The following is a 57,549-nucleotide window of genomic DNA, read 5'->3' as shown; positions in this document are numbered from 1 at the left end:
AATGTATAGATTATATTATTAGTCTATTACTATTAATTTATGTAAAATCAAACATGTCGTCATGTGGATGGTATAAAAATATCAAAATAAACTATATTATTTATGCTTCATAAATAATATTTACGATAGTATAATTTGTTATGACTTTTATTATTTATTTTATGAATATATTATTGGCTTTTATTTAAGATATTATGTGAGTAAACAAAAAATCTAACATTTATTTAATTTTTATAAAATTCAAAAATATTTTTTTACAAAATTTTGGTTAAAAAGTTCATATTTTCTTTAAACATGAATATTTATTTTTTTTCAAGTTAGGCAATTTATTAGGTACTATAGTTATGCTTTCAGTTTCCATCCTTTTATTTCGTTTTAAAAAATTAAAAGGGAATAAAATTTTTAATCAGTAAAACATCTATAAAAGCTAATTTTTCCTTTTAAGTTCTATTTTTATTTTTCAAACTAATATCTATATCAAAAACATTTTTCTACTTTCTGCGCTTGGCGAGTAGCACTCGCTCAAAAGTACAGTGTCTGTGTATTAAAAAAAAAAAAAAACGTATAGTGTCTGAGGTGACTTGGGTTCGGACTTGGGAATACTTCAACGCTCGTAACTCGCTAATTGTTCGTAGAATGGAAGAGCGTGTCGTGGTCTCTAGCTCTCGATCGTTTATTAACTCCCGAGGATATCGAAGGATTGGTCCAATCAGCCCCCGCTTACTATGAGCAACTTGTTCTTCGGCTCGCAACTATCCTGACCAGTAAATTCGGACCACGTGTGATTTCGATCGCCGTCACGTTTGTTATATTCCATACTTCCGATCCCAGAGCCCTATATGCGAAGGCATACTGGCTGTCCAAATACAAATAGTGAATGCCAGAGCTGTCCAAACCCAAAACCCAAGCAAGATTTTTCGCATTCTTGGAGGCCTTACAAATGATGACGACCCCCGACCGGAACAAATAGTTGAAGCACTAGTAGTAATAGAAGCACAGAGCTATTTTGCCGACTGCTAAAGCTTTGAAGGCTTGCCGATACAACAATGGAACGGTATGATATAATCAAAGATATTGGGTCAGGGAACTTTGGCGTGGCAAAGCTGGTGAGAGAGAAACGTAGTGGTGACTTATATGCTATCAAGTTTATTGAGCGAGGCACAAAGGTCCTACTTTCAAACTCCATGGTTTTCTTCCTATATGTGATCTGTCCTCCTCATTCTTGCCAAATAGTTGCCATGTTCTATGCATTCTGGACTGCTTTTACAGTCCTTTGGGAACATTACTTGGTTTCTTCTGATCTTCGCAGATTGATGAGCATGTGCAAAGGGAGATCATAAACCATAGGTCCTTGAAGCATCCCAATATCATTAGATTCAAAGAGGTAAGACTCATCTACGGCCTCATTGGGTAACCTTGGAAGCAAACGAGAGTGACCTTACTTATGCCTGTTGTCTCAGCAGAGCTAACAGGTTTTCTGAACTGGTGTTCCTTTTTCTAAAATCCAAACCAATATAGGAACTCATTTTTCCTTTCCTTCCCGAGCTCTTGCTGCTTTCGAACTTTCTGAAAATAGAATATTTTCATTCCTAAACTTTCCATGCAATACTGCACCAAATCCATATATACGTCTAAGTCTCCATTCTCTAGTACTCTAGTGTCATTCATTAATCGTGCGTAGGGCGACGTTGTTTACTGTTCGGTGTTTCAGTCCTTAACCCAAAATACAATGAGTATTCATGAAAAGAAAATAATGGAACCATGATCTGTTATTCGCGGACGATGCCCCTAGCCCTGGTTCTCTATCTCTGTGCTAGGAAGCAATGATCAGAATCGTCGAAAACGAACCGAAGATGGTTTCTTAAATCCTCTGCCTCTGCTAACGAAAATGATCATTTGGTGTTTTTATTTTTTATTTTTTATTTTGCGGGCAACAAAACAATTATTTAGCACCTCTTGCCTTGGAAGCTTACAAGTAAAATTTAAGGTGATTAAATTGAAACAGCCATTCATCCCAGGTGTTGCTCACTCCGACCCATCTTGCCATAGTGATGGAATATGCCGCTGGAGGAGAACTCTTTGAAAGAATATGCAATGCGGGCAGATTCAGCGAAGATGAGGTATATCATTTGAAAGCTTAAATCACTTTATGATAGTGCTTTGTCGAAGAGGCCATTATGTTACTAAATTCCAAGATATAATTAAAGATTGTATCCACAGTATATCCTACAATAAAGAAAGTAGGACTGGGGGATGATTATCTCTGCTTCGACAAATAAACTATCTCCTTGTTGAAATTTTGAAGTGCAAGTTGTTGATATGTTGGTTTCCAACAGTGTCCAACAGAGACTAGGCCCCATCGTTGCACATATTTTACTCATAGGATTTTCATTTTTATTGCATTTAACAGTGCTGATATTTTGCCCCCATTATATACAGTATTGTAATAGTGAAAAAATCTATTATTAACAATCAGTGATTGAGCAGTGTATAATATTGTATTTCATATTCTAAATACCTGAAAAAAAAAATCATCTAAATGCTTCATTTGCTTGCATAGGCAAGGTATTTCTTTCAGCAGTTGATTTCTGGAGTCAGCTATTGTCATTCAATGGTAAAATTCTTGTCCAATCTGAATCAAAAACCAGTTTCTAATAAATGTATCAATTTGAGCCTTCCTACTTTAGCTGAGTTGGATATCCCTTTATCATGCAGGAAATTTGCCACAGAGATCTTAAGCTAGAAAACACACTCTTAGATGGAAGCGCTGCACCAAGGCTCAAAGTTTGCGACTTTGGCTACTCAAAGGCAAGAACTTTTCTCTTAAATTAATTGAACACGTTCAGAGTCAAATTAGACCTTGTTACCAAGTGTTCCGCCTCTTTTCTTCAGTCATCTGTTCTGCACTCTCAGCCCAAATCTACTGTAGGAACCCCTGCTTATATTGCGCCAGAGGTTTTGTCACGAAGAGAATATGATGGAAAGGTAATTTAATTCTTTTCGCAGTCCATCTTTTTTCTTAATTTCTAATCAAATATAATCAGCGCTGTTTCACCATAAATATACACCTATAATTAAATTAATACTGACTTATACTGAAACACTGTTTTTGAGAATAATTAGGTTGCAGATGTTTGGTCTTGTGGCGTGACCTTGTATGTCATGCTGGTTGGTGCTTATCCTTTTGAAGATCATGAAGATCCTAAGAACTTCAGAAAAACACTTCAGGTTAGTTGGAATCTGAATATTATGATTTCCCAGTTAAATTGCTTCCCTGCCTCGGGTAACAGAACTATTCACCAACTGTTTGGATATTCTGACAGAGAATTCTCAGCGTCCACTATTCTGTACCGGACTATGTTCGTATTTCAAAAGAGTGTAAACACCTTCTATCTAGAATATTTGTGGCCGACCCGGAGAAGGTATACTTTGTTTGTATATAATGATTGTATTTTTTTGAATACTTATTTCATCTGTTATCTTATTTGATGACGAGCTGTTAATTTGCAGAGAATTACGATCCCAGAAATTAAAATGCACCCGTGGTTCCTGAAGAACTTGCCGCTAGAATTCATGGACGAAGGAAGACAAAGTGGGGTGCGGGAAGATGAAGTGAACGATTCGTGCGAGTGGCAGAGCATCGAAGAAATATCGAGTATAATCCAAAACGCTCGAAAAGCAGGGGATCAAGGCCAAAAAGTTGGTGGGCAGTTTGTTGGGATTGGAAGCATGGATCTTGATGAGATGGATACTGATGCTGACATCGATGATTTCGAGACAAGCGGTGATTTTGTCTGTGCTTTGTGAGTACTGCTTCCTTCCTGCTTTGCACTCTCAAAAAGCATTACTCGTTCTTTTCATTCCCTCTATAGGATAAACAGTCCAAAGGGTTTCTTCAATGCCTTCTCAATTCTGGCTTCGTGTAATTGGAACTTCTCCTACAAAAAACGAGATGTATGGGTTTCATACTTCGTGCAATACGCAAAAATGTAATGGCGACACATAAAGTATTAAGATTAAATATGACATCTCTAGTATTATCTAATTTAATCCACTCTTCATTTTATTCAGTGACGCTCACAATGAATTTTAATATTGAGTCTTTCTCCATGTAAGGAAGAAGCTCAAATCCAATACTTTCTATATATAATGAGTTTTTATTAACTCAATCTTCCCCTTCTAAAAAAAAAGAATAAAATAAAGCATTTGAGATTCTTTATTGCTGGAACTCTCTTGGATATAGTTTTTGGGAAAAAATTCGCAGTTGAAATGTGACTACAAACAAGTGACCTATCACTGTCATTGTATGAGCAGCGCACCGAGCAACTGGGATTTTGACACGGACTATGGCATTGTGCTCCCCGAAAAAAGAGCGATGCACATGGCCTTTCTTATTCAAAGGTCAGCAACTTGGTTTTTTGGGGGGGGGGGGGGAGATATTGTTCTCCTGTAGTCTCCCATGCCATTAGTCGTAAATGAGCTTTTCCTTTTATATCTTTTCTACTTTATTTTGGTAATATTATACTCCTTCTCGTATTATTTATAAATCATTTTGAATATGTTTTATTAGAATTAAAAAATATATATTAAATTTTATTAATTTTATCTGAAAATTTAATAATTTTTAACATTATCCCTATTAAATATAGGGAGAATGATAAAAAGGTCCCAAAATGATCAATTAATTTAAGTTAGGTCGCAAGTATCAAATTTTAAAAATTTATAACTTAATCTCTCTCAATTTTGCAATTGAGTTGTAATGAATTTACAACTTATTTTTTAAATTTTAACATGGTTAGAGAATTTAAAAATTTATTTTTTTTGTTGAAATTTAAAATATAAGTTGCAAATTCATTACAACTGAGTTGCAAAATTAAAAAATTGAATTGTAAATTTTTAAAATTTAGCACGTGAGATCTAACTTGACTTAGTTGATCCTTTTGAAACTTTTTTGTCATTTTCCCTTAAATATATGCTCCATTCAATTCAAAATATAAGTATTTTGTCTCCGGTAATTCTAATCTAAAATATAAACAACTTAATATTTGTAAAAAACAATTTCGCATCTTACCTCTATATTTATTAACATAGATTCTCCTGTTTATAAATTCATAATATTGTTATCATTCATCATGAATTGAAACTAGGGATACAAAGGAAAAATAATGTATATTTTTATGAGAATAAAAATTCTTAATATGAGTATATTGTCAGGAGATATTTATATTTTTGATCGGAGATAATATATTTTAGAAATAAAATACTTGACATCTGATAATATGCATTTAATAGGGACAAGAGCGTAGAAATGTATACACAAATCATACAAACATCGTATAAATATAACTAAAATAAATATTTTTATCCTGTAAATAAGGCTAGGAAAATACTTTTTAAATATACCTTTAAAACAAATGGCAACTGTGTTTAGGATTTTTTTTTGAATAAAATGCCATGAAAAAACCATGCTAAGTGACAAGATGTTTTATGTTAGCTTACAAAAGATTTTTACAATTAAAAGATGGAGTATTAAAAATGTGAACATTTGAATTGTCGATAAAAGCCTAATGAGCTAACCAATTTGTGCATTTATTTGTTTTTCTATAAACGTTATTAAATATGACCGTCCAATCTCTCATGACAATATTTTTGTTTTTGTTGATTTGCAAAGAACTCATTGCATATTAACGTGAAAGTTTCTATAGAGTTAAAGTAAACATTAACCTTGTTAGATTTTTTATCCCAACAAATGCTAAGTCTTTTCAAGATATCTATAAGTCTTGTTGCTATACTTGGGAGATATCTAAAATATTTGAAAAAACTTTTAATTCAATTGTCTTTTTCAATGTTTAGGAATTTTAAAAGAAAAAAGATGATAGAAATTGACCTAGCTTTAGGTTTTTAGTATTTAAAGATTTATTTTTAAAAAAAATCTAACTTCATGTCAATTAAATACAAATGCAAGTTGGTTTCAAAATTCAAACTTTGATAGTTTCACCAATTATTGTACGGCATGGTTTTAGCTTTGGGTTAAGGTACAAACGATGTTTCCCCATAGGCGCACCCCATATCCTAAACTAATTTTTGGCACAATTACACCCTGATGTTTTTAATTTAGGTACAATCTCGCCCTTCCATTAGAATTTGATTGTGTTGGCCATTAACTCAAAAGATTTGACTATTATCTGCCATACAAGTTGTCCATATGGTACTTCTCTCCTTTAACCTTTGACTTCTCTCCTCTAAATAGACCCAACTCATCCCATTTGTGCAATAGCCATTTCTTTATCTTTAAAATTGCTGACTCTTTGCATATCCTTCTTCTTCGAGCACCTAGTAGCATAGTTAGTCACTAACTTGTTTCCTCACCCAATCACGTAAATGGTTTCCTCAAATGATACCCATGGCTAGAGGGAAACACAAGATCCAAATTAGCTGAGGGATTAAGAGATAGAAGGATTCAATGCTATTAGAAGAGGGCAGCATATATTTTGATTTGAAGTGATTCCAAATGCCTAAACACAATTGAGCATCGTAGGTGATAGATCGAGATTAAGGAAGGGATGGAGTGGTGCGATAGAGATAGATTAAGATAAAGGAAGGGACTGAGTAGTGTGATGCTGATGCCGAACTCTAATTATTTTGAAAATTTATGGGTTCCAAAATTTATAGATTCTATCTGTTTTGAAATCATTATATGATTGTTTTCATGCCTCATGTATAAATTTTACTTCAAATTATTTGGGTTTTAAAAGGCAAACTGTAGCTTAAAAAATTTACTTTCATTTGTTTATTTTCTTATAAAATGGGATAGAGATAAGGGGCGAAGATTGCTGAATATGGGTTTGTTTATTTTACTTTAATTTGTTTATTTTACTTCGATTGTTTCGGGTTTGATTGCTAGATTTAGAATTTTAATTTTATTGCTATGGCTTGGGTTGTGTTGATCTTGATTTATTGCCTTAGTCGCTAGCGTCCGGCAAGGTGCAGGGGAAATAAGGCATCATGGCTACAGTGATAGTGAGATGAAAGGATTATGAGAGCACGATGAGTTCATCATTTTTGTGATTGATTTTGAATGAAGAATGGAGAATGAGTATGCTACAAGTCTTGTTTTTCCTTTCAATTTTGTAGAGGAAAACTAAGTGGGGAAGACTTATTTGCATGAGGGGAGAAGATTGATGATTTGGCTAGGGGAGGATTGTTTATTTTTTATTTTAAAATTTTAAAATATGCCACATGGCTACCAACTCTACATATAATGGTCAATATTTGACTAACAGTCAACGTGCTCAAATCTTAACAACAGGACAAAATTGTACCAAAATAAAAAATGTTAGCGTGAAATTGCATTAAAAAAAAATTTAGGACATGAGGTATGTTTAGATGAAAACATTAAGAGCAGATTTGTACCTTAACCCTTTAACTTTTATATTTTACCCAACACCCATTATTTCAGTTAAATCCTCTCAAATTGAGGTACGTAAATTTCTATTACGTTCTTCTTTTTTAAATATTTTTTATCATTTTATTATTTTTTATAAAATATACAATATTTTTTAAAGCAAATTTCACAGTAATTTAGAGAGATGATTTAGAATTTTTATTAATTCCTTTCCCAACTTCATTGTTATCGTGATGATTTTTTGTTGTTGTAATTTTCAATAAAAAAAATTATGACAAGACCCTTAGTCGAATGAATTGGTTAGAACTATCCGCTTTAAATAAATGATTTATATGAAGATCTCACATATGCATAATGAGCCATCATATCAACTAGACAGTTTCTCGTGCAGTTCACGAATTGAAATTAAGAAATTTAAAACACATATCATTGATGCTATTGATATCGACACATCTAAAATGGATAATTTTTGTAGAGTTTCTCTATTGATTTATGAGCATGATTGTGCATAGCATGAGTGTGCATATGAATATGATCAGCATACTTGTGACATCACAACTTCTCTTCATAAGTGGAAGCTAGTTTTGAATTGAAATGCCTTCTCTTATAATGCCCAATTGCAAATGAATCTACCATTTTTTCCTACAGAGGACACCATAGTGACAGACCCAGTAAAAGGAAACTCGTGCTAAAGGCTATCATTCAAGCGCGGTGAAGTTGAGCTCTCGAATGCTTCAAGAAGTATGTGGATGAACCTGACATCCTTTCTCTGAAATTAACTAAAAAGAGGCGCAACACTCTTCTATCTCGACTACCTAGCTCTCCATCGTCGGCAACAAATCTACTCAATGGAATGGCTGATCAATCATCAATTAGGGCATATGATACTGAGAGATGCAAGATATATTTTTGTATTGAGGACAGAAACTCTCTAATGGGACTCGAGGATATGGAAAATAGCATAGTTAATGCCCCCATGATAGGTGACTTAGGAAAAATTTGAAATAAAATTTAATGCTCCCATCCCGTGAAAAGATAAAAATCAATTAAAATAAATTAAATTCTATCAATCAATAAAAAAAAATCAATCATATCAACTAATGAAATAGTAATATTGATATTAAATTAAAATTAAATTGACTATCCCGTGAAAAGATCAAAATTAATTAAAATAAATTAAAAAAATATTCGATCATATCAACTAACGAAAATAGTAATGGTAATATTAATATTATATTAAAATTAAATTGATTGTCCCGTAAAAAGATAAAAATTAATTAAAATAAATGGACAAATAAATTTAATTATGTTAACCAATCAGAAAAATGATTCAATTACATTAACAAATGAAATAGTAATATTAATATTAGACTAAAATTAAATTAGTTATACAAAAATTAATTGACAAATGGGAGAGGATAATTAATATTATATCAAAATATGTTAATCAGTGGGAGAGAAGAGATTTGTGACCAATCACCTTCATTTTATGAGATTTATAGATATATATTGATATTGCTATTGATGATTGATTAATGATTGATGATATTGATTTGGGGGTGTTCAGAAATTTAATTATATGAACTCCCTTCAATCATTTAACATTTTTACAAAGCACTTGCTACTTGGAGGAGACATATTTAATAGTTTTCTTAAAGCGTCATATAAGATATTGACTATATTTAGTTCATTTGTTTTAGATTTCACAGTTCAACATTTTAAATGATGGATCTAAAAAAGATAGACTTGAAAATTTAATTAATTTTTAAACAAAGTTAATAAATTTTAAATCTCTTATGTTGTGCTCACAGAGGAAAATAGAAATGAGAAAAAATGAAAAGGGAGAAAATGAAGAGAGAGAAAAATGGGAGAGATATAATTGTTTCTCATTGTACTTGACTGAGAGAGAGAAAAGTTGTTAATTTTATATGGACAATAATAATCTTGTTATTTATAAAAACATTTATATAATAAAATTTAACATTTTAACATATTGTATATATAATAATTTTTACCATATATTAACTGAACAAAAACATAATTAAAAATTATTTTATCCAATTTAAAATTTTATTTATTAAATTATTAATCATACAATTATAATCTTAAAAGTTGAAACTATAACCAAATATAGGCACTCAAATAAAAATTAAATATACTGCTTGTTTGACAACAATGTATGATCAAAATACAACTACACTACAAATATTATGATAAAAGTAAAGAGACGCAAGAAGTGGCAATGAAAAAATTGATAAGTAAATTTGAAAATAAAATTTTTTCTTTAAAATCTACCCATCTTTAAAGAGAAAAGTTAGAGGTAAAAATATGTGGGTCTCATATGTTAGTTTCCTCCCACTTTTTTCTCCCCTCCACTTTTCTCTCTGTAGCTAGCCTAGGGAAAATGATGTTTCCCCAATTCCCCTTCCTCCCCCCCCCAAAAAAAATTTTCCCCCCTTTCGCTTTTCCCTTTTGCCAAGTAAAGCATTATAGATTTAAAAGAAATGCTTAATGTACATTAAAAAATTTAAGATATTTTTAATATTTTAAAGTGTAATTAATATATTTTTAAAAAATATTTTTAATGAATAAATTACTTTATATTTATTTTTAAATGAAACATTCTATTAAATAAAAGTAAATATATAAATTAATTTAAAGAGAGTTAGTTAATTTATTGAAGAGTGAAATTTGATTATAAGTGCCTTAAATCTGTGAACCCAGTGCATATATATTGCCTGATAAAATGCCAATTCAAACTAAATTCTTAAAAAAATTGAAGAAGAGACTTCAACTTTGGTAAAGGTTTGGGACTTGGGAGTTAACCTCGCAACTACATTGAACAACTTTGAAGACAAACACGAGTAGGGCAGTTCGAAGCTGGTGGACAAGATTCGCATTCATAGCTAACAACAAAATCAACATGTCAGGTGGTTCTCCTCCACGACAGTTTCTTTATGCTTTAACAAGCAAGAAACGATCAGGGACCTATGTGAGAAACTAGACTCCTGCAATTCCCTAGCTACTCAGTAGCACTAACTTCAGGCAAAGCTAAAACTTTTGTTTGAGAAGTCAAAATAGCAAAGCATATGATAATTGAAGAAAAATTTTACACACACACACATATCATTAATATATCATGAATATTTCAATGTATATATTCACGTTTAATTTAAAAATAAATAACAAAAAATAAGCATATATTTTTATTTTTTAAGTTCTATTCATTAATTTTTCATGATATAAAAATAAGTAATTATCATATCTATGATGTAATTTTTAGCAATTTTTTTAATATAAACTATTATTAAATTGACAAAGATTTTATCCTTCTTATAAGCATTGAATAATTTAAATGTATTCTTATGCTTTAAAGTTTTGTTCAATTTAAAAAGCTTTATTATTTACTCACTAAATTTATTATTTAATTATTTTAATTGGTAATTGTAGTAAATAAATATTTGTGATAATGCTCAATTGTCACAAATTCTTTATATCAACGAGATCTAAGTATATCATAATAAAAATCATTCATATAATAGATTTCAATAGCTTGATTATTATAGAAAATATTTTTTTCTAAAAAATATATCACAAACATGACCCTTCAACTTTTGGATAAGTAATTTTGTGATAAATATCAAATACATAACATTCAATATATTTTAAAATTTTTGTTGTAGTGCTTAATAAAATTTATTAGTAATAATTTTTATAATTTCTTTCATCAAATATAAAATAAAACTAAAATAAAATAACATCAATATTTTAAGAGCAACTGTAACATTATTTTATTGAAAATAAGTAAATTCTGTAACAGCTATATCTTTATACTACTAAAATAGTTGGACTATACATGCATAAAAAATTTCATATAAAATTGAAATGAGAATTTTATCTAATATCTCAAAATTTTTATAATATGCCAATTCAGAAAGTTGAAAATATATAACCCCTGCATTTTATTGAGAAAAATTTAAAAGTTAAGAGAGCCATGGTCCAATTGAATTTTATTTAGTGTCTCAAGACTTTCATAATGGCCCTTACTGGTCTCCCTTATTTTCACCCTTGTCTCCATTCTAATTTATAAAATATTTTTAGATAAAATTATATATATCAATAAAAACTCATTTCATATAATTTATTACACCATTACTTTTCTTAAAATAAAAATATTCTTCATTTAATTTTAAAAAGAGAATACTTGAAAAGAGAATTGAAAAAGTATTATTACTAAATTTTTATTTTTATTAAAATATTTTATATTTTAAAATGTTGAAGCTTTCCAAAAATATTTTATAAATTGGGAGGAAGGAAGCATATTGTGGACAATGCCAATATACCAATATACACACATACCTTTCCTTGAAAAAAATGCAAGTCAAATCATCCAACTCTGATGCCTTGATAAACTAAGACCTCGTTTGGTATGATGGAAAATTTTTTAATGGAATTGGAATCAGAATTGAAATTAAAATCAAAATAAAATTGAGTTTTAAAAGTATATTTGATATGAAGATGAAATTATAATATAATATTAATTTGTACATGTACTTAAAATAAGAAAAGACCAAATCGTCCTTTTTTTCTCAAAATTAAAAGACTTACCTTGTTATAAATAGACAAAAAAGATGAAAATAGTGGGGTTCACAAATTAAATTCAAGGGAATTGAAGCAATTTCATGATCAATATGATGAAATTGAATTCTCTCATTTTTGGTGAAATTAAAATTTTTAAAAATTACAACTCTTGCATATCAATCAAGTTTAAATTAGTATTTCATTTCTGATTCTATTCTCACCTTATCAATTCAATGCTATTAAATATGGCCAAGAGTTTCGACTATTTGAAGGTTCCAACAATTGATCCAACTGTTCAAATCATTTTACCTAAGCTAAGCTGACCACACCAAGAGGCAGGAAAGGTTTCAGGTTCATCACGCCATATACAAGCAAAATATTTTTAAGCTGTTTGTTAAAAAGAACATCACATTTACTTTTGACCGTTATTGTCTTGAGATAGTGGTTGATGGGAATATTTCTTTTTATGTTCTTACATAATTATTGTACCTTTTTGCAGCTGAACACATTTTTTCACCAAAAAAAAAGACATTGCAAATCGAGTGAAACTTAAAAAATAGTTTTCATCCCTCATGATTACTTTTCTAGCCACTCCTTCTTGATCATTTTAATTTGTTTTTTAATACAAAGCTACAAAAAAATCATGTTGCAAGAGTGCATAAATCAGGTGATGTTAGATTTCATGAGGGATTTGCATCATAAAGGCGGTTGGTTAAAAATATCAAGATTTGAGTTTCCTTGAAAGGTTTAGTGAGCGAGTATGTTGACACATCTATTCGCTTTTCTAGACATGTGTTCGAAGTTAATAATCCACCTTTTATGACAATATCTCTAACTCTATTGATATTTTCTAAAAAAATATAATTATCAGAGAGGTTATGCTGAATAAGAGAAAAAGCTTTCATAAAATTAGAATGAACATTAATTTTAGTGAATCGCGCATTCCAACAAAGGTGAAGCCTTTCTAAAATGCTCAAAAGTTCTGTCGAGGTGCTAGTTTAATGGCAAAGGTATTTAGAAAATTTTGTAACCCAATTATCTTTGTTACCCTGAATGATGCCATCACAAGTTGCAGCTCTATTAGAATTAAGAGCTCCGTCAATGTCTAGATGGATCTAACTTGCTTCTCGGGGTTTTCATTATGTCTCTAATCTTTTACTATTATGGCTAGTCAACTAAAGATATTGACTCCTGATTGAAGCCTTATGTCATTGATAGATAAATCTTTTTACATCACACCTTTCAAATGTTCAACATACTTGACTGATGAGCTTTTGCCGTGGGGTTTTTCTTGTGATTTTTTTTAATTTGGTTTAAGTTTGTTTCGAAGACTAAACAAGCAAGCAATGGTGTCTCCCCGGTGGGCCCCCCGTGGGCTTTGGGGCCTTGGGATAGATAAAATCCCTCATCGTTGGGCTTGAAGGGGCCCAACTTGAAATGAGATTTACGAAACTCGGGCTAAGTCGGAGTCCGAGACCCACGTCACGAGTCCATGTCCGCCTTGTTAAAGAAGTGGCCATAGGCGAAATCTGCCTTCCATGGTTAACTGTCGCGTCAAGCAGTTCCAAAAGCAGAGCATGGGCGGGGGCGGGAGAGGAGGCAGGGCTCGCACTCAGAGAAAGCACTTCCAGCAGAGCAGAGAGAACGTCTGGAAACATCCTAAACCTACTCCTTCTTCCCAAAATGGACACGATAATCCTACTTGGACGCCCTTCGCTACTGAGAATTCTGCTTTTGATGAGTATTAGAAGGTGTGCTTCTCTTTCAGCCGGTTATTTTGCGTTTACTGTCCGTTTTAGTCATGTCTCTAGCTTCCTCTTGCCCTGGTATTTCCTGTTCCTGGTGGTGGATTTTTCATCACCTGAAGGAGACGGGAACCGGATGCTGCTCACATTTGAGCTTTCGGTTTGATCTGCAGGAGCAAAGGATAGTGGCCTCTGAAGAGTGGGACACATTCGTGGAATTTCTCAGAACTCCATTGCCTGCAACCTTCCGAATCAACCCCAGGTATTTGGTGATTTGCCAATTGTCTAACTCTGTCGAAGGGCTTTTGTCATTTACGGTCACGTTCTACTTTAAATTAATAGAATATAGGCTATCATTTTCTGTGAGTATATGATTATATATCGAATTTTCTAATTTCAAGCTTATTTGAATTGAGATTGAGATTGATTCTTCAAGTTTCTATTGATGCACAGTTTCGGTTTCATCTTTCCTTTTGTTTGGTCATTGCAGTAGCCAATTTTGTGCAGATATTCGATCACAACTGGAGAATGACTTCTCGCAATCTCTTCAGGCTGTGGTAAGGCAACTACGATACCTCTGTAATCATGTTTCCACTATCGTTCTCTATGCGTAAAATCTGTGTGTCTTGGCTGTTAATTGTCCCTATAGGTTGGCAAGGGCAATGAGACAGAGGCTATTAGACCATTGCTGTGGTACCCTGAAAATCTTGCGTGGCATACAAATTTTTCCCGGATGCAGCTGAGGAAGAACCAAACACTCGAGAGGTAAATAAATTCTGATTTGCATATGTTTCTCGGGTTACGGCATGAATTCATCCATGGCTACTGCTGGTGTATCTGTATCTCCAAGTTTCTAGTAGCCCATGTACTTTCACGGACGGGTAATGTCACGAAGCGTAACTGGATGTTACCATGCACATATCCAAATCCTAGTGCAAGTTGGTCTTATAACATTCTGACAGCATAAGAAGGAACTGATAATTATTTTTCTTTTCATTACATCCATCGTCTCCCAGTGCCACATCTTCTGTATTCAATTTTTTCTGCTTATAAAATCTATGCATATTCTTAAAAGATAGGCATTCAGATTAATTATGTTTTATTTGTATGATATGTGAATGGTTTCTTTTCATTGCAGAATGGTTTATTCATGCATGTGTGTGTCCAAAAATAGGTGGTAAGAATCCAACTTGCATCGCATGAAATAATATTAAAAAAGAGACGCGCTGGTATTAATGTATTGATGCATCAACTTGTATGATGATGCAAAGCCAGATCTTGCACAATGCTTGTTTATGTTTAACAAGTGTTTCTGCATGCATGCACGATGCTGTCAATTAGGTATTTTTAATCATTAACACGTCAATTCCTACTTCTGATTTCATTAGTCTCCCAGGTTCCATGAGTTCTTAAAGCTAGAAAATGAAATTGGAAATATCACACGACAGGAAGCTGTCAGCATGGTGGGCCTGTTTACATACTGTCAGTCACTCATCTAAATTATATAATTATGCTCTTATTTCTGGAAGCTGAATTGTTTGTTCCATGTAGTTTTCTTTTAAGCACTTTCCTTGCAACGGTTAATTCTATTTCACTTACATGGTTTGTTGCAATGCAGGTACCCCCCCTCATCTTGGATGTACATTCAAATCATTTTGTGCTTGATAGTAAGTCTATAGGAAAATAATTTTTTGTTATCTTGACTATGTCTGGTCCAATTTATTAAAATATAATAAATCCCACATCTAAAAGTAACAAAAAATATGAGAGGTATGTATTCTCGTAGTGAATCCTACTACCTAAGTAGCTTAAGCTACTTTGGTAAAATTGATGAGCCGCAAGTACAATTATATGCAAAAATCAATATGGTATTAGAGCCTGATGTCAAAGCTATGACAAAAGAATCCTGAGCCTAACAGCAACTAATTTGAGAACCCTATTGAAAAAAAATGAAAGAAAGAGAGAGAGAAAATGAAGAAGAGAAATAGAAAGAAAGAAAGAAAACAAATGAAGAAGAAGAAAGCAAGTAAGGGGAATATCAGAAATCCTGCATCTGAAAGTAATGAAAAAGATGACGGTGTTTGAGCTTGTGATGAATCCCAACCAAGTAGCTTAAGCTATTTTAGTATCATGGATGAGCCCTAAGTACAATCATATACAAAACGCTATTTGCTTTATTTATATTGCAAACTTAGTGCTTCTGAGTTTTGACAATTCTACTTTTCTTCTCTTCAGTGTGTGCTGCGCCAGGGTCAAAAACATTTCAACTGCTTGAGATTATACACCAATCATGTAAAGCAGGGTCACTGCCTGATGGAATGGTTTGTGTCCTTTCAACCACACAATGATGATTCTCTCTCTTTGTATCCTTTCCCCATTCAGTTTTTTTATTTTTTATTTTTTTACAATATATCAGTGAATGGAAATATCTTGATTTTCTGGACTTATTCAGTTGCTTTAATATAATATGTGCTTCCTCGAATTATACTGGATGTATCTGCAAAATTTTTATGCATATTTTTTCTTCATCAGGTAATGGCAAATGATCTTGATGTCCAAAGATGCAACCTTCTCATCCACCAAACAAAACGAATGTGCACAGCCAACTTAATTGTCACCAATCATGAAGCTCAGCACTTTCCAGGATGCCGTTTAAACAATGGTACCATGGATTCAGCTCAGCATATTAGCCAACTTTTATTTGATCGTGTTTTGTGTGATGTCCCATGTAGTGGAGATGGTACCCTTCGTAAGGCACCTGATCTTTGGAGGAAATGGTAGTGTACACTCTGGGAGAAAAAGAGGGGTTCTCTTCCCCTTTACTCCAACCTTCATATCCTTTTTTTACATTGCTTTTTATGTTGACAAGATCTGATTCGATTTCATGCAGGAACACAGGAATGGGCCATGGGCTTCATAGCCTACAAGTTCTAATTGCTATGCGAGGTACTCGTGAAAGTTTTTTTTTTTTTTTTGGTTATGGTCTAATGTTGTTAGGCTTGTCACGTTGTTTCTCTTTTATTGTGTGGCCACAATTCAAAAAGTGCTTTCGAGCTGAAGATTGATGAAAACTGATATGAAAACTCAATTTTTGTCTATAATTGATACTTTTGTTAATTAGTGGAAAGTTAAAATTTTGAACACTATTCATTCCTGACAACTTCTTTGGCATGGGTCAATTAGGTATAGTTTCAAAAAGAATATTGCTTGAGCTTCTTTAATCTTTTATTTTAAATTCACCATTATCACGGAACTAGACTTCTATGCTTCCAGAGTGGGTTTGCATAATAAACCGTTTTATCTTTTTGCATCTTTCTAGAAAACTGAGAACTTTGTAAGTCACGTCCTTTTTAACCTGAAGGACTAGACTAGTGATTCATTGATGTGCTCTTTCTGTTTCATATCTTCTGAAGATGAAATATTTATTCACTATTTCACACAAGTGTTTTTTTTTTTTTTTAGTTTAATGCTAAAATGACTGCCTCTTTTTTTGTTGGTTTAGATTATTAGTGATAGGTTAGTATAGTTAGGCTGCTATTATATTCTCCTATCATCAGAAAAGACTTGATTTTTGCCAAGTCTCAGATTCCATGACAATTTTGGTAAACTTATTAGCCATATTGAATATCCCAGGTGTATCTTTGCTTAAAATTGGTGGAAGAATGGTTTATTCAACCTGCTCAATGAACCCTATAGAGAATGAAGCTGTGGTTGCAGAGGTAATATGCTTTGAACCTACTTTGGTTTGGCAGATTTATGAGGTCTGTTATGGCTTGTGCACTTTCTGCTATAAATGCCTTGCATTTCCCAAGATCAATTAATGCATTTTTTTTTTTACATTAATATGATTTTGCCATTGATCCCCCTTTACATGTCAACTTTAGTAGTACTATGGACCAAGTGCTTTGTGCCTGGATCTATGGTATATTACATTTGCATTGGTATTTTTATGTGCTAATAAATATTTATATCTATTTCTGACATTGAAAAGCCATGATATATTATTTGTAGTATTGCTTTTGGCACTTTTATACACTTTGATCTTTTATAATGTTAATTGAATTTTCGTACTTCTCTAATATATTGCAGATTCTGCGGAGGTGTGGAGGGTCTGTTGAGCTTGTTGATGTGTCTCATGAGCTCCTACAGCTTGTTCGTCGGCCAGGTCTCAAGAGATGGAAGGCATGTGTTTTCAGTGGCCAATTCTTTCCTTGAGTTGCCAATGTTTAGCAGTAGCAATGCAGTAACAATAGCAGCAGTAGTAGTACAAGCAATATTTGGTAATGCATATGATTGCCAGTGCATGCAAAGATGATCATGCTTGTGGTGGAGTTATTTGCGATGAGATAGGAAATTGGATTATGGAATCCTCAAAATAACTTGGCTATCACCCTAGAATTGCGACTAAGTTATTAGGCATTTTAGAAGGTCTCATGCTTTGTTGGAATGTAGAACTCGCAAAAATTAATTTACACATTGATTCCATGGAAGTCCTTTCACTCATCCAACATAATTTCACAAAAATTAATTTACACATTGATTCCATGGAAGCCCTTTCATTCATCCAACATAACTTTGATCTTGTCTTTAGAGAAGTAAACAAATGTGCTGATATGCTCACACACTAAGTTTCTCATGACAATTCCGGTCTCATTATTTATAATGAATCGCCTCCAGGATGCAAAATCATCTTTTGGATTCTGATAATGACTTGGCTTTTGTAACCTCTACACGGTTTTTACTGTTGCCTTGTAAAAAAAAAAAAAGGATGATCATGCTTATCATCTTTCTGGACTTAAGGAGGAGAAATAGCCTGCTTGATATATTACCTATTCATCAAATTTGTTTTTTTTTCCCTTAACTGTGACAACCCTTAAGGCTCTTTCTTTTCCTCTTGGTTGTAAGTTCTTTTCAATCAATTTTGGACAGCTGTTCGTGGTTAGCTCATGGCAGGAGTTTGGACATTGTCTTGGTTTCTAATGTTAATCAAGTCACATCATTGTTGATGGGCGTGACAAAATAGTTTCAAACTGTCTGAACTCTGAACGTAATTTTTTTTTTTCCACTCAGCTTGAAATGTAGTTTCCGGCAGAAGCTTTTAGATTTTTTTGTGATTATGTTTGCTATGCTGTAGCATGCTTTTAAACACTTCTAAAGGTGTAAGAATATGGAGATGCAGGTACTTGACAGGCGCGTGTGGCTGGGGACTTACAAAGATGTTCCCAAGTCACGCAGAAGTGTAGTTCATCCCAGCATGTTTCCTTCTGGCAGAAGCTTTCAGAATCTTTTTGATAGTAATCATAATGTAGACATGCAAAATGATATTAACAATGGTCATAATGGAGATTCTGAAGATGGTGTTCAGGCAATGGAGAATCTTATGACAAATGAGTTTGCCGAGGAGGTTTCAGATTTCCCTCTTGAGCGTTGTATGAGGATTGTGCCTCATGATCAAAACACTGGAGCCTTCTTTATTGCTGTACTTCGAAAAGTTTCTCCCATGCCTCGTAATTTCACATGCGATGTGTTATTTCTCTGTCTGTCTCTTTTAATTTCTGTCAAAGATAGTCAAGAAATTATGGTTAACAAAGTTTAGTTGCTAATCTGCTTAAGTTGTAATGTTTCCCTTGTTCACATGCATTCTGGCATAGACCTGAGTTCCTGACTTCATTTTTTATTTTGCTTGGCATAATAGATGTGTGATTATGTTTTACTTTCTTCTTTTGCAGCAATTCAGGAAAAACCTAAAAAAGGAATCGCAAAGAAGCATGTAAAACCAGCTAACCTGGATATTGAGGATAATGAGGTGTTGCAGGTTGATTCATTAGAAAATACACGGAAGGACGTTTTGGAAGCAGTTTCAGTGGCTGATGTAAATGAAATTGAGCCCAACATTGTAGATTTGAGAGTTAGGCCTTCTGTTTCACATGAAGTATGGAACTCAGGGGAAGAAGCCCAAGAGCCTGACGACGCAGAAAGTATTGCAAAGATGACTCAGGGAAAAAGAAAGCTGCAGATTCAAGGCAAGTGGAGAGGTGTGGACCCTGTTATCTTCTTCAAAGATGAAGTCATTATTAACAGCATAAAGGCATTCTATGGTATTGATGAGCAGTTTCCATTCAAGGGTCACCTAATTTCAAGAAATAGTGACCCAAACCACGTGAAACGGATTTACTATGTCTCTAAATCAGTGAAGGATGTTCTTGAACTAAATTTCTCAGTTGGGCAGCAGCTAAAAATTGCATCGATTGGTCTTAAGATGTTTGTAAGTATACTTTAGTATTCAACAATTTGATATTGTTGTTGCTATGGCTATTGTTGTTGCTATCGATCTATATATTCAGGCTCCATATTACACTAAAATAATGCAGTAAATTTTCCTCACCCTTAGAAAAGGCTTTCAGCAGTGACAGGCTAAGATAGGCCCAAGAGGTAAATCTAGGCATAAGACAAAAATTTAGTCAAAACAGATTTTGATTGGTAAAAGTAGTGTGCTTTTTAATGATGTTATATACTCCCAATGCCCCTATTTACAAGATATCTTCTAGAATTTCTCCTTGGTCAACAATATAAGAGGTTTTGTCATATTTTCTAACAATTGGATCATTTTAACCCTTAGCTCCTTGAAAATTGTAATTAGGGTTTGGAAAGGAGTCTTCAATCATGCTTTTAATGAATAGGGGTAAAATGGAACGTTGACATACTTTTGTATCATTTTAATTGAGTAACAAACTTTTGTCAGTATGCATAAAATAGTTGAAAACAACTGAACGGAGGGAGTCATCAAGTACCTCAAGACTTTGGTCGAATGAAAGATTAGAGACGTACAAAGCAATTCTTTTTTCCTTTGAACATCCGGTTATAGCGTATGTCGAGTTGTTTCATACGCCTGGGCACTTGATTTTTTTCTGTCATGTTTCATCAACTCAATTGGTTACCGAAATATCTGTTAAATTTTATTGGATGTGCAGCATTGTTAGCTATATAAGTTTATTTTGATCTCTGGTAATTGGTGATCATAGATGTAACATGTGCAAAGTTCATCCAAAGCATCCTAGTGAAAAGTGAATATGATTGATTTGCGGCCAAAAAAAATGACAGCCCTTGACTTTTTACGTTTTTGATAAAATAGCCATCGACATTCTGAGACTATTTCTTTGATGATTTTTTTGTGAATAATCCAAGTGAAAATAATCACTTCCCCATCATATAGGAAAGACAATCATCACGAGAAGGTAACTCTGCACCATGTTCTTTCCGGATATCATCAGAAGGACTGCCCGTTGTTCTCCCATATATCACCAAGCAGATCCTACATGCATCTCCTGTAGACTTCAAGCGTCTTCTGCAGAATAAAGCTGTAAGATTTGCAGATTTTGTTGATGCCAAGTTTAGTGAAAAAGCTGCAAACCTTATGCTAGGATGTTGTGTGGTGGTTCTGGGTAAGGGTATGTGTCACCATGCTGTCGAGAAGGTGAATGGATCAATAATTCTCTTTATGTGGCCTTTTTCTTGTTACTGCAGGGAACAACAAAGCTGATTTGGAGTCCTGCCAGGTGGATGAGTCAACCATAGCCATTGGATGCTGGAAGGGTAGGGCCAGTTTGACCGTGATGGTTACTGCAACGGACTGCCAAGAACTGCTTGAGAGGCTACTAATACGTCTAGACACAGAACATGGCTCCTCTGCGCTTGTAGACAGACAGTCGAATGTAGAAGATGAAGGAGAGTACTTGAAGGGCAAAACTAACCATGTAACTAACGGAAGTTCATAGGTAAAAGGTACTGTTAAAAAAATAGGTTCAGTTTTTATGAATTTTTTATTTTCCAATTTTCAGTAGCAGTGAGTATAACAAGTGAAGGAACCTTAGAGCTAATACTCAAGGAATTTTATCAAAAGAATGTCAAGTTATTTTCTACTAGGTTAGTGGCATTTAGACCAGGTTTTTAGTGATGGTTTACATCCTCCTTACGCTGCATTTGATGGGAATGGTGACTTTTCGGTTCGCTCACCTAGATATTTAAATTGTGTCAACTCTGGTTTTCCTCGTGATATCCTTTAGAATTTTATTTTAGGCTATTGCTTCACATTTGTTTTAACATTCAAAAGCGCACTTCCTTTCGTGGCTGCGTCTTTTGGGATAGGAGAAAAAAAATTGCTCCCCAGGGTTCAAATTTACAAGGAAAAATTACATATTTCATGCAAGTAATCTAAGAGTCTAGAAAAATTACAAAATTATTTCAAAATCACATACAATTTACGGATATTATCAATTTGTTTTTTTTTGGCAATTTGTCATATTAAAATTGTCAATTATTACTGGATTTGTTAATGAAATTATTCAATTAACATTTAAATGACAGTAATTGATAACTTCAATAAAAATTGCTTGTGTCTAAGAACATTTTTTTTTCAATTTATAAATAAGGATTGCAAAAAATTTTTAAGGTGAATCAAAGTATGCACATTTAACAGATTCTTGGGATGATTGAATTGTGCGAATTCTAGAAGTTTATACCCGAGAGCCCATTTATCATGCTTGCAATGAAAATCATTTGAATGAAGTTTTCTCATGAAAACATGATGCATAAAGTAACCATTTGAAAGACTGGATAATATGAAATTGTAGAAACCATCCATTTAATTCTTTTACAAAAACTGATAGCAAACATATCAATACCCCCTAAATTTTGTCCTTAAAACATACCTCCAAGCTTCGAAACAATTCCAGCCAATCCCTCAAGTGGAAATCACGGAAGTTGTGCTGGGTAATTAACAATGACTTTCATCTTTAACTCTGCACTCAATGCTAAAGCATCATATACTATTAAGTCATTCAAATTTACAGAAAGAAGGGGCACCAAACCTTCAAAATTTCGTAATAGGAACACGATCGTTAATCTGATAGATTGAAAACAAATTTTAATTCAGGATGACTGACAACACGTCTTCGTCTTGGCTGGGACTTCCTGACCAGGACCAGGAACAATTATCTTCTTGCCCGAAAGGGATGCTGAGTTGCCGTTTCCTTGATTTTCACCAGCAGTTAGGCTGTGTTTGGTGACAATATTGAAAATTTCTGTCAACACAGTCATGAAGGCCGCTTCAACATTAGTCGATTCCAGCGCAGAGGTCTCTAAGAAAAATAAGCCTTCTTTCTCGGCAAATTCTTTTGCATCCTCAGTGGGTACTGCTCGCTGGCTCTCAAGATCACTTTTGTTTCCTATTAGGATGATAACGATATTCTTGTCAGCGTGGTTACGTAATTCTTCCAGCCATCGAGGTATATGATCAAAACTCTGACGTTTAGTAATGTCGTAAACCAACATTGCCCCAACAGCACCCCTGTAGTATGCACTCGTAACTGCTCTGTATCTGAACAATGAGCCGTAATCAGGAAACAGCAGCAACTTGGAAATCATCTTACTTCAAAATGCATGCAGGTAAAAAAGAAAACCCAGCTGACTAAATAGCTATGACAAAGGGGAAGGCACCTGCACCTTTTGTGTCAAAAGATGTAATTCAACCAGAACAAAAAGCTGAAATTAAAATCATATAGTATTCGAAAATTCAAATGCTGATCTCACTGGACCAAGTAAGGCATTATGCATAAGTTGCTCAGCCAACTTTACCGAGATGTAAAACGACAAGTAAAAACCAGTCAATACCAGCTCCCTTTTATTGTTTGTTTTCGTTGATACTTTGGTTTGTAAAGAATCTGAAGGTGCATGAGTTTCAAGACTTATGTCATGCTACGGATAACAAATTGCTCCAAAAGCTCAACCCGATTGAGAATGGCAAAATCTAGATGGTAATTGAATAAGAAAAATAAATCGATGTTTTCGTAAGCACTAAGTATTGCATTTCGCTCACTCTCGTACAGCATGACTAGGAATACAGTAAACAAACTATCAGAAGCATGAGCAGACATCTCTGATCTCTATGCAACCTCCTCCTAGAAAGACCAAAACTACACACACTCTGCATTTTAACTTTTCTCTCTCTCTCTCTCTCCCTCTCTCTTTTAATTAAAATACAGGCAAGTCATTGAAGTCAACCAACTGATAACAAATCATCAATCAAATCCTATAAAGGCAATCGATTTGCCAAATAATGTATGGTAGCCTAGAATACTACTGCAAGAAATTAAAATAGTAGGATTAGACTCAATAATTGAATTCTACACACTCGCTAGAATATATAACATGTGGCAACATGAATGATTATGCCGTAAGTTACACATCATGATCAACATTTGGAACAAAAACTTGTTTTTTCCGAAACCAGAATGGGAATGGAATGATCTACATAGAATGTGCGACTCCCTTATACATGGAATCACATTCCACTTCATTTTTATGTTTGGTATCTGAAATTGGAATGGAATGGAATCATACCAATAAATAAATATATAAGCAACCAATATAATATAGATACGACAGTTATAGCTGCTATAAAATGTTACATAGTCATCCATAAAGGCAGAATGTAATTTCCCAAAGAATGTAACTTTATTGAAATCCACGTCATTCGGGTATGATATGGAAGTAACTGAAATGTTTTCACATAAAAGTACTCATAGTCATATAAATCCTAAGTTACCGGAATGTAAGCCAGAATGAGTCGTCGGCTTAACTGTTAAGAATAAACCACGTAATTGAATGAGAGATGCATGGATTTTTTTTTTTCGTTTTTTCTATTTGCATTGTTGTGTAGTTGTATTTAAATCGCATGAAAGGATCAATGATTCATTATTCATTAAATAATCTTAAAACATGATATTCCTTTAATTGTAATTATAAAATGTTGCACATAATTGTAACCATATTTTCATCATTTACATGCAAAGACAACATAAGGAAAAAATTGATAATTTACTTCACTGGCCTTTTCTTTTCTACGCCTGAATTTATTTCAATAATCTTAGATAGGGATATACTAAATGTTACCCCAAAAAAAAAAATTGAAACTACAAATTATTCTCTCCGCCGCTGCTTTACACTAAATGATCCGCTCCCGGCCTCCCGCTATTAGAACACTTAAGTGCAGGAAGAAGGAAGTTCACGCGTTAGTAAACGATGATTCAAAAAACATAAACGCAAGTATTTTCTGAGTGGCTTTGCGAGAATCGGCGAAGACAAGCAGAGAAACGATTTCAAATTTTGAATTAAAAGAGCTCGACAGTGTGAATAACTCACGCGAGATAGCATCGATGAGAAGGAACTGGAATAGACATTAGAGTTCAGAAACGCACCGTTCTTGACCAGCGGTGTCCCAGATCTGAGCCTTGACAGTCTTATGTTGAATGACTAAAGTCCGAGTCTGGAATTCGACGCCGATCGTGGCTTTGGAATCCAAGCTGAACTCATTTCTCGCAAACCGAGCTAGTATCTGCGACTTCCCTACCGCAGAGTCACCTATTAGCACGACCTTGAACACGTAATCAATCTTCTGGTTAGCTTCTCCATAGCCTCCACTTGCCATTTCCAAAGCTCCTCTTCTTCACTGACGAACACAGAGATCGGCGACCGCTGACTCAGAAATCAGCGGATCTTTGCTTCTCCGATTCCAGTTTGTCAAGAATGTATCCCCCAGCTCCCAAGATGGAACCAAAAACCGCCTTCGTGAAAAGGTGAGGCTCTTTGGCTGTGGCAAATGAACTCCGATTTAAATATCTAATAAAATCAATTAATGATGTTTTTTATGTCAATGAAATTTAAAATAAAAATTAATCTTTTAATTTTTTAATTTTTAATTCACTTGTAACTCAATTTGTGACTCAATTTTTTAACTATAACTTATCTATAACTCAATCTCTCAACTTTTGAATCACTTATAAATTAGTTCCTGAGCTTTTATTAATTTTATTATTTCATGTTAGCTTATATCTCACATCGATAAGCAAGAGGAGGGTATTTTAAAATAATATATGAGTATTTTTTATCCTTCTTATTTGATAAAAATTTAAAAAAAATTAAAAAATAAGGATTAAATTATAGGTGAATCAAAAGTTAAGGAATTGAGTTATAGCGAGTTATAATTGAGAGATTGAATTATAAGTGAGTTAAAAATTAAAAAATTAAAAAATTAATTTTTTAATTTAAAATGATGTCCTCTAGCGGTGATAGTTGCACACGCCAGCAAAAAGGCCAAGCGGATCTTAACAGGTGGCACAAAAGTATTGGATGGCCCTTCTTTTGAACCTCATTTAAATAAATAAGATGCACCGCCACATTTATGTTACATTTAAATAGATAATATTTAAATAGTATTAAATATAAATTAATTATGATATTAATAATATTAAAAAAATTAAATATATATTCTGTTATAAAAATAAAATTAATTAAAAAATATTATACAAAATTTTATTTAGATTATTTGAAACATTTTAATAGGATAGGCTATAATGATGTAGTGCACCTAATCTACTTAAATATTTTTTTAATTTATTTATATACTTTGTTTACACTTAATTTGAATTAAATGCATAATTTTATTTAAAACCAAAAAAATTACATAATGAAAGAATATAAATCACAACATTCAATAATAAATCTGTATACTTCCATGTTTTATTATATGGATGTTTGGAGGTTATTATATGCAAATTAAGGAATGTAATAAATATGGAAAAATATGATATATTTCATTAAATTTATCTCTTAATTTTCTTTCTCATTTTTAGCGAATACTTATTTTTTTATAGTCTTAACTTCTTTAACATTCTATTTTCAAATTTTATGCCTCACTTGCCTCTCAATTTTCTCTCATTATCCCCATTATCCTAACGTCCTTGTTGTCTTATTTAGTTATGTTTAAATTTTAAATTCTCACCATTAAGAGTTATAATTATAAATTATGATACATCGTAAAAAATATTAGTTCACACATTATTCTATTTGTAGTTGCAAATCTATAATATTTGTGCGTATGGATTTCAAGTGAGAGAAATCGATTGTAGAAAAAAATTAATTAAGAATACATAACGATTATTGAATAATATTTTTTTGAAATTAATTTTGATAACTGAAGATGTTTGGATGATTTTTCAAAATCAATTATAAAGATGGGGCAAAATAGAAAATGATCAAATATTGGGAATTAATTCTCAAATGGAGAAAAAAAAATACCCCTCCATTAGAAAATATAAAGTATTTTTTAAAGGATTAGATGCTAAAAATATTTTAACTTGTTTCTTTTTTAAAAGTATCCATGATAAATAAACCACTTTATATTTCTTTAAAATGAAACATCCTATTGAATACAGGTAAATATAAAAAGAGATAATGTTAGTTTAAAAATAATTAATTATTTTATTAAGGATGAAAGTTGATTTAAAATATCTTATAATTTTATAAGGAGGGAGTAACGTGTGCCAAATGAAGTTTTGAAAAGCAAGTGAAGTCTGTAAAAATTAAAAATATTTGAATAAAAATTTTTAAAATCATAATTTTGGGTTCAAAATTGATGCCCAAGTCTTGAAAAAACAGACAGAAAGAAATTATTGTAGCCTGATTTTTACAGTGACTTGTGCCAAAATAGGACCCCCATATCAAAATTTTTTACCATATGTTCGTATCTCTTGATTGTTTGATCAATCTGAGATCTTGTTCGGAATTTCATTTGGTCGATTTAAACTATAATTTATAAGCTTAAAAACTAATTAGGAGTAAACAAATATGTTTGGATAGTGGTAGTTGGTACATGAACTTTTCTTTTTTAATTATACTTATGCCAAAAGCTAGATTCTAAAACTTTTACACCGGTTACATTGAAATATATCCAATAACAACATTTAATTTATTTTAATTTTTTTTGGATAAACTATTTGTCTTTTTATATTGGGAGAGTGATGAAAAAGTTTCAAATGATCAATTAATTTAAGTTAGGTTTTAAGTGTCAAAATTTAAAAATGTGCAAGTCCATCTCTCAAATTTGCAACTGTGTTATAATAAATTTGTAACTTATTTTTAAAATTTTAATATAATTAAAGAATAAAAAAATTGATTGAGTTGCAAATTTTTAAAATTTAACACTTGAGATCTAACTTGAATTAATTGATTCTTTTAAGACCTCTCTATCATTTACTTTTTACATTTCCTTTTGAAATTTGAAATTTTTATTCTTTTTATAAATTTAACATTTTTATTATTTGTGACTTATATACACCCACATATATGTGTGTGTATGAATATTTTCTCTTCAAATATATCTAATTAAAATGTTTTGTACATTAATATTTTAATATTTAAAACTATTTTATACATTAATTATTTTATTTTTATAATTATAATTTTAATATTTTTTTTAAATTTATCAAATTGCATACTTATATGCACAGGTGTGAGAGTGGGAGGAAGGAGGGACGGAGACTAGCCCATCTTCTTTTTAGTTATTATATATTTAAACTATTTTTTTAATTATATCATCAAGTTTCAGTCTATTAAACTGATTTTTTTAAAAAAATAAAATTTAAATATAAATCATATTACAGTAATTGACTTTTAACAAAGCTTTAATTTGCAAATTGTAGTTTATGTAAAATGTAGTTTTGCAGACATTTATCTAAACAAACTATTGTCTGTGCAATTGTAACTCAATTTTTTATAAATAGGCTGGTAGATAATAATTATCAGTGATTCATTAATTTATCAAATGTAAAACAATATTGGTCCCTGAAAAACTATACAATCAGTAATCTTATGCGTATTGTTCTACTACGATGCTTTTTAATTGAAGGAAAGTCCAAACCATTCAATTTTTGAACTGTTCATATCATTGTTCATTCATTTTCGTGTAATCTGATCTCAACTTTTTTTCTCGCACCAAAGCTCCATCTTTTATAGGTTTTTTCTTTTTTTTTTTTATAACGCCTATAAATCAATTCATAATTTAAATGGTCTCAAAACTTTACATTTAAAACTATATAATTGCCGGGACAGGCTAGTTTGAGGGGTTGTCCATAACTCATCCTGTCTTCTCTAAAATAGGTCAGGCCAGCCTGTACCTATGTGTAGCCCATTTTGACCAATTTTAAAATAAATTAAGCTAAGTTGATCAGATTAATATTAGTTGGTATAGCTTTTTTTTAGGAGAGATTATTAAAAATAAAAATATGGTGAAATTGTGAAAGAATTTTTCAAGACTAAAAGCCGTTTTACTCATATTCCATTTAGCATTATGCTTAGGTTTGGGGGAAAAATGTTTAACACTTCAGCTAGAAAAAAACGCTGCACTTCAATGAAAGCACAATTCCAGAATTTGAAGCCCCTTATCATTTCAAAACATAAACTAAATTTCAATATCTGAAAGCTATCAGAATCAAAATTTTATCAATTTATTTTTATCAAGTGGCGTTCAAGAATTAAGAAGTATCCAACCATATTAATTGAATAAATTCAACAATCAGGCTAAAATTCATAAATATCTATCGGAAGAGGTTAATAGAAGAAATCAAAACTACAGATGTAAATCAAGTTTGATGGATTATGAATTGTCTGCTCACCACTACTTGTATCACACATTTAAAATATGTAGTCTTGTTATTCAAAAATATAAAATATTTTTAATTAAATCTCGTCTCTTAATAAAATAATTATTTATTTTTAAATTAATGCCATGTTTATATATTTATTCATATTTAATAATGCATTTTATTTAAAAATAAATATAAAATAATTTATTTATGATGAATACTTATGAAAAAAGTATTTTAATTATACATTGAAATACTTAAAAATGTTATATATCTTTTTTAATATCTATCTCCTTAAATAGGAGAGAGTGAATTTTAAACATTTAGAAGTTACTGCTCACTACAATGCATGCCAATAATTTTTTGATATAACATCTATGCCGGCATCTCAATCTTTTAGTTAGAGTCGGAAATAAGGGCCGGACTTGACGGGCCTCCCGTTTAAGCCCGTTTTAATAAGGGTTCGGGCTTAAAAATTTGACATTTTTTAGGGTATCTGGGCTTCGAAGCCCGACCCTTTTAAGCCCTAAAAAAGGGGGCTCGGGCCCGGGCGGCCCGTGAAGCCCGTTTTACTATTCACAAAGTATTATTTTCACCTCTTTCCAGATAATGTGCAAATATTGATTTGTATTTTGTACCAGCAATTGGTTGAATTGTTTTGTGCCATTTTATAGTAATTTTTATATTTTATCTTGTGATATATGTATAGATATATATTTGATAATAAAACAATTTAATTAATAATTATTGTAGGTGATGATGAAGAAGCTGCAGAAATAATTAATATTAAGCCTCCGCCTCCATCTTTCATAAGTGGACCTACATCTGAGGATTTTAATATTTTATTTATGGATGATAATGAGGGAGATCTTGATTACGATTGATGATGATGTTTGCCTTCATCTTATTTGGACTTTTAAAATTTTTGTTCATTTTTTAGATTATGTGAGACTTTGGTTTGATATATGTTAAATTTTAAAATATTCTAAATAAATTTTAATGTTAAATTTTATTTTATATTATTTTATTTTTATCCGGGCTTACGGGCCCGACCCTGAGCCCTATGAATAAGGGCTGAGCTTTAATTTTAGAATAAAATTGAGGTAACCGGGCTTTAGGGCCGAGGCCCATAAAGGCCGGGCCCATATGAGCCAAGCCCATATGGATTAGGCCCGCCCGTTTACCAACTCTACTTCCAGTCCCCCTTTTGACTCTTCCAAGCTGCTCACTTCCTCCTCACACATCTCACTTATCCTTGAATGTTCCAACTTAGTGTGCGTTTGGTTTTTAGTTTGCCAAAAGTTCATTTGGTGAAAGTTTATTTGGGAAAAGTTCATTTGGGAAAAGTCAATTTAATGAAAGTCAATTTGGATATATTTTTTCAAAAGTCAGTTTGATACATTGAAAGTTGTTTGGTTTGTGATAGTGAAATGTGCTTTTGAATGTACAATTACAAAAAAGGACATTGATTTATAATGATTTATAATTTTTATTATACAAATGTAATATATTCAAAATATTTAAAAAATGTAATAAAGATTATAAATAACATAAATTTTGATCTATAATGCTAAAAATTTGATCTCTAATTATTTATATTTTTTAATTTTAAATTTTAAAAGATGTAATAAAGATTCGTAATTTTTATTATACATTAATGCTAAAAATTAACACGATTAATTACTCAATTTATAATACTAAAAAATTGATACCTAATTATTATTATTAAAATAATAATTATATTTTTAATGAATTAACTATTTTTTAAATAAAAAAATAAGAGATTAAACTTATGGTAGTATGGTCAAATAACATCATACTTTTCAAATCTACTTTTCAAAAGCTTCAGATAGTTACGTTTCAGAAATCCACTTTTAGCTACTGTTTGAATGTACTTTCAGGATGTGCTTTTCTGTCAAATATTTTACCTAAACAACTTTCAACTTTCTGAAAGTAAAATTTTGCTTTCTGAACGTGAAACGGAGGAAAACCAAACGGACCCTTAATTGCACCATCGCGCGGTAACAACCACTTTATCATACACACGTAGTGGAGAGAGAAAACTCATTGCCCCAATTTAACAAAGACAAAAAAAAAACGCTTCATCATCCACTATCCATATCACCAATTGATGTTAAATATTAAAATACTTTCTTCTAAAAATGGTATTAGTAAATTTAAAAACAAAAAAATAGTACGAAAGCTTATAACATCTTTTAAATAATAAAAAACTCATAAAAATTTTATTTGAAACTGCAAAATATATTAACTCGCATTTTTTATTACTTATATCAATATCTATATTTCCATTAAAGACAATCATATTTAAGAAATAGTCAATGCTAAATATGAATACCTTTCTTCATAATGATTTGTATCTTAATTCATCATATTATGATGAACTTGCCCATTCTATTAAATTCAGTTCTTATTATTAACCCACCCGAACAAATATTGTTGGAATAAAGAGGTTGAAAATAACTCAATTTTAAATGAATTACAAATCTTGCAAAACATTGGGATTATATTTAATGGATAAAGGCCTGTGGAAGAAGTCTACATTTATTGAATGGATTTGAATCCTTCTGAATGCAATCTGCCATTTCAAATGAAGAAGAGACACTTTTCATGCCTTTTATCATTTGCAATGGCAATAGATAAGAGTCAATGACAATCCTTATCAAGTGTTGGTATTTATCTACCTAAGCCTGTTTTCTCTCATGGCTAGCCTTATGTTGCTTTTTCTAAGGTCAGATCAATGGATGAACTTAAAATACTTATACATAATGCAGCTTTTAAATTGAAGGTTGTCACAACAAATGTTGTTTTTAAGAAAGTTTTTCAAAATCTCTAGTGAACTCATTTTTTTGAGAGTAGCAAACGAGATTGCATTCATACTTAGACTATCATTGCCTATTCAGTGGTAATATACATTTGAGTGATTATAGATTCTTTAGACTGTCATGCTTTGTATGTCATCATTATAATATATTACTTTAATAGAAGTTGTAACACACCAATTTTTTTTTTAATAATTTAACTCAACCATAGTTGGGTTACAGCCACCCAACACATTTTTATATCAATAATTTCAATATAAAATATTTTATAATTGGCTTCAACTCACACACTATAACATTTCAGATAAATTTTTACCTCCCACATGCCATTAGGCTAAATCACATTTGTCCATCCTTATACTCCCAACAAGTAAACTAAATCACATTTGTCCATCCTTATACTCCCAACAAGTAAAATAAGCAATTTAGTCAATTTTCAACACAAGCCAGTTATTTGGCCTTATAATCATGCCATTTTAACCAATCCAAAGTAAACCAAATATTAAAATTACAGTCATCCAAATTATACCAAAAATAGAAATAGTTTGAAAGGCATGATTACATTTATATATTCATATAATTGACAATAAACAAAAAGCCCTAATATTGGCAATATAACACATTATAAATCATAAATTAAATACCCAAAAGAGACAGTGGATCTATACCACTAAGCCTCTGGGACTCCTCCACGTGTCACTCGTGGCTCTTCTCCTGAAAATTGTTAACCACATAATGAGACTCAAAAGTCCCAGTAACCAAAGCCAATTTATGATAGTGTATACAAACAGTCAAGTGTGTGCTTACTAAGTGAGAATTAAAAATAATATAATTCCAACAAATATAAGAAATATTACAATACACACAAACAACCATCCTTATATCCCTCCATTAACCTCGAGCCGTAGCCCTCACTCGGTGCTAAATTACCCGGCCAAAGGTAGATTAGCTCGAGCCCTTACAAACCACCTATTGAGCTCCAATAGGGGCATACCACGTGGCACATAAATACAACAACAATAGCAAGTCTCCCAACACCTCCCACACTAATCAAATAAATTTATAATAATATTGCACAATTATATAATATTACAAAATTTATAATTTTCTCAATAATCACCCAATTAACAAGAAGTAACACTAATCACAAATTAAAAGCATGGTTACCTTGTGGCTTTTTCAATAAATTATTCCTTAAAATTTCTCTCTCACACAATCTTCACCAGTAATACAATCTACAAATAACATATTATTTATAAATATTAGTTTCAATTTTTGAAACTAATAAAATAATTCTAATAATAGAATTAAAAATATAACATAATTTCTAATCTCAATCTTAATACAAATCTATAATTAATACTATTAAGTATAATTTTTAACTCCTCTTTTAATTATCAATAAACATTAATAATCTAAAAATCAACTTCTAAACTAATTTCTATTATCAAAATTTTCTTTTTATTTTATAAATTCGCACCTAAAATACTCAAAAATTAAAAATTGAGTCTCTAGCTTAGAATCATAATCCTATAGCCATAATAATTCATTTCTCATCCCAAATAATCATCTAAACCTCAATAAATCAACATATATTTTCAGATCTAGTTTAGAATTTGATCCATAAGCCATAAATTCAAAGATCATCAATAAATTTATACTCTAGAACATTTATTATACTACTGACAACCTCAAAAATCATATTTATTCAACATAAATTCATCCCTCTTCCAGATCTTAAATTTTCTACCACTACAAACTCAGAAACCAAAGAAAAAGGATAACTAAGAAAAAATTTTAGAACACTTACTTAGTCTTGAAAAGCTTAAAATCACACCCTGAATATCCTATTAAAAACTCTTACCTTAAAAATTTAGATATTTCGCACCGGTGACTCGCGTTCTCTCCGCCTCAGCTCGCGCGCAGGAATGAATGAGGAAATGAAAGAAGGTGAGTTTTTATAAAAATTCAGTGGGTCCCACATATTTTTTTTATTCTTTTCTCTCTCTTCTTTCTTTCTTCTTCTTTTTTTTATTATTATTATATTTTACTGTTGAGGCGGCGGCTGTGTTCACGTTTTCTTCCTTTCTTTCTTGTTTTTACACCTTTTTTTTATTATTATAATAATAATTTAATAATATTATTTTTTTTAATTATTTTTTTTAAATTATTTTTTTTTTAAATTTCTATTAACTCAAATTAACTATTAAAATTTATATTGGGATGTTACAGAAGTTGCAATCCTTATTAATTAGAATCTTCTACTTTCACTTGATGTTCCACTACCTTAATAACAACATATTTCACAACATATATTTAGTGTTTAAATTGAAAGAGATAAAAGTTTGGAAAATAGAAGATTACAAGAACTAATAAAACATTGATAAAGTAGACAGAAAGTAACATAATCAAGAAATGGGTCAAGACAATGGATATTGAATTCACAACATATTAAAAGGAAACTATAGTATGTGTACATTCATTATGTACTAATTACTTACAATTGAACTGTGTTTAGGATATAAAAAAATGACTGATAATTGTATCAATAAATAAATTCAAGTAAACATGACCCTAAATAGAAGACCCATTTGCAAAAGGATTAGCCAAAAAATGCAGAAACTAAAATATCAACAATAAAGCATCTTGAAAACATCTTCATATGCAGCGATAAGAACCATATGAATGAACTCCATATGTTTCTCCTCCAAAGAGATAAACAAATTCACTGTCATTAGGATTGATTGAATTAAAAATCACGCTACTAACATTTGCATATGTCTTGATCACCTTCTTTCCTACATATTTAAACTCTTGATGTTAATGAACAACTAAGAAGATCTTATCCAAAAAAAAAAAAACTAAAAAACTAAGAAGAATCATTACTAATTATAAAACAAAGGCATCATAGTGTGACACACAACATTAACATCCTCATGCCCTGTACTATATCTATTCAATGTGTCAATAGCTAAGTCATTAAATAGAATGCATTTGATCTAATTATCCCTGTATTCAAAACCAATGGAGTGAAGAAAAATATTAGGTCAAGTAACAAAATTATAACATTAAAATTTTGCACCTTATAATAATTAATAGACCTATTATCTCTCATAAAGAACTTCAATTTTGGCTTGAAACCATCTTTTCTCTCACAGAGCTTGAATTGATTCATCTCATCAACAATTTCAATTACACTTGAAATCAAACTAATAGATATATATCCACAATTGATTTGAAGATATTTAACATGAAATGCATAATTCAACAAACTATGATAGAAGATTACCTGTGAAATATCTCTTTTCAATCAGTCTCTTTAGGATCTCAAATAGAGGAATACTTTCAAATGACTCGCAAGGGATGTCATCCTCCTCTTTTAGCAAGATCTTTGTTCTTTCATTGAAAACAATAATAAAAAGATGATGGCAAGAGCTAAACTTTTTATAACCATTAATCAAATTAAAATTCTTAAAGTAGTAACTTCTCCCCTCCTGAAAAATCATTTCAAACTTCTACAACAAGCGCTGATCTTTGACCATTGCTTTGATTTTAGTAAGCCACTAGTAACAAGAGAAATCTAAAATAATCAATACGCTTAAACGATAAGGCAAAGTATTGCTAAAAAAAGAAAATTTGATGTTTTATCGAATATAGAAATGAAATTAATTATACCTCTTTATCAATAAGAATGAAGTTTAATTTCATTGTTTGTGGTGGGTCCGATGACCAAATGCTTTTACACGCATGAGTTACTCTAACAGTTATAATTACATTTTGGCATGGCCTTTCTAATTCAGCGAGAGCTTTATACATTGTAGATTACAGTTCTACACATTGTAGATAATATCTGTGGTCCTCATAAAAACTTTTCAGATAAACATAACATTGAATATTATAAATGAAAACAACACAAGATGGAAAAACAATTTTGAAAATGAAAAACTTTACCTGTTGTCAAGTTCCTTTCCTTCTTAGAATAAAGATTCCCAATGGAAATAACGGAGGAAGGATTGAAGAATCTTTGCATCTTTTGACGCAAAACAAAGACTTCTTCTTCCACAGACAGCGAGATTGAGAGCCAATATCTCACGACAGAGAAGACGTTTTTTATTCATATTAACCGTTATTATTTAATATTGCATTTAAGAAAAATAAAAAATGATTTTCAATGTTCTGAACTGTATTAATGAACAATTTTCATTCTCCATTTTAAGTAGAAATTCATTGTTGTCCAACTACTTATTAATTTAAATGTTAGGAAAGAGTATTATTTTAAAGATTAAAATATCATAAGTCACATATAATTACCCTTTTCAATTAATTGAAAAAACATCATGCTAAGAAAAAAATTTGCAAAAAATTTTATATTTAAATCTCTAAGCTGTACAAATTGTGATTGAAATAAAATTTTAAAAGTTTACATTTTCTAACATTTATTTATATAAGTAATCTATATAGGTCACACCAGTGTAACACCCGGGATTAGAGACTAGTTGGAATAAAGAGGCAGACGATAACTCAATTTTAAACGAACTATAAACCTTACAAAACCAACTTGTTTGAGTTTTACAGCTAATTTAAATAAGATGAAACAGGTCGAACCAAGGAGGGAGTCCCCTCATTTTTTCCCTTCCATTTTTTCAATCTCCACCATCCATTAATTTTATAATTAAACAAATTATTTAATAAAATAATTTGAATAAAAAATAGAAAAACATGGAGGGGAGAAAAGGCAGGGACGCCTCTCCGGGTCGAACCATTGCTTGCCTTCACGAATCTGACTGACGTTGGGCCGCCTACAACAGATTTTTTGGTTTTCGAGTAGAAGATACTATCAGTTTTTAGGAAGGAGGGGATCATCTTTAGGCCATGTTGAAAGAATCGAAGCCTCAACTGCTGAACCTGCATACTAAATAGGGAAGAGAAGCCATTGGACCCAAAAAAGGGGGGAAAAAACAACGGACAGGCAGGAGCCGCGAAGAACCCCGCAAGCCTCAACAATACGGGCAGCTGCAGCTTCTATTCTTTTACCCTGCTCCTTGCACCGGGGCAAAAACCTGTTTCTAATCCAAAGCTGGAATGGAGGACGAGGAGCACGAGGTGTACGGAGGCGAGATCCCTGATGTTGGCGAGATGGAAGGGGACTTGGATTCTCACAATGCCGACGTCGACATGTCAGCTGCCGACGATGAAGCTGTCAAGGTTTTGTTCGTTTTCTTTCGCCTTTTTCTGCCGTTTCTTTGCTTGTCAAATTTATCATGTATTAGAATCTTGCCTCCGATTGGGCCTGGATGATCAGATACTACCTTGATTTGAACAAAACTAGAACGCGATTCTCTAGTTAATCATGATCTTAGATGGGCATTTGTGACGGTGCAATTTTCTTTCGTTGCTTAGGAACTGGACGAGATGAAGAAGCGATTGAAGGAGATGGAAGAGGAGGCCGCAGCTCTCCGAGAGATGCAGGCCAAGGTCGAGAAGGAGATGGGAGCGGTTCAAGGTTTCCTTTTTTGGTTCCCGCCCTCTTTCTATGAAATTCTGATGTCTTTGTCTGGAACTATTCTTCCGACATCCGATGTCACTGAAGAGTGTGCTTTATCTTACGTTTTTAAGTATATTGACACGGAAAAGCTATTTATGATGATTGAACTACTATGTCATGTGCTATTGTGCTAGTTGATTCCTGCGTGAAATTCTAGCATTAACTTGTTAAAATATTTGGATTTAATTTTTAATTGTGTCCATTGGGCGTTCAGCTTGAGTTCATCGATCTAATCACATGACCGAGTTTTCTCGATCTCTTTTATCGTTGGACTGGATGAATATTATTAGAGATATCGGTGCAAGGTTTTCTACTGATTTATTTGTGGTGTATATTATTGATCTTGAATTAATCATTAACATCAAAATGCTGTGCTTTATTCATTTAAAAAGAGTTCTGTGCTTTATCCTCTAAGATTTGAAGTGCCCCCATCTGAGATACTGACTGGTCGTCTGGTCCTGGCTTGAAAGTTGAAATTAGAGTGTGCAACCGGCAACCCCATGCCATATTTCAAATGATACACAGCGTTGTAATATTCTGGAATATATTGTCTTTTTTGTGCATCGCTCAAAATTTTTAGTGTGAGCCTTGGTTTTCTTCCCCTTCTCTCTGTCAAGAATCTCTCGCTTTGCCAGATTTCATGCCTTTGAGTTTGAGATGATTAAAGTTTGACTTACGTCAAAATAAGGTCGTCAACTTTCAATTATCATATGCCAATCTTCTGTAAATTATTGTTAATTTGCACTTGCTATTGTGCTTTTATTGATGTCTTAATGCAAGAATTTAGCAGCCTTTAACTTCTTGTGTTTTCTGGGTTCATGGTTTTCTGGAAGTGTTAAAAACATTTGACAGAAAGCGTGCTGTACATTCAGGTGTATTTTTGACAATAGGTCTCATTTTTTTTCACATAAACTTTGCTACCTTCAGGGTCCATGTGTTGCTTGCTTTATACTTCTATCTGGCTACCTTCGTTTTTAATCGTTTTTAAACTTCTTGATTGAATTTGGTTTGTAGATCCTGCTAGTGCAGTTGCTTCTCAAGCGAACAAGGAGGAGGTGGATTCTCGATCTGTTTTTGTTGGCAATGTATGAATTAACTCGATTTGCTTTATTGAAAGCTTTGCAATATTGACTATGCACTCCATAGAAAAATAAAATAAAATTAAGTAATAGGTTTGAAAATGTAATCAGTTTTTTTCTTTTGGAGTGAATACTGCTAATCTTTTGTGACAGGGTTTGACTTCATATCTCACTGATCGCAGGGTCAATCTTATTACTCAAGTTCTATAATTAGAGCAGGGATGCTTTCAATGTATTTTGTGGGTGGGCCAATGTCAGTTGGTTTTGTTAGGCCTGCTCTAGAGAAGAAAGAGACTGCATATTGTGCTTTTGATATTTAACAAGATTCCAAAAGAGAGAGTATTAAAAGTCAGAAGAGAATGAGGGAGAAAAGACTTGTCATTTACTGGGAAAAAAATGGAAAAGGATGAGAAAAAGATATAGAAAGAAAAATAAAATAAAAAGGAAAAATACTGTCAATTTGAGAAAAAAGAAAAGAAGAGAAATATGAAGAATCAATAAGAAGTAGCGTAATATTGTCCAATTTTTGTGGAAATGAGTAGTACTGTCGAGAGATAAATGCATGGTGGTGAAATCGCAAATAGCATCTCATGGGGATGGCAGAAACGGGAACAGCTGGAAGTAGAATGTCATTCTTCAACCTCAGTTCTCGAGGAGACGACTTGTTTTTTAGCACAAGCATTCTGTAAGTGTTGGGCATGCAATTTTAGTCATGGTGCTTGTTGTGGGTTGTGGTGAGGGCTAAAGGGCCTGTGTTAAGTGTCACATAGCAGATGTGGCAAGGGGTACGCAGCAACAGCTTCGTGTGGGGAACATAATTTTTTACTCGTCTCTGGATAAGATTATCTGATATCTTTTTGGTCGAGGCCTTTTCTTCCTCAATTTTGAGTTGTTTTGCTGATATCTTTTTTGTTGGGTCTTTGTCACATGTAATGTCCTCCCATTCTTTTATCGTGTTTGTTGAAATCTCATACTGCTTTTACTTAAAGGGTTGCAATAATAGGAGAATGGAGGAAAAAGTTTCCCCCCTTGAGATTGAAAAGAGGTTGGTGCTGTTTTAAACTTGCAACAAGTAGGAACTTAACGGTAGAATGGATGGAAAAGGTTTTTCTTGAGATTGAAAGGACGCAGGAAACTGATATAATGTTATAGGCATTTGGAAGTTATGCTACGCACACTTTGTTAATTGACTCTGGTTTTGTCTAGTCATGCATACATGTGGAATGTCATCAGTTGGCCTGAGTATGTGATTTTTTGGGTCAGAGCTGATGGGTTCTTTATGATGTTCCCTGGGACTCGGGGGAAGTATGTTGCCTAAACTCATTGCTGGGAAAAAATAACACCACATGTTGTTTTGGAATTAGCCGGGGGTTTGACACCTTATGTTGAAAAGGAGAGTCTTGGACACCACACTGCTTTATTTCCCCCAGCTCCCCCCCCCCCCGGCCAGGCCCAAAAACCCAAAAAAAAAAAAAGTTTTCATTTCAGATTTGCTTCTAAGGCAACAATTTACGATATAATCAAGAGAAACAATAAGTTCAGCTTTGGAATGTTATATAGGTTATTCCTTACAATTTTCACAGTTTCCCTATTGAATAACATGTTAGTGCATAATTACTTTTTTTATGGTTTGAATTTTAAAAGGGGTGTAACTGTATATATAGGGGTGATATCTTGAATTGATATTAGCTGGAACAATAGTCCTAAATACAAAATGTCCATATCCATCTGTGACCTATATTGGTGTGCTTCTAGAGCTTTAGTAAATTCTTTTTGTTATGAAATAATGTGGATGTCAGCGCCTTCTCTACTAATATATTGTTCATTTTTGGAATTAAAGTCCCTTGGAATTAATTTCTATTTTGAAGGTTGATTACGCATGCACACCAGAAGAAGTGCAGCAGCACTTCCAATCATGTGGTACAGTAAACAGAGTCACTATATTGACTGACAAGTATGGCCAACCTAAGGGATTTGCTTATGTGGAATTTCTTGAAACTGAAGCTGTTCAAGAGGCTCTTCTTTTGAATGAATCCGAATTGCATGGCCGTCAGTTGAAGGTATGTTCTTGTAACTGTTATATGTCAAGTTCATGCAAAACTGACTTTTATGTTAAGCGTAGAAGTTATGTTACCAAATGATAATAGATTTTAAATTATTTGGACTATATATTTCCAGGTTTTACTTAAGAGGACCAACGTTCCTGGCATGAAACAGTATCGTCCTAGGCGTTTCAATCCTTACCTGGCATACCGCTTTAGGAGGCCATATCCTCCTCCTTACTTCTACTCCGCTTATGGATATGGGTATGCTAATGCTTTCTTATCACTGATTTACACCCAGGCGTGTTATTTTTGATTTGTGTTGCTTAACGTTTTCGGCCTATCCAACTGCAGGAAGTTTCCCAGGTTTAGGAGGCCAGGCCGATACATGCCTTACTATTAGAAGATCATAAGCCGTGATGTTAACGATACAATGATGTGCGAATCCTGAAGCCGTGATCTGATAGAATTTTATAGTGCTAAATTTTGTTTTGTATTATATGGAATTTAACCCCCACAGAGACTTCATTGGGCTCTGTTACTGGTCTTGGCTTTAGACTTTCTAGTGGGTAATTTATCGATTATGAACCTCCAGTGTTTGCACTGTTTAAAATCCTGGCATGATGAGGCATTAATTACTTGGCGAAAAAGAAGCCGTGTCGTCCCATGGGGATGCAGAGTTGGCCCTCCATGTGACCTTAACTGTTGGCCGCTGGGGCTTTGGAGTTAAAAAAAAAAAAAACTCCTTCAATGGCACCCATTATGACTGGTGAGTTCGGTTCCATGGTAATTGGGAATGTGGAGTAGAAATGTAGTTTTCTAATTCAAGTCGGTATGTGTTCGCATGTGACCCCTTTCGCTTCGCCTGCCTTGAGAGAACGAATATTGATGGCCGGTAGGACCCGCAAGTGGAGTGTGAAATAAGCACAAGATTCGTATTTAATTGGCTCCACCGTCGAGAGGAATTCAATATCCATAGTACTTTGATGTGTATGCTTGTTGAACAGTAACGTCAATTAATTAAATGCTTTATTACAAAATCTGCTGGATATATTTGATCAAAATGCTCTTAGGCCATGTTTGGTATATCAGAATTGTAAAAAAAGAAATAAAATTGAACATGGAATTCTTCAGTTGGCTTGTTTGGTATACTAGAATTGCTTTTTTGAATGAATCTAATTTTATCAAAATTGATGAAATTCAATTCCATTGTAGAGATCATGAAATCCACCAACTCAACATAGAATTGGCTTATGTATCATTAAAAAAATAAAATAAAAGGTATTTTGAGCTTTAAAAGTACATTCTTTATTTTTTTTATTGTTAAGTTTTTCGTTAAAAAAATAAAATAAAGGGTATTTTGATTTTTCATATTTTAAATATATATACTTATTAAAATTATATCATGATTTCATTTTCATACCAAACACACTTTTAAAACTTAATTCAATTCTGATTTCGATTTCGATTCTATCAAAAACTCTTCTATCATATCAAGTGAGACCTTACATTAAAGTATGAAAAATCTAATGGGAATTGGGACCTAGCCTCCACGGCTCCATCCATCATCCTTTTCATTTCTATAAGAGTAAACTGGTGCAAAAATAATTAATGCTTCATTAAAATTGTAAAGCAACAATTATTTCAAGATAAAACAATGGAGGGAGACAGGGAGTACTATATTAGCAACTATCAAATAACTAAATCACGAGAGGTTAAGTATATAATTTAAACATAATCTCTGATATTTGGAAATCTTAGTAGTTAGGCTTAGTAGCTCAATGTATGTTAATAACTGATTTTACGTATATCTCCCTTATAATTCACTGCGCACTTGGTAGTTTCTATTTGGTACGTGCTGGTGTTTGAAATATAGTTCCAGGCTTTATTACAGTCATCTTGCTCTAACATTTTTGTGTTGGAAAGGATAATGGAAAAGGAAAACCAGGATGATTTAATTTTAAATCCAAAGGAAAACTGGGTTGGTCATCATGGAATTAATTATTAATTATTTTTATAATTTACCGTCACGATCGTCACATAACCGACGCCCTTCCTATTCCCATGTGACTGGATCCCATGTCATCAACAGGCATTAATAAGGTTCCAAAATCCTTACAAATGGAAGTTGTAATTTAGATGAGTTAAGACTTGAGACAGACATAGTACTCGACACTCGTTTATTATTATTCCGGAGTAAGAATGGTACAGACTACAGAGGGGCAGCGTGACTATCCTTGTCTTTTGCGCCACCTTTTTACTCTGAGAATGGTAAATAATTGAATCCCTGATTGGAAAACTCAGAAAAGGCGACGAAAGCGAAGATTACTTTACTTGCTTTGATGATCAGCGACAACTCCTCTCTTCACTAAAGAAAAAGGCTATAATCCACACAAAATGGAAATATTTTTTTTTCATGCTTTGCAGATAGATCTTTTTCCTTCTCCGTGGAAAAAAAGGTACATACGTCTGCTCGCTCACTATCACAATCCTCACTCTCGCTCTCCTCACTGCTATGTCGATGATCTATTAGCTGCTTTGACTAATTGCAAGCTGTGAAAATCATAACAAGGAATCCAGAGACCTCGGAATGGAAACTGAGCTACAAAGATAGTTCTAAATACCCTCAACCTTTTGTTGTGTAAAATGTTTATTCAAGCGTGCCAATCCAATTTTAGTAATTTATCTTTACAGAGACCAGGCCTCAAACCGGTCTTTGTACGTGCACAATCGCTAGTCAATTCCTAAATTCTAAGTGCTCCTCGCTTGCTAATAAAAAGAAATGTCTCTAACATTTCCTTATCTTCTTCTTTCCTTTCTGATATTTCTTTGGCTGTGCTGGAATATGGTGGCAGAGGATCCCGAGATTAACAAAATTTTAAACATCCTGCATTACAATTTATGGAAAGGAATAAAAATGCTATTTGGGACATGAAGATGATAAGTTTAGTCAGCGGAACTAAATTTGCCGCCATAATTCGTTGATCAGGTCAGGTGGAAGCTGAAGCTGTTGTCATTATTAACAAGCAGGTCAATGGCAGTCAAACCATAAATCCACGATATGGAAAGAGGGACGAAAATTAGCTAGCATAATAAATGCCCAATTTAACTACCAGCCTGACTTGGCCTTTTACCTCCCTGGGGCATACACAAAATCGCTGTCCATCTAGCCACCAATAATCAGCCTCAAAACCCCTAATAGAATACTGGTCAAGGGGTCCTTGATACTGATGGGGATACTCTCTATTTGTTTACCTTTCTTGAATCGTTCCTTTCACTTTTCTGCTGCAGTCTGCGCCCCTCCTCTCAGACTCCACTATCTCTCTCTAAACTTGCAGGCTGCCACCACATCCCCCAAATTTATGTGCCTATCTTCCCTCTAGACGCCATTAACACATAAACTCCACCTCCCCAGAACCCCATCCCTCCTTTCGTCCCTCCTTCCCTCTCTCTCCATCTCTCTCGGCGGAGGAAGTTTCAGAAAACTGGCACTCGCAATCTCCCTTGGCTTGCATTTATTTTTACCAGTTGCTCTTCTTTTGGTTTATGATGGGGAATGAATGACTACCATGTGACATGATAGGCTCTCATGGCTTCTCTTAACCCATATCATTACTTCACCACCATCGCCACCTTGCTTTTTATAGTCCTGCACCATCTTTTCTGTCCAATTTTTTGCTTCAATCAGCCTCAGCCTTCAATTTCTCGTCGGGTAGGCCTTTAAAAGCCCAGGGCTGCGTCTCCAATTATCTGCTTCTCATGATTGTGTTTCTGGTTTGACAAGGACTGTATTGGGTGTGTGTGTGCAGGACCTTCTTCTTGAGGAGAAAACCAGGCTAGGTTCGATCCCTCCTAGCTGCCACAACAAGTGCAACGCGTGCCATCCATGCATGGCGGTTCAAGTTCCAACTTTGCCTGGCCACGAGAGGCTCAAGCCGGGTCTGACCCGAATGGCTCCTATGGGTTTTTCCGGTCCATCATCCCAGAGCAACAGGTATTCTAATTACAAGCCGTTGGGTTGGAAATGCCAATGCGGTGGTCATTTTTTCAACCCCTAGAAATTGTAGGGAAGAAACCTTCTATCTATCCAGATTGAGATTATTATCGTCTCGAATTGTCCGGAATTGCCTCTGTTCATTAATTTCGCTGTTTAACTTATCAACCTCGCGCTTGATTAGAGGTCCATGGGGTTGATTTAGGGTTTGCAAATAGGCGTCGCTATCTCTTGTCAGCATTAATTGTATACGTTGAAGTTTGATGCACTTGTACAGAGTTTGTTACAGACTTGCATTTGTCTGATTTCTGACTTTACGGTGGCGTCAACAATCCGAGCAAGTTTCGCATTTGCCTCGCTTTTGAGTGGCAGTGGTTAGGACTTGGGATGGGAGCGGATTTCATTTTTCACGATCTCTATATATAATCCTCGAGCCATTGCGACTTGAGAATTGCGATACTTTTTCGGTGGAGATGACACCTCTATATCCATTTTCTTCTCGTTTTTGCTATGTAGCATCTATTGTCAAATGTCAATCTGATGGTGTTTATCTTCTTGGAATCCACGCGACCTGAGTCCAATTTTGTACATCGTTTTGTTTCTCTCTCTGCTCTGAAGTGTTTTGGTTTGGGATCACTATAAATTTGTGGGGAATCCTTGGGGTCTAACAAGGTGACGTCAAACCCCGTTAGGGGCCATTCTGTTCCTTTGTTGTGGAAAGACCAGAAAGACTGGAGCTTTATCAAACCACTAATAATTTACGGAGTGAGACGCTCTAGATGATTGTTTTAGCAGTATTTTTCTGTGTTGTGCCGTTATGGGTATCATTCTGTCTCTGTCTTTGGAAGATATAATAAAGGAACTTGGAGTTGCAGAGAAATGGCTCGTATGATTATGGAGTTAGATTTTGTAAAATAAAATAGAATGAAAATTATGGAATAAAATCAATAATCAAATATCCATATTTTGATTCAGTCTCCGAGAATTTGTATTAATGAATGTAGTAGTGGCTAATGAAATGAAGATAAGTTACAGGATATAGTAATGGCATAAAATTGAGGCTTGTTAGGGAACCCGTTACAGGGAAGAAAATCCAAGGTGGATTTTACTGACGCCGTGAGGAAAAGTGCTGGATCCATTTTTACTCACTGTAAAGTAAGTGCATAAGAAGATATTTTTTGAGCAGACACAATCGCTTTTGAAATTGCAGGAGCCAGGAGGAGCGGAGCTAACGTTCAAAGGCAGAGAGAGCAAACGAAAGCAAATCCCAAAAAGTTGAGATTTTTGTTTTTGGCAAATATATGAGTTGTATTCGATTTATATCAATTTTTTTATAAATATAATAAAAGTTTAAAAAACTAAAAAAAAAATAAGATTATTTTTTCTAACTAACGAAATGATCTGAAGGAAATTTGGATTCACTCTCTAACATCAAGTTAAATCAAATTATACTAGTTGGATACTAAAATATGGTTTGGCATTGTTCATACTCCTCTAATCTTATTTATAAATTACTTTTAATATGTTTCACTAATATCAAAGAAAACTTTAAAGCTCATTAATTATATTTTAAAATTTAATAAGTTTTCAACTTTACCTCTATTAAATATACACATTTTAATAATATATTTTTTCTCTCTAACATTCAATGAAAGGTAAAAAAATAAATTTATAATAAAAATTTAATGACGTAATTTATAAATAAAATTAAAAAAATTTTCTCTCTCTGCCCTCTAAATAGGACCAAAGGAAGAACTTTATAAACACTCTTGTGGTCTTGAGAAAAATAAGACCAACAAAACTAATCTTCTAATTTTATTTATAAAATAAAGTTAGTATTTGTTTTGAATTTTTATCATACTTATAGGCATCTCTTTGATTTTTATTTTATTTTTTTACCTATATTAAAGTACTTTATTTTAAGATATGCATGTGGATAGAGTTAAAGCTTATTAAATTTTTAGATAAAATTAATAAAATTTAATATTTTCTTAATTATGGTAAAACATATTAAAAATAACTTATAAATAGAGAACAACAAAGACAGTATTTGTAATGCCTCCTTTACATTACCATTCAAAACTCAAACACACAATCTAACAAATAAAATCTTTTAAGAAAGGTTGGGATCTCAATTCAAAATATTTAAAAATCATTTTTTAAACACTCAAGTTGTAAATTAGCATACAACGAAAGCATTACAATCATGCACATGAAAACTACAAAGGAAACAATTCAAACAATGTATTTTTAGCAAAATAGGGTTATGCACCGCGGCATATGGTACAAATGCACTAGTATTAGCTCTTGCCATGTGTCGCCACATGTTAACACATGTATCACGATATGTTGACACATACGCTGCGACACATATATCAAGTTTTGTTATCAAAATAACAACTTTGATATTTTGAACGTGTACTGTTTTTGCACCCTATATCCAATTGGGGTTATTTAAAAGCCCACACGAATCTTATTTTAAAATTTAACTAATGACACTGATTTCATTTAAATTTGATGTTTCATTTAAAAGTTGAACACCCAAGTACATTTTGATCAATTTAAGTTAAAATCTTCCACTTAAGCATCACAATTTAAAACTATAAATCATTGGCTACTTTTAATGGGACAATTTACACCTGATTGGCCATTAATATACTTAATATCTCACACACAGACACACATGCACATTTATTCAATTTATAGCCCAGATTATCACTTCAAACACACACACGTAAAGAGACTAGGACATAAAAATCACACATTGATATTGACAAGTTTATACATAATTATATACTTCTATGGTAATTTATACACAATCTCTTAGTCTAATACACTCATATTCATTACACCGAAACCCTTACAATGGATAGTTAGAGAAATTTTCTAATTTCAGCCCAAATCTTTCTCTTTAGCACTACTAACATCAAAACCTATAAAAATATAAATAATTACGGGTGAGATAATAATTTCAGTAACCAAAATAGTTCATTAAATGCTAGTTAACACAAATAACCACATATAAGTGAATAAAACTAAAGTAATAGTTTATATATTAAATGTAAACATAATTTTCACCTTCCTGAATATTTTTACACAATCACAACTACTAGCATGATCATCTATCTATCGAACCTTTAAAATCCCTCAACTTGAAACCATAAGCTCTAATGAATTAATCACATATTCACCTGAGCATACATTTGGTGGTATAAACACTCGGTCAAAGGTATTCCATTCTACTTCTAGACCATGGTTCCCCCTTCACATTTACTGATGATAGGGGCGTTGTTGACTTTTAACTGTATGCTTATAGGCATGGCTGCATGGGAGAGTTGTCAAACTATCTAGATGTCCCATGACCTCTGTCCCAAACTAATGCCGCACCCAATATCTCATGGTGCCAACCTGATATAAATTTTTGCATCGAATGTCCCATGGTGCTAGCTTCACTATATAATTTTGTTTTCACACACATCTCCACACACACCCCCTACATACACATAGAGTGAACTCCCATCCATTATAATCGTACTTTTATTGTGCATAAATCACCATTTTTTTGCATATTACACAATATATTTACATATATATTCATTTCGTTTGAAAATCATTAGTCATTCAGTAAGCATTTCAAAACCATTTTAAATGCCAAAACTATTCATAGTGCAAAACAATGCATAAAATTTCTACAAACATTGAAATCATAATTATATATTTACTTTTACGCAATTATAATAGTTAATAAATACATCAAACTATATAGTTATCACAATCCTTCTGTTCTTAAGAAAGATTACCGTGGTGCACTTCCTTATTCAAGTTTTTTTTTGCTCAATTTACACATTAACCACGCAAATCTACATAAATAACTCACCTAAAGTCAATTATCTCATTGACTAACAATATCACTTTCAACAATTAAACACCTAAATGCTATCAACTCCTTGATCTAAGTCTATTTCCACCTTTCCAACCCTACATGTCATTTACTATGACCTTAACACGCTCATTCTCAAGGTTTACCTATTTTCTCTTCCCAAAGTTTATTGTTAAAGTTTAACCCAATCACAAAGTCCTAATCTAACTTTGCAAAGTCTTTTTATTACCATAAGATAAGAAATTAACCCCTTAAAACATTAGAATTTAATTTTTTAATAGTTTAAACTAAGAAAAAATAGTGTGAAATTAGAGGTTAAGGTAGTATGAGACTTATCTAAAAAGTAATAGGTTAGAAATATCTCTCGAGCTCTTGAAATTATTTGCCATAGCAGAAGTCCCTTCCTTCTCACTCTCCCATGCCTCTTTTCTTTATTTTTCCTTGCATTCCATGAGCTTTCATGTTCTTATCTATCATATTTTTGTGTTATGTGCCACGACGCACTCATCACTAGCCTCACACAAGCGGCACAATGAGGAAACCCCTCACTATGCTCACACAATCCACTTTGTAATAGTGTTTTTTTACTATAATCTGTCCATGTAATATTCCAAAAGATCAAAACAACATTCCATCATTCAAAATCCTACTCATACGTTAATTTACTAATTCACCCCTATTTGTAATTAATTCTAGAATCAAGAATTCAGGATGTTATAGTATTTTTATTGAGGTAAAATGTAAATGAAAGGGAGAACACTATAATTAAAATAAGAAAACACTAACCAAACCTATTCACTTTAATCAAATTTTATTACAATGTACTATCTCCGCCCCAAGTTATAAAATAATTTGAAACATTATCATGTATATCAACAAAATACAATGATAAAATTTTACAAATTTATTTTTTAAAATAAAACTATAAACTTTAAAAAATGACCCTGCACAATTAATAATCATGTTAATGAAATCTTATTTTTCTCAAATTATCTTATATTTTATGACAATAAAATTTTTTTAAATTTATCTTATAATTTGAAATGGAGAGAATATAAAATGAGCTCGATAAATATAATTAATAAATCAACAAATTTTTTTAATATATAATAATAGAATTAGTAGAAGGCTGCTGTAGATCTTCAATTTTTTTTTTGGGATCGTAGATATTGGGCCTAAGTATGTTGGCGCGGTGGGTGGATCGGATTAGAGGGTGACAGTGGCTGATGTGGATAATTTGAATGAGTGGAGGCCTGGAGGGTGTGATGCTGGCCTAGGTGTGGGGCCCTTGAGTGGGTATGGTTTTGAACATGTACACCTTTATGTCGGGCTTCACAAATGGACTGGCGTTGTCTTGTGCGGTCCTAGTTTGTAACTTGGCTCTACGCGAGCTCTATGTGTTAATTAATCGGGCTGGGTTTACTTTTAAATTTTTGTTGAAAGAGGTATTTATATTTCATATATAATTATATTTTAAACAAAATTACCTTCCGAATGAGAACATTATTGTGCAATGAAAACTACAGTGTATTAAATAATAATAGCAGCTTCCATCGACAGCGTGAATACACAATATTCTATAATCTACAATAATAATTATTACTTTCATTTTAAATTATAATACACTTTTATCAAAATTTTATATATTAATAAATTTTATTAAATACACTTAACAATTTTATATTTTTAAAATAAAAATATAAATTTTTTAAAAATATCTATCATTTAGTATATTGAAAAGAGAATAGATGAAAATTAATTATAAAAAGAGAAAAAATAAATTTAAAATTGATACGTTTAATGAAACTTTAATATACGCTGTCACGTCTGATCCATAATTTCTCAAGAGAGAAAATTGAATAAAAAAATATAAATTTGGGAGTCGCCATTAAAATTTTTAAGAAGTAATCTTAAAAATATTTTTTGACATATGGTCTACATATAAAGAAATGGATAATGAAGTTGATTGTGTGTGTTGCTGAGCACCCCATAACACTCATTCATGTGAATGATTACCTTAAGTTAACTATGTAAATTTAAATGATCTTAAAAATATATTAATTATCCTTAATAAAAAATAAGATAAAAAGTTTGAAAATTAAAAAGGAAAAATTTTATTTATTCATAAGTTGAACTTAACCTAAAATAAAACTCTAAGGCCTATATATCCTTTCGAGAGATTAAAGCTCGCATAATTTGGGCTAAAAATATGTGTCTCTTGGTTGAAAATTTTTAGAAAAAAAATTAATTATAAATTTTATATAAAATATTTTTAATGCTGGTTTGTAGTTTTTATTTATGAAAATATTTTTTTTATTTGTGGCAAAATTCTAAGAAATAATTTTTGAAAAAAAATATTTTAATAAGATTTATGAGAATTTCATTCATTCACTTTTCAAAAATATTTTATTTTATTTATTTATTTTAGGGAAAACATTTATTTTATTTAAGGATAAAATATTTTAAAATGTACTTGAAATAACTTATTACTATATAAGATAAGTTATTTGATTTATAAATTTGGATGACTCTAAAAGTCCCAAACAATTGATGATGTCAAAATTATGTACATGATAATTTATCACTATGTAAGATAAATAAATTAATGTATAAAATTTGTAAGGATTTTAAAAGTTTCAAACAATCAAAATGATATAAGTTTATGAAAATTTTAAAAGTCTCACATGATTAAAAGAATGTAAAATGTTTTGTAGATACATATATTGATAATTTATTTATAAATTCAATTGGCTCAAAGTAACATTATATCAAAAATTTTCAAACAATTTAATTAATACACGCGCATATCACAGGGGCACAAGTAAAAATGTCAACTACAAAATGAAATGACAAATGGTATGTTACACATTAAAATTAAGGGTTAAATAAGTGATTTCCTCCAACGCACTTGATTCCTCACTAGAAGACAAAAGTATGAGATGAATATTGGAGAGTTGTTTAAAGGGAGATACAATCAACATCTATAGGATAGTATTTCCTATAAAGATTGCTATTAAAGTATTATAGGCTTGAACTTCAAGAGTCATTTTAAAACTTTATACTAATTTATAAATATGTTTATGACTTAAAAAAAGTGAATATATCTCTATAAATCTCAATTGATTTGCATTTCTGTTGCCTCATTTTTTATTTCTTTTTTCAGTCTCTCTAACTCTTCTATATTTTACCTTTACTTTTTTTATATAAATCCATACATCTAGATTTTTTTAATATTTCAATCCTATCGTCATCAATATTAATATTTTATATATTCTTATATTATTATTATTACTATTTAAAGATTAAATATTAAATGTTATCTTTCTTATTATTATATCATGATTATTATATTATTTTAAAATCTTTAAATAAAATTAGATTATATTATCTTAAAATCTTCAAATTATAATATCATATTATATTATATTATAATTATTTCAATTATTATATTATGATCTAGCTTGAATATATTTTTTTATTGTCTTTGTACCCAATTTTTTTTATATTTCCTTGTTGTAAAATATTTTTTTATTCTTATTATTTTTATCTTTTATTTTACTATGGATATTATCTTATTTACTTATTAAGACTAAGATAAAATATAATGTTTACATTCGCAAATTGTTTTATATTTTAAAATAATTTTTTTAAAAGTATTTTATAATTTAAAATAAAGAGAGTAATATTTTTTTATTAGATTTCTATCTATCGTATCTGTAATATTTTCTAATAAAGATCGGAAGACTCTTCATGGATTCAAACGCTAGAGATTGTGACGGTTTGCAGATTTTACCTGGTTTCCTCCTCTATCTCTCTGTTTTTTAATTTTTTTTGGTAAAGTGGCCTCATTGGTCTGGGTTTTTTTTTTATGTGAAAAGAAAAAGTCATTTTCTCAAACATTTTTTTAATTTTTTCTTGTTAACATCTTAACAAGTCTGCACTAAAGATCATACATAATTCATGCTCACTCATGTTAAAATATAAATAATTTTCATCAACTAACTTTAATTTTAAATAAAAATAATTTAATATATAATAATTTTTTTCTCATTTTATCTCTTATATTTATTAACTTAAATATTTAAATTAGTATATTTCTCATTTTTTATGAAGTATTTTAATAATTGGGATTAGAGATAAAAAAATTAATATATATGTTTATAAGAATTGAAATTTTATCGGCATGTAAATGTTTTTAAAAATGTTATTTTTTGAATAGAGGGAGCAAGTCGTTGCCCCAGCCACACGAATTGAAGAGATTCAACAATCATGTTCATCTCGACTCTCAGGCTCTCAGCTCTTATGGCATCTACTCTTACCTCTTCTCCTCCCAATCTCTCAACCAATTCCTCTTATCTTCGTCTCCTTAACTCTCGCTCCATCACCACCGCTATCACTACCAAACATCGGTTTCTGAATCCTCGAATCAAGCCGTTCTCCTCCAAACATCGTGTCCTCGCAGTCTCTGCTTCAGCTTCCTCTTCTTCTTTTCAAGCTCTCATATTCGACTGCGATGGTGTCATCCTTGAGTCCGAGCACTTGCATCGCCAGGCATACAACGATGCATTTGCTCACTTCAATGTTCGCTGCCCCTCTTCTTCTTCCCAACCTCTCAATTGGGGCATTGAATTCTACGATGAGCTCCAGAATCGCATCGGTGGAGGCAAACCCAAAATGCGATGGTTTGTTTATGTTTCCCTCCAAATACGTATTTTATATCTCTATGTTTGGTTTTGCTTATCTGCTCTTTTGTTTCGTTGGCATTCGTGGATTTTTAAGGTACTTCAAGGAGCACGGGTGGCCGTCTTCTACGATATTTGAGACGCCTCCGAGTAATGATGAGGATCGAGCTAAGTTAATAGAGACACTTCAGGTGCTTAATTTTCTCTGCTTGATGATGTTTGCTTACTTTGACGTTGACTATTTGCATTGCTTCTACGTGTCTTGTTTTGTCTACCATGGGAAACGGTGTACATGTTGCCTTACCAATCACCATATATACATTTACCATGTTTAGCAGTTGGAACTCGGGATGAACATAGCTCAAAATACCTTCCCAATATTACTTTGTATACATGTAGAGCGTGGATGACGTATTACTTTTGAGAGACCCAAAAAGACGTATTACTTCTACATTTTATTTTTGAACACTGAAGTGATTGTCATCTCACCCTACAATATGATCGACCGTCGTTATATTTTCCATTTCTTGATCTAGGATTGGAAAACTGAGAGGTACAAGGAAATAATCAAGTCTGGAACTGTAAGTCTACTTTAGTTTTCCTATTCTATCGACTATTCTGTTCGCCTCAAACGTGAAGGTGCTGTTTATGTTGTTAAGAAGCTACTGTCGAAAACAAATATCTTCTGGACCAGGTAAAACCCAGACCTGGAGTTCTGAGATTGATGGATGAGGCCAAGGATACTGTAAGATAATGTTTTAACCGTCTATTGATCTCTTCTTATTAATGTCTTGCCTCACTTGTATCTGCTTCTAATTTCTGGAAGAATCTGCTCTTTTAGAGCTTTTTTTTATCACTTCATTCCTTCTTATCACCCTTCTAGTTAGGTACATCTGCTTATTTGACGGTATTTTTCCATCTATTGCTATTGTAGGGGAAAAAGCTCGCTGTTTGCTCGGCAGCGACTAAAAGTTCAGTTGTTCTCTGTCTTGAGAACCTTATAGGAACTGTAAGCCCATTTTGTTATACACATATTCACAATGGAACTATACTTTTCAACATATATTCAACCCACTTAATTTTTGGTATTTTAGGAGCGGTTTGGGAGTCTTGATTGCTTCCTAGCAGGTATTAAAACCACTTTTATATCCCTTTACATTCTTTATATAACATGTTGGCGTTTATAGAGTAGTGGCTCAACACTCACACTAACGACCCCTTAGGCATCAGACTCAAAATTAATTTGCTGTCTCTTCAACAAACATACCCAAGCTAATTTTCTCCTGAAATAGCTTAGTTCTTCATTTTTATGCCATCACCGAGTCTTGCCAATCTTTTTCAGATGATATTTTCGGTCATAATACGTTTGATGAAATCCATTCAACTGTTTTTTTAAAATCTTTTATAACTTCCAGGTGATGATGTCAAGGCAAAGAAGCCTGATCCATCAATATATCTGACAGCTTACAAGGTTTAAGATTAATATATACTGTAACCTAGATACATGAAAATCTAAGCCTTCATGCATGTGCTAACGGAAAGGGCATGATTTACATGTTGTGTCTCGTAGAAGCTGGGTGTGTCACAAAAGGACTGCTTGGTCGTAGAAGATAGTGTAATTGGCTTACAGGTTATTTTCTCACCTATCAATGTTGAGTTGTATGTGCACTGCGCAGTTTGAACAAAACATGTTCTAATGCCAATGGCTTCTTTAATGTAACAACATTAACATGATTTCAAATTACAGATCTAAAATTTATTTCTCATTTCGATTAAGTGCATTTAATCAAGTTAACTAATAAACCACAATGCTTGAACTCTGTCTTTCTAAAAGGGGAGAAAAAGAACTCTTGAACTCTCACGAACTAAATTAATATCCACAGGCAGCAACTAAAGCGGGAATGTCATGCGTGGTTACCTACACGTCTTCAACAGCCGAGCAGGTGATGCATTTGCCATTTGTTCATATTAAACGAGAAAATACCGACCAACATGATTTTTAAATTGGATGGAATTGAAACCCATTGATAATGGCTGCATTTTGACGTATCCGGAGTCTGTTTGAATCTAACGTAGGATTTTAAAGATGCAATAGCAGTCTTCCCCGACTTGAGTAACGTAACGTATGGTCCCTTGCTGACAGCTCAGGTATTGCCCCGTTGGTTTTCCTTAAATCTGCTACTATATGTGTGCTCCATCATGCAGATTGAAAGATTTGGAGTTGCTCCTACAAAATTCAGTTGCTTCCAAATAAGAGACTTGCCTTATGTATGGTTTAAGCTGTTCCAGAATCGTCTCCATCAGAAGGTAGGATCGAATATTGGATAACCACAAGCTCAAGCTATTGTCTCTATACAAGTTTTTCATACTTTTTTTTTCCCTTCTGTTACTATTGATAGTAAATGTAATCATTTAACATGTGATCTAAGAAAAATTCAATGTATAAATTCTCAAGATCTTCTCTTGTACGTTTCATTTCATTAAATGGAAAGCTATACGATGATTTTCTCTGCCAGCTCTTTGGGTTCAGCATAGCAAAGTTGTGATATATTCTAATCCCCTTCCCTTGTAGAGTATGGCTTTTTAACACTCGATCCTCGCGCATAGAGGTATGGCATAAAAGAGACATTGGGATTTGGGACTGATTAAATTGGCATCAGAAGAGCAATCGAATGACTGTAGTTCTTTATCAATGAAACTCGGCCATCGGCCTCTTGGGGCCTTTGAAATGTGATTTACCTTTTGCGGCAACTTTTACGCAATTTTCAGTAGGTGGATATAATTTATAGTTAAAATAAAGTACAGTAAATTATAGTTTCCTTTATTTTATTGGCCTGAAAATCATGTCGATTGATTTGAATTGTTTTGATCTAATTTTAGCAGTTTAAATTTAAAACTTTTTTATTTTTAATAATATTTTTTAATTACATAAATAATATCTTCGGTAAAATTAAAAAATGTCACCCCCCACAAAAAAAAAAAAAAAACAAGAAGGATCCAGCTTGGCCTGGACTCTGGAGCAATAGAGAAGCCGAATTTATTATTATTCTTTTTAGTGTCACTGTTATAACTCGTGGCTGATTCTGCTAATCTCTCTTACGCAATGTTTTCAGAACTGAATTGAGTATTAAATAGAAAAAGTTAATAGTTTACAGTTCACATGATTAATTGAGTTAGACTAATGGTCAGACTGGTGATGTAATAATTAAATTAAAAAAATTATATATATATATATATAATTTAAACATAAGAAATACATATGAAATTGCTACTTAACTTAAAAAAACCAAATATTTTAAGTTTATTATGACTTAACAAGCCATATGATACAATATAATATCAAATGATTACAAAAATTAGTCATTTTTTTAAAAAAATTGATAAAAAATAAAAAAGTTTTCATTTGAATAGTTTGGTTTTTGAAAACAGAATTTGATTCTCAAGTTGATTCCGGTTTCTGGTCTAATTGTCGGTTCAAAACGGCTCAACTCCTAAAATGATTTTTTTATATGAATCAAACCAGAATTCAAATCGGATGACGGTCGAACTAGTCTGACCGTCCGATCCGATTTTAAAAACACTAGTCTTACGTGATTGTTTGGATTTTAATTGATACTTTTTTCATTAAAAAATATAAGACATTTTTAATTAAATTTAACCTTTATCAAAGTAGTTACTTACTTTTAAACTAATTTTATTTTTTATATTTATCCCTATTAAATATCTTACAATAAATATAAAGTCATTCATTAATAGGGGTATTTTTTTTTAAAAAAAGGAATGACTACACGTCGAAAGACTAACAATAACTTTCATTTTTTAACATTCAACTCCTCAAAAAATACCTTATACTTTTGAACAAAAGGAGTATATCTGAAACTATTGTGGCTTTAGAAATGCTATATCATTGCAATCTCGATTTATTGTCACGATATGTCATGATGTAATTTAATTTATTGTGATATATTTTTTTGATTCTATTTATAAGACACTTTTAACATATTTAATCAAAACTAAGAAAAATTTTAAAATTTATTAACTCTGTTTAAAAAATTAATAATTTTTTAACTTTACCTCTATTAAATATAGATACTGTAACATATATTTTTTCTCTTCAACATTCAATGAAGGATAAATAAAAAAATTTGTGATAAAAATTGAATGAGGTAACTTTTAAATAAGGCAAAAAAAAAATTCTATCTTCATCCGAAAGAAAGTATACAAAATTGTGGTTGGTTGATAAATAAAAAATACATTGGCATTTAAAATTTTAAGTG

The 57,549-nt window shown here is 32.2% G+C and overlaps 6 protein-coding genes across 11 annotated transcripts; 5 read left to right on the top strand and 1 right to left on the bottom strand.

Moving 5' to 3' along the window:
• The first annotated feature begins 704 nt into the window (after positions 1-704).
• LOC129320428 (serine/threonine-protein kinase SAPK2-like) lies at positions 705-4,023 on the top strand. The gene is made up of 9 exons (XM_054965886.1): positions 705-1,166; positions 1,310-1,384; positions 2,019-2,120; positions 2,561-2,614; positions 2,716-2,808; positions 2,893-2,985; positions 3,124-3,228; positions 3,324-3,422; positions 3,511-4,023. Exons 1-9 carry the CDS (start codon positions 1,047-1,049, stop codon positions 3,805-3,807), a joined length of 1,038 nt encoding a protein of 345 aa, XP_054821861.1. The 5' UTR covers positions 705-1,046; the 3' UTR covers positions 3,808-4,023.
• A 9,517-nt stretch (positions 4,024-13,540) lies between these two features.
• On the top strand, positions 13,541-21,766 carry LOC129320546 (uncharacterized). 5 transcript variants are annotated; one of them, XM_054966051.1, is made up of 15 exons: positions 13,541-13,737; positions 13,905-13,993; positions 14,222-14,288; positions 14,381-14,496; positions 15,128-15,194; positions 15,350-15,398; positions 15,967-16,052; positions 16,264-16,508; positions 16,622-16,677; positions 17,365-17,450; positions 17,821-17,913; positions 18,911-19,238; positions 19,461-19,996; positions 20,945-21,179; positions 21,256-21,766. In XM_054966051.1, exons 4-15 carry the CDS (start codon positions 14,465-14,467, stop codon positions 21,504-21,506), a joined length of 2,064 nt encoding a protein of 687 aa, XP_054822026.1. In that variant the 5' UTR covers positions 13,541-13,737; positions 13,905-13,993; positions 14,222-14,288; positions 14,381-14,464; the 3' UTR covers positions 21,507-21,766. The 5 variants fall into 5 exon arrangements, with proteins under 5 accessions (XP_054822026.1, XP_054822027.1, XP_054822030.1 ...); XM_054966052.1 differs by having other exon boundaries at positions 15,128-15,213; XM_054966055.1 differs by having other exon boundaries at positions 15,120-15,194.
• Positions 21,767-22,325: 559 nt separating this feature from the next.
• Positions 22,326-25,383, bottom strand: LOC129320547 (ras-related protein Rab11A-like). Its single transcript, XM_054966057.1, has 2 exons — positions 24,987-25,383; positions 22,326-23,107 (listed from the first exon to the last, which is right to left on the bottom strand). The coding sequence occupies exons 1-2, from the start codon at positions 25,214-25,216 to the stop codon at positions 22,660-22,662; spliced, it is 678 nt and encodes a 225-aa protein (XP_054822032.1). The 5' UTR covers positions 25,217-25,383; the 3' UTR covers positions 22,326-22,659.
• An 11,491-nt stretch (positions 25,384-36,874) lies between these two features.
• Positions 36,875-41,329, top strand: LOC129320284 (polyadenylate-binding protein 2-like). Of its 2 annotated transcripts, none has more exons than XM_054965656.1 (6): positions 36,875-37,255; positions 37,451-37,553; positions 38,610-38,680; positions 40,543-40,734; positions 40,853-40,980; positions 41,071-41,329. In XM_054965656.1, exons 1-6 carry the CDS (start codon positions 37,133-37,135, stop codon positions 41,117-41,119), a joined length of 666 nt encoding a protein of 221 aa, XP_054821631.1. In that variant the 5' UTR covers positions 36,875-37,132; the 3' UTR covers positions 41,120-41,329. The 2 variants fall into 2 exon arrangements, with proteins under 2 accessions (XP_054821631.1, XP_054821632.1); XM_054965657.1 differs by having other exon boundaries at positions 36,876-37,255; positions 38,610-38,650.
• Positions 41,330-43,845: 2,516 nt separating this feature from the next.
• On the top strand, positions 43,846-45,942 carry LOC129319773 (EPIDERMAL PATTERNING FACTOR-like protein 1). The gene is made up of 3 exons (XM_054964841.1): positions 43,846-44,428; positions 44,526-44,710; positions 45,921-45,942. Exons 1-3 carry the CDS (start codon positions 44,306-44,308, stop codon positions 45,940-45,942), a joined length of 330 nt encoding a protein of 109 aa, XP_054820816.1. The 5' UTR covers positions 43,846-44,305.
• A 6,877-nt stretch (positions 45,943-52,819) lies between these two features.
• On the top strand, positions 52,820-55,787 carry LOC129320456 (haloacid dehalogenase-like hydrolase domain-containing protein At4g39970). Its single transcript, XM_054965921.1, has 11 exons — positions 52,820-53,272; positions 53,370-53,463; positions 53,809-53,853; positions 53,967-54,017; positions 54,207-54,281; positions 54,367-54,400; positions 54,688-54,743; positions 54,843-54,902; positions 55,156-55,215; positions 55,349-55,395; positions 55,478-55,787. Exons 1-11 carry the CDS (start codon positions 52,860-52,862, stop codon positions 55,524-55,526), a joined length of 984 nt encoding a protein of 327 aa, XP_054821896.1. The 5' UTR covers positions 52,820-52,859; the 3' UTR covers positions 55,527-55,787.
• The last annotated feature ends 1,762 nt before the right edge of the window (positions 55,788-57,549 follow it).

The sequence above is a fragment of the Prosopis cineraria genome, unplaced genomic scaffold (genome assembly GCF_029017545.1).
Source record: "Prosopis cineraria cultivar Desert tree isolate PC_DT_omini unplaced genomic scaffold, ASM2901754v1 PC9, whole genome shotgun sequence".
NCBI lineage: Eukaryota > Viridiplantae > Streptophyta > Magnoliopsida > Fabales > Fabaceae > Prosopis > Prosopis cineraria.
The sequence above is the reverse complement of the archived record's forward strand: the minus strand, read 5'-3'. Positions and strand labels throughout refer to the sequence as shown.

Coding starts and splice junctions, on each gene's coding strand:
- LOC129320284 (XM_054965656.1), top strand. CDS start 37,133: ATGGAGGACGAGGAGCACGAGGTGTACGGAGGCGAGATCCCTGATGTT. Junction 37,256..37,450: donor CCGACGATGAAGCTGTCAAG/GTTTTGTTCGTT, acceptor TTCGTTGCTTAG/GAACTGGACGAGATGAAGAA. Junction 38,681..40,542: donor GATCTGTTTTTGTTGGCAAT/GTATGAATTAAC, acceptor TCTATTTTGAAG/GTTGATTACGCATGCACACC.
- LOC129319773 (XM_054964841.1), top strand. CDS start 44,306: ATGGCTTCTCTTAACCCATATCATTACTTCACCACCATCGCCACCTTG. Junction 44,429..44,525: donor AGCCTTCAATTTCTCGTCGG/GTAGGCCTTTAA, acceptor GTGTGTGTGCAG/GACCTTCTTCTTGAGGAGAA. Junction 44,711..45,920: donor CCATCATCCCAGAGCAACAG/GTATTCTAATTA, acceptor TTGAAATTGCAG/GAGCCAGGAGGAGCGGAGCT.
- LOC129320547 (XM_054966057.1), bottom strand. CDS start 25,216: ATGGCAAGTGGAGGCTATGGAGAAGCTAACCAGAAGATTGATTACGTG. Junction 23,108..24,986: donor GACACCGCTGGTCAAGAACG/GTGCGTTTCTGA, acceptor CTCATTGTTCAG/ATACAGAGCAGTTACGAGTG.
- LOC129320456 (XM_054965921.1), top strand. CDS start 52,860: ATGTTCATCTCGACTCTCAGGCTCTCAGCTCTTATGGCATCTACTCTT. Junction 54,018..54,206: donor TGGATGAGGCCAAGGATACT/GTAAGATAATGT, acceptor TTGCTATTGTAG/GGGAAAAAGCTCGCTGTTTG. Junction 54,903..55,155: donor ATAGTGTAATTGGCTTACAG/GTTATTTTCTCA, acceptor TAATATCCACAG/GCAGCAACTAAAGCGGGAAT.
- LOC129320428 (XM_054965886.1), top strand. CDS start 1,047: ATGGAACGGTATGATATAATCAAAGATATTGGGTCAGGGAACTTTGGC. Junction 2,809..2,892: donor GCGACTTTGGCTACTCAAAG/GCAAGAACTTTT, acceptor TCTTTTCTTCAG/TCATCTGTTCTGCACTCTCA. Junction 3,229..3,323: donor ACTTCAGAAAAACACTTCAG/GTTAGTTGGAAT, acceptor ATATTCTGACAG/AGAATTCTCAGCGTCCACTA.
- LOC129320546 (XM_054966051.1), top strand. CDS start 14,465: ATGCAGCTGAGGAAGAACCAAACACTCGAGAG. Junction 14,497..15,127: donor AAGAACCAAACACTCGAGAG/GTAAATAAATTC, acceptor TTAGTCTCCCAG/GTTCCATGAGTTCTTAAAGC. Junction 16,053..16,263: donor GGTCACTGCCTGATGGAATG/GTTTGTGTCCTT, acceptor TTTCTTCATCAG/GTAATGGCAAATGATCTTGA.